Raw genomic sequence first — 72,089 nt, 5'->3', positions numbered from 1 at the left:
CCTTTCGAAAAAACATTCTATTAATTCACCCTTATAAATATAAGAAATTAGACTCGAACCTAAGTGAATCTTTCCAAAATCAAGTTATTGCATTCAAATATCATTGAGGAATATAATTGAAAGGACTCAACCCAAATGAAATTGTAATTATTGAAAACCAAAACTTTATACTTTATACTTAGAAAAATACGGCTATTTTTCGTGAAAAAATCAAAATATTTCAAATCAAGAAAAGACAGTTGAAAAGTTCTTAAAATGATGTAAATATGCTACTATGCAAGTTTCAGGACCTGAAAAATTCAAACAAAAGCTCGAGAAAAATCAAGGTTCGAGACCAGTGGAGCACGGCCTTTGCAAAATGCAAGAGCCGTGCTCTCAGACATAAAGGTCGTGCTCTCAGACATAAAGGTCGTGCTCTCAAACACAGAGGTTGTGCTCTGTGCTGTACACCAAAAACATTACTTTTAACGTTTTTCAACATTTCGACTCAATTCTAAACTTTTTATAACCTTTCACTGATACAATCAAGAAATAATCCAATTAATAAATCTTTCAAAAGCTTTCGATTATTCAAGAATGAGTTTATGAATCAAATTGGGTGGCTTACCCATGATGACTTCAACCAAGAAAATAACCAAATATATTTGGATACAAAAAGCATATAACCAATTGAAATTTTGCAGAAAATGTACATGACCAAACTTTAGCAACAACATCTTAAATATACTAAGAGATATTAGTCCAAAGGAGTCACTATGGGTTTTAGCCACAAACATATTTACCGCAATTAGCTAACTTTTCCAACTTTCATAATCAACTTTAATCTTCAAAGCACAATCTAGTTTCCAACTTCCGGGGCAACCTATAAAAAAATGGTAAACAACTAAAAGAATAAGCTAAAGCTTAGTGAATACCATTGCATACGCTTATACACACGAAGGAGGGCAAAACACACACAAAGGACTATCACATGTAGCCAATGGTATCGTCATACCATCACTTGCATACTCACCTTTGCGCTAACAACACATACATGGATCCATATATGCTAAACAATAATCTCATGGGATTCTTAGGCCCCAAAGGTTCCTAGGCCTTATCTCAATACAATCTTGGGATTTTTAGGCCTCGTCTCATTACAACTGTGGGATTCTTAGGTCCCGGCCTCAAATTAGGCCCTATCGCCGAATCGATTACCACACAAGGAATCCACCATCATATGGTAATTGACCCGACGTACATATAATCATATGCAAGAGTACTCACCTCCTTCTAGACAACCAAATCCATGATGACCGCAAGAACACAAATTATAAGCTTTCAATCTAGCAAATCGAATTCAAAACACATATAAGGTCATCCATCATGTCCAAGGCTATCTAACCATAGCCAAACACAAATAAATCACTAGCAATCTTAACTCATTCATATTCTCATCATGCTCTTGAACTGGCCTCTTTTAAAATCTTAATTTACTTTCACAACATCATGCCATAACTCATTTTAATACGAAAATCACTATTTCATTATTTCATCAATATGACCATACACATTTTACTCAAAAATCATTATTTCCATCTTCTCATAATAACTTCTATATGGTCATGCTACATTATTTTACTCAAAACCATCATTTTTCATATTTTGACTATAAAGTCACTAACAACACTTTCTTATCAAATATCCATATTCAAATTCATTAACAAAATAATCATTTCTAAAGGAAATGGAGAACAACAACATTAAATAGTTCTTAATTAACCATAACCTTAGGGCTTAATCAAATTACCATTTTCATCAAAATCCCCAAATTAGATGGGTTGCGAGAACCCTAAATTAAAATAAAGCAATTAACTCATTTTTAACGAAAACCCCAATTTAATTTATCACAAGAACTCTAAAATCAAATAATGAAATAACTAAAAAAAAATCATACATTTAAAAGAGTGAATAGTATAAACTTGGAATCACAATTTATTCTTGCTCTCATTCTTGAATTGGAAACTCACCACAAGCACATACCTCAATTCACCCAATTTAGTTATTAGAATACTTAGATATTATTATTATTATCATAAAATTTACTAATAGTTTGAGGGATTAATTCTTCTAATAATGCATGAGCTCTTGAGTTGTGGAGGAAGAAATGAGGTGATGAAGAAAATAAAGAAGAAAGTTGGTGTAGTGGTGGAATTGTGATTCAACAAAGAAGGAAGTGGTTGGCACTCCTATGAGATGCCACGCCTCTTACAAATTTTAATGGGTATAATACCCGCTATCCATTAAAGTTTCAACTAAATTAACCCCATATCTGAAAATAAAATACTAGGAAATTGTTTTAAAGTCAAAACTATAATAAAGGTTAATTTTTATTCGCTTAAAAAAATTTAGGATGTTATAATAATAAACAAATAAAAACATTTATCGGTAATTCACTTAGGTGAGTTGGCCACCTGTGTGCATAAACGCTCAAGACCCACTAGGGAAGACTTAAGTGTCACATGTTCGAATCTTTGTCTTGGGTCTTGGACAGCATAGTCACCGACAGTCAAGATTGTAGGGTTCCTAGACTAGATAGAAATTTTCTTCAGGGAATTAAAGGGTTTCCGGTCACTTACTTTTTCTATTTTTGAAATTCTTAATTAACGTAATTAAGTAGTAGGGGTTAATACTCTCATTTGGGTGAAATAGACGAAATTTAAGTTTTTAATTTTCAGTTAATCATCTCCATCTAAAGCATTAACCATAATCAAACCAATGATTGATTATCTCAGTTTGATGAGCAAGTTAATCGTTAGCTATAATAAAATTGAAAAACTCAACTTTTCTGAATTTAGTGAACACCAAATCCAAATATAAAAAATAATTGTCCAATCCATCTAGCTACAAGATGATATTCACCCTTTATTTCTAGTTCGATTTTGTGTAACACCCACCAGTGGCAGAAACGTGAGATGCAACTGAAGCGAGCTTGCAAATGGATATTATACAAACAAACTATATGATGACTAATTAACACAACAAGTTGTCAGACACGTACAAAAAGACAACATACAAATCCCAAAAAAGGGGGAGCAAACCGAGGCATCGTGCCCGAGTTTAAAGATCTAGAATGCAATAAAAAGAGGTCCATCTATAGGCATCAACTCCTAGCTTGCAAGTGATTTCTCTTATACCTGGAAAAATACTCAAAAACGTCAACACTAGGTTGGTGAATTCGTAGGATCACATAACATATTCATATGTTCAACGATTTATAACAAAGATTCACAATATACATACATTTTTTGGATATGTAAATAATAACATTCATAATTTGATCATATCATGATCCCAAATTCATAATCCAAACATAACACGATCATATATCCTTGAATTTATCATAACATGATCATATAACCTCGATTCAATCATAAAAAGAACATATAACCTTGATTCGATCATAAAACGAACATATAACCTCGATTTGATCATAAAACAAATGTATAACTTTGATTCATTAAAAAAACAATCATATAACGAACTTGTAACCTTGGTTCAATAACCAAACGATCATATAACGAACTTGTAACCTTGGTTCAATAACTAAACGATCATATAACGAACTTTTAACCTTGAGTCAATAACCAAACGATCATATAACGAACTTGTAACCTTGATTCAATAAATAAACGATAGTATAACGAACATGTTCACATTTAAAAATGAGTACACTTTCCAATCAACTAAATCACCAAACGGACCTAAGTTTCCGATATGCCCTTTAGGTATTGGTAGGGTTTATGTATAGGTGATACCATCGATTTTCCCTCCACCCGACTAACACCCATTAAGCATACCGAAACCTACCTATCTTTAATCATATACATATAGCATATATCATATTTCACATCAGATGATCATTCTAGTATAGGCTACAACAATCTTATATGTTCAACTACATCCACATCTTTATCAATCACGTTACATGTCTACCTATGACATGTTCTGACACAAAAACGTATGCACGTAAAATTAACATAAGCTAAATCTACGGCATAACACATAAACACATAACGAGTATCTTTCCACCCCAAAGCATAAAACATATAATAGGGGCTACAAAACTCACATGGCGCGCGCAATACAATCCCAATATTTGAAAGGAAGTAGTACCGATGTCCACGAGAGCCGAAACCTATCATACATGTATCACATTAACCCTAAAGCATCTCAAGAGGTGAAACCTATCATACACGTATCACATTAATCCTAAAGCATCTCAAGAGGTATGGTTTCATAGTTATTGACCTAATATTACCATAAATTCTTTATTATATCCATTTTATAAAGTTTTGATCCAATCAAGATGGAATCGTTACGTTTTGTTTCACAATAACTAGTCAGGACTTGACCACTGTTGCTTCACCTAAATTTTGATTTGTACAAATTATGTTTTGGACTCAAATGTCTATACCGTTGGAAATTAGACTCATTTACGCTTCTGTGGCCGCTTAAATCGTCAAAAATAAACTTACGGTTTAAAAGTATGGACGTTTGAAAATGACCTAGCTACAGTGTCTTACGGCACGAGAGCAGGATATCACGGTGCGAGAATTACTTCTGAAAACAATATTTTGACTTTTCTCAGGGTTCGCAACGCGATGGATGCCTCTCAAAGCGCGAGAGGCATCAGGAAACACTAAAAACGACATTTTGACCTCAAATCGACCAACCAAACCTCAAAATTAAAGCCCCAAATTTTAACACAACATTTTTCTAGTGAAACCAAGCATAAATATCAACTCTAAACCAAAACCATCTTCCAAAATCATAAAACCCTCTTTCAAAACCTAGTTTTAACTTATATTGTTCAAGAACACCAAAAGTTGACCAAGTCTTGTAAGTAGCTAGTAATCCAAGACTTATAAGAACATAAACTAGCAATTTAAATATGAAAAACACTTATAGGATATTAATATTAATGAACATAATAATATGAAAGATATTTATAAATTTTGATGAGTTTCTTTCTTATAACTAAAAATATAGTTATGTAAATTATCATTATAGGATATTAATATTAATGAACATAATAATATATAATATATAAAATAAAAAGGGTTAAAAGTTAATGCCAACAAATATATATAACGAATAAGAATATAAAAATATGGTGTGTTATGAAATTAAAGATATATAGATAATACGCAGTGTGTTGTATATGGTCTACCAAAAATATATTTAATAAAATAATTTACAACATCTAAGATTGGATAAATAAATAAAAAGGCATAAGATAAAATCATATAAAAATCATACAAATTTAGAAGTATTAAAAATTAAAAATTATAAAGGTACTCAAAATGTTTAGTAAAACTTTAAAACATCTATTTATCAATAATCTGAAAAAAGGTTGTGTATCTCTTAAGAGGAATGCTAGAATGACTCATATTTTATAAACTTTTTTTTACTAACATACGTGGAAACTGATGTGGAATTTTCCAGGTCATTTATTATTTCTCAAATAAAACTAACCTAGGTTAGATAACCCTACACTAATTTTCCCTCCCTCATTCTATCATATCACGCTATGCAGTTTCCTTCTGATCATAACCTCTTCGTAACACAACCTTCTCCGGAACAAAACCTACCTATGAGCAGGGATCAATCTCCAATTATTTTATATAAACCACCCCTTTTCCCTTAAACTTTCTATATTTGAAAAACAAAAAATATCCTTCTCATTTATTCACTAATTTAAACATCTCCATCTAATATACCTATAGTACCCTTAATGTAATAATTTAAGGTATAGACCCCCACACTTAAAATAAGTACAATACCACTTTTAACATCAATTACTTTTACATTCATCGTCATCGTCGTCCTCATCACCGTCCCTATTGCCGCCTCTGCCACAATCTCCACCATCACTACACTACCGTCGGTATATTGTGCGAGCATCTAGTTACAAAGATTAATTGGTAACTTATCAACTATATCTACTAAAAATTAACATATAAAATTTTGGATAATATTAAAGGTACATGTAGACGTAAAACTTTGATATCATCTAATTGTAAAAAGTTCATAATTTGATACGAGCAATTTATTAGTTGTGTTATTTATATAACATGAATTGCTTAAGTATTTAATATTTAATATTTAGTAATTTAGTATATAGTAATTTAGGGAAGAAATTTAAAAAAGATAGATGATGCAAACAAAGTAATTCAAGGGCTAAAATTCAAACTTGCTTCTCGGGTTATTAATTTTTTAAAATTGAATTTAGGTGGTTGTTTTATTATTATTGGGAGATTGGTCCAAAGTAACATTATCACCATAAACAAACAAGATTAATAGGGAGAATGACGATGACACTTTATTCTGTCAGAACATGTCAAACATATACTGTATTACTTACCACATGATCAACTCCTTTTTTTTTTTTTTACTTTCCATCCTCTTTCCCATCTCTAATCACTAACTCAACATGTTACAATAGCTACATTGGTAAGTTTAGTAGTTTTTATGTTTTTCTTAGTTTAGATTCAAATATAATAATTTTGAATAACAAAATTTTTGCCAATCTGTAGATTATAACTAGTGTTATAACAACTTTAGGCAACAGTTAGAAGTTTTAAAAAAAAAAGTCTCGTAGACTAGGAATAACATATGAACCTTAATTAAATTATACTAGCATTTTACCTGCACAATGCGGCTGTAGTGGTGGTAGCGGCAGTGTGGTGTTGGCGGCGGTGTGGTGGTAGCGGCGGTGGTTGGTAGTGGTAGTGGTGGTGACATGACGGGTGGCGGCGGTGTGGTTATTATTGTAAAAATAATTAATGTAAAACGGGTAATATAGTTATTTTAGGAGTTACGTTAATGGGTCTATGTTGTAAATTATTCATTAAAAGTGTTATAGGTATTTTAAGTGAAGATTAATGAATAAAAGAGAGAATTAATTAATGCATTAAGGGTAAAATGATTATTTTGCATAGGAACATTTTTATGAGGGAATGTTGAAAAGTGTTGAGAGAGAGTATGATAACTTTTATAAAATAGTAAAGATAAACTATTAGAAAAACAACAAATATTATTTTAATAAACATAGCAAAAACCAAAATGCGTGTGTCCCTAATTTACGTCTTAATCATCTGACCAGAATGAAATAGGTGGTGAAAAAGAACGGTCAAATCGAGATATATCCAACGACAATGGTCACTAGTATATTCTCGATCCCTTCACGCCGGTACAAGTCTTGACGGGCGGTATTCATCACCAGTATCTCTTCCGCTGCATTTTGTACGTCCTTATAATTTATAAATATAGATTTTTTAAGTTGATGAGAAATTGGCTTCCATAAAAATAATAATATAAGAACATATCAAGATTATTATAATTAGACTAAAAAGAAAAAGTGAGTTTGTATCGGGAGATCGAGAATGTTGATAAGAAATGTGATATGCATGGAGCTAGTGACATTAAGCAAAGTTGATGTGGAGGTGTAGACTATGAAGTGTTGTTACTAGCTACTAAATAGGCTTTTATTTATTATCAAGTCAGTTTGATGAAAATTCGGGACTTTGTTTCCCCAAATGAGATCACTCGTATTAGTCGGGAACTGAACCATCAACTACTAGTTGTAACTTACGCATTTGTTTCTTGTCGAACATAAAACATATTATGTTAAACTTAATTCACAACTCTTTTCTTTCTCTTTCGAGTAAAGTTTTAACTAGGGTAAACGACAATTTTCGTCCTTATGGTGATTCGAAATTTCATATATATTTACTTCAGGAATAAAGTAAAGTAAAGTAAAGTAACTCTCAATGCCGTCTTCCACGGGTTTTGGGTCCCAATACCGTCTTCGACGGTGTATGGAGAGGTTGATATGTAGACAGCCTTACCTCTACCAAAGGTAAAGAGACTGCTTCCAGGTTCTACCATAGGTAGAAAAAGACCTCCAGCCTTGCTGGGCATGAGGATCGAACCAATGACCTCTGTTTCTAGAGACATGAGCTCTAACCACTGATCCAACTCAGTTGGTTTTTAATTAAGTAATGCTTCCAGGTTTTACTTCAGGAATGAAAAACAATAAATGATATTTTCGAACTACCACAACAACGAAATTTGTAATTTGTCCTTTTAATTAAGTAACTCTCATTTTGCTGAAGTATATTTACAACTAAACGAGAGAGTATGTGTGAGAGAGAGTGTCCAACCCCCCCCCCCACCCCCCCCAAGTTTCACACCCCCACCCCATGATGATTTCCACCGGCGACAACATACATCGGAAAAGTATGAAGACTGGGAACAGGTCAAGCACAGGAAAAGAGAAAATCGCAGCAACATCACCACTTTCTTTGTTTACAACCTCCCCCTTTCCCTCACCGACGCAAAGCTAAAGCAACTCTTTCAGGACCATGGTTTTCTTGTTGATGCATACATCGCAAAGAAGAGAGATAAGTACAACAACCCCTTTGGTTTCATTAGATTTCGATACGTCGAAAACCCCTCATACTTCCTTTCCACACTTCAGAATGTAAAGAGTAATGGCATGGTTCTTGGTGTTTTCATGTCAAAATATGATAAACGCGGCTTTCCAGTTCAAACAAAAAGCACCAGACACCAACATCAAAATTTTAAGCCCCCTCCATACAAAACCCCAAGAAGCACCACACATCCCCAAACAACCAACACCCATCATTCTCAGAACCACCACACCAATTTCTCATACCGTGACACCCTCATGAATCGCACCTATAACATTCCCGCTCCTATATCAATCACCCTACCCAGTAGTGAACCAAAAACATCATTCGTTTGGCCAAAGACCTCCATCATTGCTACCGTTAAAAACTTCTCCACCCTCAAAAACCTGAACTCTATTTTATCGGAAACAAACTTCAACACCAATGTCACCATCTCGTATATAGGAGGACTCACCATTCTTCTAATCTTTAATACCTCTCAGCTGGCAGAAACTTTTCTCTCCTCTAAACTGAGCTTCTTGAATGAATAGTTCTCTAATTTTGAACTTTGGGATGGCCAAACTCATGACTATGGCAGGATTGTCGCTACAAAAATCTATGGTGTCCCTCTTCGTCTCCGCGATCCTGATACCTTTGACAAAATCGCTGCATCACTCAGCCTGGGACGTATAGTCCAACACTCATCAGCCACTACTAAAGATGGTAACCTCTCCGTTGGTAAGGTTATCATGCTCATTCCCTCCTACCTGAAAATTGATCATCAGGTTTCTGTCAAATGGAAAAAAACGTCGTTTATTGCCAGAATCGTTGAAGATTACGACGATTGGATGATTCCGCCTTTTTTGGATATTCCGGCGAACATTGAAGTTAACAGCGAAACCTCCTCGGGAAACCCAAACGCCCCCTTGCACGATTCAGTTTCCCATAACGGTAATCAAAAAGATGCCTTTACTTCTGACACCAATATTGATGACACTATTAAACATTCCCATATTCCCACTGCAAATAATTATGCCTTTTTTGAAAACCCAATTATGTTTACACAAAAAACACATGGGCCCCAACCCTCCCCACCTTTCTCACGCCCTCCTCCACCTTCACCCCACACAATCTTTGTCAACCAATCAAAAACCACCAATACCAAAATTACACCATACAGCTCTAGAAAACGTCAACGCCAATTCTCTCCAACTTCCCCTGAAACTTCATGCATGCATGATGATCCAAAATCACCTTCTCTCACCTTTTCTTTTAAGAACCAAAACCAAAACCTCTCTGTCTATACTGCGCCCCCAAACATCCCTCAAATTCCCACACTTTCTTTTCGAAAAAACCCTTCACCAATCCCCTTTCAATCTTTAGTGAACGATAATTCTATCGACCCTCCTCCTCCACCACCCCTTCAAAATCCGTCAACACATCTCGTAAAAAACCCTCAAACACCCATTAAAATCCCTCCCACCTCCACCTCACCACACCTTCCATCCACCAATTCCAATTCGAAAACCTTGATTCCCCTCGTCACCACCAGCTTGATCCTAATACCCCAAACACCATAGCCAAAGAAGTGGAGGTCACAAAAGTCATTGGAGATTGCGTTGGAGTTGACCTGGATGGATTTGAAGACTTAGTTGAAGAAGAAATCCTCCAGAACCGTGAACAAAACCCTTCTCAATGAATTTTATGACTCTTAATATCCGTGGAATAAAAGGCCCTGGCAAACAGAGTTGGATTAAACAACTCAAAACTGATCATAGGATAAATTTCATGTGTATCCAAGAGACTCACTGGCCCGATCAGCATAGCTTTAATTCTTCTCATATTTGGGGCAATACGGGCTTCCAGTTAGTTTTAGTGCCATCATCCGGCATTGAAGGACGTTCTGGTGGACTTTTGAGCATCTGGGATCCTGCCCACTTCACTTCAACCAATTGTATCAAAACCACCATTTACATCATTACCTCTGAGCATATTAACGGTACCCCCACACCTTGTAATATCCTCAACTTATATGCCCCCCAAGACCCTCATGCAAAGAAACACATCTGGGACGAAATTGCGGGTCACATATCCAATATCAATGGTTTCTGGATTTTGCTTGGCGACTTTAATAAGGTCCGCGACCCATCTGAACGGAAAAATTCTGTGTTCAATCATTCTAGTGCACAAGTTTTCAATAGTTTCATCCACCAATGCGGCCTACTTGAGTACACTATGCATGGGAACAAATTCACTTATGTTTCAGACAATGGGAAGAAAAAAAGCAAAATCGATCACATTTTCGTCTCCCCATCTTTTATGAATGAATGGCCAACTGCTTCTTTTACTTCACTCTCCCGATCTTTATCGGACCATCGCCCCCTAATCCTTATCACCTCTCACCTGGACTTTGGCCCACCCCCTTTCCGGTTCTTTAACTCTTGGTTATCCAAGCCAGGCATTGACGAAGTAATATCGAACAGTCTCCATTCAGGTTTTTATTTGGGTCGCCCTGATCAGATCCTCTCATCGAAACTCAAGGCACTTAAAGCTGATCTGAAGGCATGGATTCAAGACCAAGCTGCTCTCGATAACCAGCAGAAGGCGTCTCTCACTAATCAAATGGATGCCTTAGATGCCATTGTTGACCTCCGTGACCTCACAGATGACGAATTATGTCTCTGGACTGAAACTAAGGATCAACTTCACCAGCTTGAACTCGCAAAAACCCTTGACTTGCAACAAAAATCAAGGGCTAAGTGGGTTAAAAGTGGAGACGAGAACACCAGGTATTTCCACAGCTTCATAAATTGTAGAACTGCAAGAAACCGAATTCATGGACTTGAAGTCAATGGCAACTGGTACATTGACCCTCCCACGATCCGTGAAACTGCCCTCTCTTTCTTCCAAGAGAAATACAAAGAACCCTTAAAACAAAGACCCTCATTAACCTTCCATGGCCTCAAATCACTATCCCCCTCTGATGCCGCCACCCTTATCGCTCCCTTCACCCTAGCCGAGATCACCCAAGCTGTGTGGGATTGCGGTTGCGATAAAGCCCCGGATCCCGATGGCTTCAATTTTCGGTTTATTAAGAAGTATTGGAATGATCTTAAGTTCGACTTTTTAATATTCTGATTGATTTTCACTCCACTGGATCAATCAGCCATGGCTGCGGCTCATCACACATTACCCTTATCCCCAAAAATACCTCCATGAAATCCCTTAATGATTATCGACCTATCTCCCTCATCGGGTGCATCAAAAAAACAATTTCCAAAACCTTTTCAAACCGCCTGAAAAAAGTCATCCCCTTAATCATCTCTCCTACACAATCCGCCTTTCTCTCGGATAGAAATATTCTTGACGGTCCCTTAATGCTTAATGAAAATGTCACCTGGTTGAAAAAGTGCAATTGTGAGGCTTTTTGTTTCAAGATCGATTTCGAGAAAGCTTTCGATACTGTGAATTGGGAGTTCCATTTATCGATGCTGATGCAAATGGACTTCCCGTCGCGATGGGTCACTTGGATAAGAGGAATCCTCCTCTCAACAAGATCTGTTGTTCTCATCAATGGTTGTCCAACTAAAGAGTTTAATTGCGAACGTGGGATGCCCCAGGGAGATCCTTTATCTCCATTTCTCTTTATTATTGCCATGGAAGCCTTTTCCAACGTGATCCAAAGGGCCACAAACTTGGGCCTTATCGCGGGAATAAAACTCCCGAACTTCGGGCCTACTATCTCCCACTTTCTTTTTGCGGATGATGCAATACTTATCGGCACTTGGTCTGCGACCCACATAAAACATATCAAGGATTTTGAGGTGTTTTTATTTGGCTTCCTGACTTAAAGTAAATCTACATAAGTCCTGTTTTTTTGGGCTAAATCTGCCTTCTGATGCTACTGCCATCTCTACCAGCATTCTTAATTGCAAGATGGGTGAGTTTCCCATGACCTATCTTAACCTTGTAGTGAGATCCAGCATGAATTTAGTGAAAAATTGGGTCCCGGTTATACGCACCTTCGAAACCAGGTTATCCCAATGGAAAGCTTCTTCTCTCTCTCTGGGTGGTCGAATCACCTTGATCAAATCCGTGCTTGACAGTCTCCCTGTCTACTACTTTTCTCTGTATAAGGCCCTAGTAAGTGTCATATCCAAACTTGAGTCAATTCGTAGATCCTTTTTTTGGGGGGATCGATTTCTAGGAAGAAAATCCCGTGGATTGCATGGGAAAAAATCATTGCTCCAGTTGATTCGGGCGGGTTAGGGTTGGGTTCTTTACATGTTAAAAATCTGTCATTGCTTTCCAAATGGTGGTGGTGCCTCCGTAAGGATCCCCATTGTCTTTGGGGACGCGTCATCTCTTCCTTACACTTTTCTAATCGTAGCCAATCCCCTGTCCCTTTTAAACCGAATTTGGTGGGAGTTTGGAGAACTATCGCCAAACTTGATTCCCACCTTGTCCATTTTAATGTTTGCTTGGAGTCTCAGATTACAGGGCGTGTTGGCAATGGTGCGACTATTCGATTTTGGTCAGACACATGGATCGGCAGTTCCCCCCTTTCTGTTTTATTTCCTGATCTATTTCAGCTTGAACGAGAGAAGACCTACCTCATCAAAGATCGTTGCACCGGTAATGGATTATTCTCCCAATGGCAATGGAACTGGTCCAAGCCTCCCACCTCTTCCACCGAACTGCAACAACTCGAAGCCCTTTTATCTTTGATCTCACGCACACACCTGACAAACTCTAGTGACACCTGGACATGGAAGCTTGACCCCTCTGGATCCTTTACCACCAAGTCTATGCGATGTTGTCTCCAAAATGCAACTTTTGGTCCGAAAACCTGGCCTTTTCCATGGAACCGCTTGGCACCTCTCAAAGTAAATATCCTAGGATGGCGTATTGAACAAAACCGCCTACCTACGAAAGATTTGCTTCTTCAACGAAACATTGCTGTCACCTCCCCATCCTACCCCATTTGTAATAACCATGACAAGACGGTTGCTCATCTGTTCCTGCACTGCCAACTTGCTGACTCTCTATGGACATTTCTTTCCTTATGGTGCCGCCTCCCCTTACCAAAGCTTTCTAATCTCAGAGAGCTTTTCGATTTACACACGATGGCTGGAATTGATACAAGGAAGAAGAAGTTTGTTAACCTTGTAGTTCTCGCCTACTGCTGGATTCTGTTGAAGACCCGGAATGATTTGGTTTTCAACAATAAAGTTCCATCTCTTCGCTATGCAATTAAAGAACTCAAATCCCTCAGTTTTCTCTGGATTGCTCATAGGTCACCAAATAATACCATCGATTGGCATAAGTGGAACTCCTTCAGTTTCTAGTTTCTGTTATGCCCATTTGCTCGCCCTTAGTTTGTAATTTTTCGCTTTGTGTTATGCTTTGTATTCCTAGCTCCTCGCTAGTTTTTCTTCTATTAATAAAATATCCTTTTTGACTGTTCAAAAAAAAAGTAACTCTCATCAGCTTGGTGATCACTTACATTATGTTATTTATACGTTTTTTTTATTTAAAAGGTTCATTTTCATTGTTCAAGAAAAGGTTCATTTTCATGAGAGCACTTCTAATAGAGTGTGATAGTATCATGTGATGGAAATGGCACGGTTTTTACGTGATAAACTTTGGCGCGTTCTGAAATTTATGCGTCATAATATCAGAGTGAGGGCTATCACATTGATGATTTTTTTTTTTATTGGGCATTAGGGGGAAGGAAGTGGCACCGCGCACCGGGGTTGAGCATGTCGTCAAAGAACACCGCCGCCATCCAAACGGCTTGAAGGCGGGTTAAATATGGGCGAGATTAAAGCCAGCTGAGGGTTAGGAATTTTCGAACGTTAGGAGGAGCGTGGGGGAGCGTGTGGAGGTGGGGTCCAGCCCTCTTTTGACCGTTGAACACATTAAAAAAAAAAAAAAATTCCCCTATTCTTTATCTATATATACACTTCATTTTTAACCTAAAAAATCACCAAACAAAAACATATCTTCAAAATTTTACAAAAAAAAAAAAAAAACACCACATTACTAAAAAATGGATTCCTCTTCCTCATCTTCTTCATTTTGTGTTCCACCGGAGTTAGACAATTCGTCTACGGGGAGTACTTTTCAGTTTTTTAATCAAGTGTACACCGAGCTTGAAGATACCGGCACCTTTTCCGACACTCGTAAGTATATCGATTGAAATCGAGAAGAAGCTCATGCGATACTAATGCGTAACTACTTCGTTGAAGACTCAAAGTTTAACGAACCATTTTTTCGTCCTCATAAAAGACAACGGGCGGACAATATCACCGGTTCATATTATGGATCCACCGGTGCCAAGAGTTTATAACCCGGAAGCAAACTGGAAGTTACAGGACGAGGAAGTGCATCATCGGCTCCGATATGATCTCACAGCGCATATATCGGCTTTAGACTTATCATACATTGACGATCCAGCGATGCAGCCACCATCAGTTGCGAGTTTGATTTAGTTGTCTTCGTGATCATGTAGAATTTAAATTTCGGTTTGAGTTGTTATGTACTTTTTAATTTATATTTATGTAATGTTTAGTTTAATTTTAATAAAATATTTAAGTTTTTATTAAAAAAGAAAAAAATGTTTGATTAAATTAAATGAAAAAGAAAAAAATTAAATTTGGTAGAGTTGAGAAGGTAATGAATGCCATTGAAAATGGTTGGGAGGGTTGGTTGGGAGGATTGAAAAGGAAAATTGAATTGGATGTATTTGATTGGTGGGATTTGAGAGAGATGAAAAATTAAACTACATGATTCCTCTCCACCTTATAGAGTTCAATTTTCAATGTGATAACTATGAGAAAATGCGTCAATCTTGATAATTAAGAGTGTGATGTTGAAGTTCAAAGAAAAGTTCTAAAATTTATAATAAGAATTCTTCAAATTTACTACCATTTGTAGAAAAGGTTAAATTATGCAAATTACCACTCAAAAATTTTGGAAGTGTGTTTAAGGTGTATTTCAATTACGGTTTTCGGGAATAAATTGTTTTTTTGGAATCATAACACATGTTTAGTTTGAAGATATATCGATTCTAAGATTGGAAATCAAACTCAAGATATTGGTTTTTCGATTCAAAGCAAACCCAAAGTTTTTCAAAAGACTTTTTGTGGACCCTTTCCTCCTCTCTTTTTCTACTCATCTCATTTGTTTTTTCATATAAACTTATTAAAAATTTTACTTAAATCAAACTCAAGTTAAAGAGTAATAACTTATACCAATAATAATATGAAAATTTGTCTCAAACTTTTTTCTTACAAACTAGCTTAAACCCAGTAGCCAGAAGTATTTTCTAAATCCACTATATGAGCCCCGGGGGTGAGTTTACCCAAAATCTCATGTTCGAGTCGTGGAGTTCTCATCTCAAAGGAATTTTCCATGATCTGAGGGTTGGAGGTTAAGAAAATCTCTGGTTAAAATCACCTCCAATACGTCTGAATTGAAACTCACTTTACAAAAAAAAAAAAAAAAACCTCAGTACCAACTCACTTACAAACTAAACTAAATGTATCATAGTTGTTTACAATAAAACCTTCATAAATTAATAATGTTGGGATCGATGTTTTTTATTAACTTAGTGAAATATTATTATATCGATTAATTAATAAGTTTCTAATTTAAAGAGGTTTATATATGACATTCAAAATTTACATGTCAGATTTACATTCGCATATTAAATAAACTGTCAAGTTCATTATTTTGAATTAAAAATAGTTAAATGTGTAAGATTCTAAATTGATCACTATTAAATGTCGAATAGTAAGCTTTAAAATCACATCAAATATGGCTTATAAACTAAAAGGTATTAAAAAATCAATCATGACCAATCAACAACGAAAACTGCTATGTGAGTATAAGAGAGATCATCAATAATACACTCAACAAAATTTGGTACAGTGGGTCAAATTGAAAGTTAGAAAAGACTGTAAATTCATTTTTTACTAGACAATATTAGAATTTAAAAATATTTAAAAATTATTAATTTATAGTTTTATCAAGACTAATATATTTATATTGGGCTTTCATAAAAATTGTTATCTTATTATTTTATTGATTGGGGTCCAAATTTGTACTGGTCTCAAGTTGTAATTTATCTGAGTATTAATTTGTAGATGTTCTATTGTATTTTCAAAAATAAACATAAAAGATTTTTCGTTTCACAAAAGTTACTAAAAATTATAAAGAAAAATGTTTAAAAATTAACTCATACGCAAGACTAGGTGGGTGTTTGATATTACATTTTCAAAATACAATATGCATTTATAAATTGCATTTTAGGAAAGAAAAAAAAATGTCTATCCGTTTACAATTTCTCTATAAAAGTTGTATTGTTTACACACACATTAATCAAAATTCAAAACTCAATTCTAAACACCCCTAAGTGTATCTTCCATGTTTGAATGGAAAAAATCAGGTGCAACACTTTTTTTTTTCAGGTTTACATCAATATCAACTTTTGAAATACCCATATATTTCTATACGTACAACTAAACAACGAACATAACTTCCATATTTAATTGTTCTCAAAATCAAGTTAACTATCCTAAATTTACTTCATTTACCATTGCACCACATTGCATTGCAGTTCAAGCTCCTCGAGTAGGGTTGCTACTAAGTACTAACTAATCCTTGCGGGAGCATGCCTTATCAAAGGGCGTGGCGATGGCTAGCATAAAAGCGAGTAGCTGCTGCTCCCAATCGATAGCTACAACACAGATTGGCGTCACCATAAGAACATACTTCTGCAAAAACTGATGCCAGAATGAAGCCGTATGCTAATGTCATCCAAAATCTTGATATAATCACGATTTCGTTCTTCCTAAAATTTCATAATGGTCTGGGCCAAATTTTTCGTGCTAACACATGGCTTTCTGAGTAATCGGTTGTGTTCTGAACCTTTTTTTTTTTTGACCTTCCAGGACTGTTTAGAGGCCAAAAATGCATTTTTTTTCCTCCTTTAGTTACACTTTATTTATGCTTTGTTATTTGTTTGGAACTTGGAAGGGGGCTGTTTAGTTTACTTTGCAATCTATTTACAAACAGTCTTTAATTTTCTCTAATAAATGTATTTGAGAATATCCCGGTGGGTTTCCCATTTTTCATCGTGGCATAAAAAAAGCTCTTATTTTTTTATACTTATTATTATAGTTATCCAACCGAAAGAGAACACAGATCAACATCATCATATTTACAGAAAACATACCAAGATGATGAATGATCATTTGGCCAAAAACACTATGCGTAACAAGACTGCAAATATCATCTTCCACCTGCATCCAGCTACACAAGTCTGAAATAAGACACCATCATTATCCCGTGCATTTGATCAGTCATCAATATGGTCAAACCAACCTCGACAACTTTAGTACCCAACAAAAAATCTGGTTGATAATAAAGAGATGTTAATATTACAGTACCTTAGATGTGAGTCATATCAGAGGCTACTTCTGAAGCAGTTGACAGCAACTTAAAGTTTGCTAGTGAAATAGGGGCGAGTGGAGGTGAGGCTGCTGGTCCAGGCTGAGGAGACTCCATAAGTTTGGCGACATCTAAAGAAATGGCTCTCTGATTGCGGGATGGGGTAGAGAAACTTCTAGGAACAACCAATGGAGGAGGTGGAAGAGGAGAGGCAGAAGTCGATGTCAAAATAGGTACTTTATTTGGAATAGACGTTTCTTGATTCTTGAAAAACAATGGTGCAGAAGGTCCAATCAAACCACTAGAAGATGTAACCGATCTGGAGAAGCCTAAACCACGAATAGGAGGCCTAGGAAGCTCATGAAGCTCATTTATCTTAGGTGAAGTAAGAGAAGGAGGTGAAACACTGTGAGAAACTGGAACCCGTGAAATCATCTGTTGATGATCACTCCTGCCGCTAGTAGATGCCATGGACATTTTACCTGAAAATGACTTACTTGGTGGTAATGGACCAGAGTAAGCTTGCCTTTTCACTGATTTACCGTCAAATGCACCATGAGAATCCTGTCGTGGGAATGACAATCTATGAACATTAACGTCTTTCTCAACTAATGGGGGTTTTGCGGCAGATGTTGATGTGCTAGTGTCATTAATGTTTCTATCATGTTTCTCATCTGGTAATGGCTTTTGAGATGGATTAATGAGAGAAGCAGATGTAGGTGTTCTTGAAACTGGGGGTTTGGTATCAACAACTGGAGGAGGCAGCACATAAGAGAAAATTTTTCCAGGAGGTTGCACTACTTTAGGCTTTCTAGATGGGTCGGTTTTCTCTGGGTATAAAGGGGCAGAATAGCTGCTTACCCAAGCTTGCCTACCAAAATGTTGTTCCCCTTGATACTTGCTCACATCTATCTGCAGGAATTTGAAATTTTGATTGTATAATGGAGCGGTCACAGCACATTAAAAGCACATGTACGACATAAACATAGTTAATACCACAAGATTACCTCTGTTAGATTTGATGAGGTGGCGACTTTATCCAACCCATGTATATTTTCTCTTTGGTCAAAACTCAGTTCACCATTATCTATGCTCTCGTAACTACTTACGGCTTCAACCTTCCCAGCTGCGTCATCATTAAGTCCACTCAGTTGGTAATCGATATGATGCTTCTCTGCAGCAATTCTTATTTGAGCATCAATTGCTTCAACAGCTTTAAGTCCCTTCCGAAAGAAATTTAACTGCTTTCATGGAGATGGAAAACCAAGAAGTTAATCCAGATGAGCTGATTTTTTAAAAAAAGAACAGAAAGGAAAAACAGACACCTGTGCAGCATGATGGCGAGCAGCCTGTGCCAAAAGACTACGGCCTTGTCCCTCCTTAAGTGATTTTACACGAAATACATATAGTCTTGCCGCTTCATCATATTCATCTTGAGCTTCTTGTGGCTTCTGTGAAACAGAACTTTCAACTTTTCCACTTCTCAAATTTCCCTTCTCCCTGTGTTGTGCCATCATGTATTCATAAACCTCTCTGGAAATTATATAAGCAGGCAACAAACCGTTCACATCTTTGGCTAAGTTTGAAATTGGACAATGAATCACAAAACAAAATCTACCTTTTCTCATCACACTGAAGTTTCATCTCCTGCACCAGGAATAGAGAAACAAGTTAAGTGCCTGTGCTATGTTACTGACGAATAAGGATGGCACTACAGTATTGTTATGCGTGATAGTTATACGTGTGTTTGAAGGAAACATGGTTAATGCAACAAAAGAAATAATTCTTTTATTATTCTGTTGAATGCCGCTACTATATTCACCCATATACTTAGAGGCTCACATTCTGCTACATTATAATTATCCAGTATCTGGTGGCTTGAACTCTGAAATAATAGTTAACAAGAGCATTTTATTCTGTCGCTACAGAATACCACATTTGACTTTCCCATGTATCACTTTCGCTGTCTAAAGATAGGAATGACATTGGGCCAGTGGGTATTACCATCAAATTTCACCTGCAGGAGTGGGTACAAAATTTCACCTGTAAGACAGGTGAGGGACATTGACAGATGGCAAGTATGAATTCTCTATCGTGTATAATTTCCACCCAAAAACTCACGTCACCTCTTTTTAAGAATTTAGGTTCTAACCTATTTGATATTTCCCATGTGTCCCAATCCACCACTAAGGCCCAAATACGGCAACTCCTAACTATAGATAAGTCACTACTCACTAATCCTGCCTAACAGACCAAACCTGTTGTTGACAAACTTGGCAAACTGCAACTATGTTTTGTTTCTAGACTTCTAGTTGACTAGTTGTGTTTGTGTATGTTAGAGTTTAGACTAGTGGATTTGCTGTTTGCCAAAATGCTTTGAGAGTTAAATATAAATATGTAATAAACCGCATGCATTTTCCAATTAACTCATAGGAAGAATTTCAAAATTGAAATAACTTCAAAAAACTAAAAATCAAACTACCTGCATTGTTAAATTTTGTGGTTGCAATGCAACAAAAAGTGAACACCCGCAATGATATAATCATGACGGAAACAAAGCGTTCTATATTAAAGCTCAAACTCTGTACTTACTCCTTCCAAGACAAAACCATCTCACTTGAACGAACCAATTGTAAATCATAAATTCAAAACTTTTACATCTTTGATCATCTAAACCAAAGATCCTACTGACATGGAAATGGAACTGCCACTAACATAAGTTTGCATAACCTGATCAGCAAAGATGCTAATGGTCATTGCTTCGCTTATTAGGGAGATAAGTGGATTGTTATGGCCCTCGGGTATAAATGTCAAAAATCCGATAATAATTAGAAATGGTACATCTGATACTATGATATTTGGTTGGGACGTTGGGTAAATATAAAATAAATACTGTTTTAAAAGGGATATATGAAATTCTCTCTAATTATAACCCAGCGATGCAGGTAGTCATGGATCACATATATGGGCATAATTCTTCTCCTGTTGACAAATATCTACTAATTTGCGAGTGAGGAAAAATACATGGTCATTTCTACTAGTGTTTACCAGATTTTAAAACTTACTACAAAGAGTTATAACAAAAACATGCTACCAATTAATGATAGTAAATTAACAAATTCTAATTATTGTGGGTTATGTCAAAATATATACAATAAAAATGCCTTTTATAGAAGTGTAGACACCAAAAATGCATAGAGATTTTGAAAGTATGTTCTCGAAAATGCAAATTGGATGGAAGTCCCAATTCCTGAAGCTCTCATACACAAATTTCCCATTGGGAAACTGCATTTAACAACTAGTATTGGAATGGTGTGGCTACATATCTCCAAGTGACACCAAATTACTCACCCACTAACTGACAGCTCTGACAATGGCGGGCGCACAACAATCTCCATGCACACCCATGAAGGTCCATTTGCTTAAACACCACTAGCCACAAAAGATTTGAAAGTGAATGACACTCTGACCCTATGTAGTCGATTTCGGTGGTATACCGGTGGTATTTCGGTTTTCGGTCCTCCACTGGTATACCGGTATAGATTTTTGTCTACAATTTCAGAACAGAGATTTTCGGTGAAATTTACCGAAATCGGTCAAATTTCGGTCCAAATTTTGGTGGTATTTCGGTGGTATACCAGTTTTTCAGGTTTTTTTTTATTTTATTAAATTATTTTTGTCCAAACTAAAAAACAACATAAGAAACACTAAAATTTTGAAGCATTAACACTATTCTATCAAATATTGACACTTTTAAGCTTGACTTTGATATTTAGATTGAATATTAACTTAATATGCTTGCTTTTTGTGTGTATAATTGCAATCTTTTTGGTATATATATAATTTTATATAACATTTATTCATAATATTACGATTACCGAAATACCACCGAAATACCACTGAAATAACTGATATTTCAAATACCAGTCCTTGACCGAAACACCGAAATTTTGGTCCTTAACTACTTAGCTCTGACCATGGCCGGCACAAAACAATCTCCATGCACACCCATGAAGGTCCATTTGCTTAAACAACACTAGCCACAAAAGATTTGAAAGTGAATGACAGATTCTAAATAACCCTGCACTACGTCATAAGCTACTTGTACTCCACAAATTTTATGCAGACATAAAACGTTGTCATGTATTAGGCTAACCTTCAATAAACACATGTATCACACTGGTCATCATATATTTTAAAGTGCTTAACTCTAGTATCTACTTGAGACCTGCTCTGCATATTGTGTGCATACAGATTACTAATTTACCCATATTCTGTAACCTCAAAATGAACACCTATACTTCCTATAGCTCTCAGTGTGCTAAGCAACAACTATCTGTACTCGCAAATCAAGTTATGAGCATAATTGGAATAAAAAAAGCTAAATATGAAATAAGACAAACCTCCACTTTTCGCAGCTCAGCTAGAAGAGATTCTGTTGGGTTTGTAACCGTGAGAATTATATAAGAACGCTGTCAAAATAAGTGATAGGTCACTACTCATTACAAGACGAAAGTAATGCAGCAACACCATGAAAAAAATACTTACATATGTATCAGCAATTTTATGAAGATCTGCTTGCATATTTCCCAGAGCTGATAAAACTATACCTACATAAGTACAAGGTATCTCACAATCTTCAACACATTTAATGGGTAGCGAATATCAAATGCAATGCAGAATACAACATATTATATACATAAAATAAACTAGCTAAACATATCAGGCTTTTGGCATGCAAAAAAAGACAGGGACAATTCTTTTTACCACTTTCATCATCAGTGTCCGCCGTAGTTTTATACAGCAGACATGTCCCCATTTCACTCAGTGACTCCGAAAATTCTGAAACATAATAAGCTCGGGTGTTATTAATTTGTATATTAGAAGAACAGAAGAACAAAGATTACTAATAATTCAGCGAAAAGTTAATGGTAAAACCGTAAAAGAACCAATAGACAGTTATATATATGTGGTGAACCGATAGTCAAAACTCACAAGATATTACCAATGTAAAACACTCCAAGGGAACTGAATGAAGCAAAACATACATAAACCATATTTCTCTCGTGTATAACCATATTTGTTCAATATATCTGTATAGGTTTTATCACTTCCTTATTAGTGGATGAATATATATACACTTTGTATCTTATGAATTTTACTGCATATAGTTTCCGATTGTGTGTCCCTGATTTTTAGGGAATTAGGTAGGGACACTTGTATTATATATTCTTCCCTTTTTCATCAATGGAGATCATCAAGATATTCAGAACTATATGGTATCAGAGCCTTTTGCACTGACCAAACCCTAACTACAAGAACAGTCTATGGACTTTCTGCCCCAATTTCCTGTTTTTTTTTCCCTTGCCTTCATTTTCCTCCTTAAAATGGTGACAAATCTGAGAAACGAGATTCCTGTTACAAATATCCAGCACAAGGTTCGTGTACTGGATGGAACCAAAGTCACGTATGCTCCATGGGTTCCAACTACATGCCCGTGGCTACGATGTTCTAAACCATATTGATGGCACACCTGAAGCTAATGAAACCAATCCTGCATATGCAACTTGGGTCCAAATTGATTTCATAGTCCTGCAGTAGATTTATGGAACGCTCTCGGATGACCTGTCGGATCGAGTTCTGGAAGATGTGTCCACGACCCGTGAAGCCTTGAATCACCTCGGCAAAGTTTTCTTGAACGGCTCGCACCCAACTGCTCTTGATATTAAATTTGTGAACCTTACCTTTTGTTCCATGCCAAGCCTCTCGGAGTATAGTCAACGCCTAAAGCAGATTGCAGATCAATTAAAGGCTGTTGAACAAAGCGCCTCGTCATGCAACTTGTTCGCTGGTTGCCACCAGAATACCATACCACAGCTGCCGTGAAAAACAACAATCTTCCTTCTTGGGAAGAAGCTTGTAACATGCTCGATGCTGACCTGAAACAACAGGCCCGAGACTCTCATGCTTCCATCCCGGCTGTTATGGCCCACGTCTCGAATGAACCTCGTGCCAACATTAACTATCATGCACAGCAGCGGCATAATGACAACCGAGGACAGTCAGGCGCATTACGTGGCCAGCCTCGTGAGAATCAAAACCAATCAGGCCATTATCAACTTGTTCGGACCAATGCTTGGAACCCAGACCCGTCACCCTTCTGGCCACCAGCACAACCATGCCCATACTCTACACAAGCTGCCAGCGCAGGCACAACATGGCCGCCTATGCAGCCGCCCGCCCGCCCCTTCTGGTCAGCCACAACAGCCCACTTCCTAGCAGGAGTTAACCCGCTGAACCCTCTGAGCTTGGTGCTGCTATTCAGGCTATGATTCTAGATCTGGATGAAGAGACCTGGGTGGCTGACACTGGGTGCTACCAATTACTTGACATGCGCATCCGGTAAACTTCACACTTCTTGTCCTATTACTATTAAAAAAGGGTAAATGGGTGGAAACCCTCTGGTCTCTTGGTACCCAGAGTGCACACCGCATATAACTCATACTCAATGACTCATTATTCTCACATATGAATCACAAAATATAGTTTCTCCACTTGCCTTTGACAATATTTGAACCGGTGACTTGCAGTTTTCATTTGTGGGCCCACACAGTCACATGGTGACGATACCCGTTGATCTATGATCAATTGGCTAGTCCTATTACTATTAAATCCATGTATGTTGGTAATAATATCGTGTGCCTATTCATGGGTCTGGTCATTTATCCATAATTCCCCAAACCGAACATAAACCCTTAATAATGTCCTTTATACCCCAATATTTTCAAAAGCCTTGTGTCGGTCCATAAATTTACCACTAACAATATGGTTTTAATGTCTTTTGACTCATTTGGTTTTTTGTGAAGGACTACAAGACCGCGACGCTCCTCAACTACCACAATAGTACCGATTCACTATACTCCTTCAACACCACAACCACAAAACCTTCCACATTTCTAACTTCTTCGCCTTCCAATGCTTAGCATGACAGATTTGGCCTTTCCTACACTTTTATTATGGTTTTTCTTGCTTATAGTAATTTGATTCCTCGTAAAACCTAAGGATAATATATTTTGCAATTCTTGTCAAGTTGCTAAGCGTTTATCATTTAATGATTCTGATTCTATTACTCTTTAATCGTTTAATATCATTCATTACTTCATTTTACCCTGCGGAGCAAAACAGGTTACAAATACTGCATGGTCCTCATTGATGACCATACCCAACTTGTTTGGGCTTTTCCACTTAAATTTAAGTCGGACAGTTTCACCAAATTTGCACAATTTCGCTGTTTATCCAAGCATAATTTAATAAATATATAAAAAGTTTACAGTGTGATACGGGCGGTGAATTTGACAACTTTAAATTTAAAGCATACGCTCTCACTAAGGCCTTACCATTTCGATTTTCAGTCCCCCAAAATTCAGATGAAATGGCATATGATTGACGGTTACAACGAGACATACGTGAAGGGTCCCAATCATTATAAAAGGGTGGGGTGGTGGGAGTAAAAGGAAAGGTAACCTCGTCAATAGTGACTTGACAAGATAAGTAGTAAACGTCCCGTGGTTGGGTCCAAACAACGGTATCCATGGGAGTTTGTGGGAGATCTAAAAAAAAGCAAGAAGTAGAACGCGAGGCAAGTTTGTGAGGGCGAGTGGCATAGTGGTTTTGGATACAAGCACACCCGAAAATGTGAAGATGGGTATAAGTAGGATATCGATGATAAAGTTTGAATGTAGGGTAAGAAAATTCTCTAGTTTAGTAGGAAGGATGTTATGTACGTAAACAACTATGTGAAGTGCCTCTGCCAGAAACATGCAAGTAGAAAGGCCCTGATTTAGAAGGAACATAATGGTGTCATTCAGCCATCGAATCATATGCTTGAACTTACATCATTATGTCCCTCCTAACACGGGCCTCTCTACCCGCATATTTCTGGGTAGAAGCACTTCACACAGCTGTCTACGTACATAACATCTTTCCAAACCAAAGAACTTTCTAACCCCTACATTCAAACTTTATCATCGACATCCCACTTATAACAATCTTTGTACTTTTGGGTGTGCTTGTATCCCAAACCACTATGCCTCCCGCCCGTACAAACTTCCCCTACCTTCTTGTTCTCGTATTTTTCTCGGATCTCTCGCAAATTCCCATGGATATCGTTGTTTGAACCCAACCACTAGACGTGTTTACATACCTCGTCACGTCACTTTTGACGAGTCCACCTTTCCTTTTACTCCGACCACCCACCCTCCCAGCATGATTGGGACCCTTCACGACTCTCGTTGTAGCCGTCGAATCATACTTCGTTTGTTGTGAGGTTTGGGGGCATGAAAACCGAAATTGTAAGGCATTAGTAAGAGCATATCATTTATATATTAAGTTGCCAAATTCACCGCCTATATCACACTGAAAACTTTTTATATATTTATTAAATTGTGTTTAGATAAAACAGTGAAATTGTACAAATTTAGTGAAAGTTTTCGACTTAATTTTAAGTAAAAAACCCAAACAAATTGGGTGTGATTGTCAACTAGGACCATTTAGTATTTGTAACCTGATTTGCTAGGTATAGGTGAACTCTATAGTCCACAATGAATGATATCAAACCATAGAAAAGTAAATTAAATGGTAAATATTTATGTTGAGCAACTTGAAAAGAATTGCTAAAGAAATTATCCTTAGGTTTCAAGTAAAACGGATCCATCTAACCAAGCGAGAAAAGCCCATTCTTTTCTAGTTTGCGCTTTAATTTGATTGCAGCTAGCGCGCAGCAACTACTTGGCAGGCTTCCCATCTTCCATCTAACAAAGTGAGAAAAGACCTTTCTTTTCTAGTGTGCACTTTAGTATGATTGCAGCTAGCGCGCAGCAACTGCTTGGCCAGCTTCTCGTCTTCTGTCTTATCCATCCTCATTCCCTTCCTCACTACCCTTAGCCATTCCTTCATTTCTTCTCCCACCATCCAACACCATAAACATGAGTTCCACTAAATGATTACTGATTAATAATGGGAACAAGTTGGTATCTAATAAGTCATCATCAGTAGCAACAATTAGAGAAAATTACTTCGGTCATACTTCCTCAAGAAGATAAAGGAACCATGGAAAAAATTTCAAGTAAATGAAAATTAAGTCCAGATACTTTAAATCAAGAATAAAAGCAGAAACTTTGACTTCACAAATGATGTTTACACTATTTTTATTGCGTCAATTAACACGAGTATACAACAAAACACTATTTTTCTTTACACAAATTGGAATAAATGTTTATTTAGCAAGATCCAAATGACACCATAAATGACTTCCCTAGTTCCCTGCACCTACAACACAGTGTCACCTGAAGTATTGTGAATGAACTTCACAACAATAGTTATAACTTATAAGACACACATTAGCGATCCGCAACTGCATCACACGATGCAAGCATGACTACTGTTAACATCAACATAGCTTGTGTATGATCATACTTCTAAGATCCCCAAACTAGTCAAACCGTTAAATAACTAATTATAGAAGTATGCCAATATAATACAAAATATATGCAAGTCAATTGAAACACATACCAAATATACTATTTGCTGTAGCAGCAGCTGCAGATAATAAGGAATCATAGCAGTTTCTCAAATCTTCCACATCCTACAAATTAACTAAAACAATCACAATGTGCTTCATAGAAACAAAATCGAGCTACCGACGTATCCTCTTTCAGTTTGTTTTTGATCAAAACTAAAATTGTTCACTACTGTTGGGGTCCAATTCATTTCCATCACCATTGGGTATATTTATTCAATTCTTTTACAAACAAAAAGGGTTATCTTGGTGGGCTTATTTTAATAAATCTTGACCAAATATGTTCAAACTGCAACTATTATAACAGTAAAGTATGAAACTTTTTTGGGTTAAACTAGAAATACTAAAAGTCAAAGATGGGCTACTGGTCAGGCGTCCTGTATACTCACAAGATGTCTCGGGTTTTTACATGTGAGTTTGGAAACAATCACGGGATACCCCGGTTAAACTGCATACATCTGAGTCAAAAACTCGTCCTCGAGTTTTATATATATATATATATATATACAAGTAACAAGTACCTTGGAAGCTTGAGCAAGTTCTTCAAAGTGGGCAGTGGAAAGATGTTGATGATCTTTTTTATCTTTCCCATCAATTCTGCTGTTCATGCTTAATTTTCTTCCAAGTTTCCCAAGTGATGACTTCATGTTATTTTAATTGATAAAAAGATATAGACTAATTTATCTATATGACTATATGTGTGTGTAAGTAATGTTAGGTTAGATTTAATATTAATATTATGTGGGATTATTGTTGTTGGTGTGATTTGATACAAGAAAAATGTATCAGAGCAGGGAAGTGAAGCAGAAAAATGGGATCACAGGCAGCAATAGCACAGTGAAGGAGTTGAAGCTGGATAGGGATATTTTAGTAATTTCAACACCAATAACAAACTTTGACTGACCCAGACCATCCTTTTCAACCGACTCGCTTGCTTCTTTGGAGTACTTGATTTACCAACCACCTTCCCCGTATATGAATGGGAATTCATACAAGTATAATGCATATCAACAATACCACCATATCCAATCTTGTTTTCCATAAGGTTTGATAAAAATAGTCATATTTTTTAATATAAGGTAAAAAGTCTAGTTCCATAAGAAACTCCAGTCATTTTATAAACGTGATATTTATACAAGTTATTTTTAGTAACTCTATCACAATGTATAACTTATACAACATATTAAAAGTTGTACAAATCATCAATGCGGCAGTTTGGTAAACTATCAAAAATAATGGTATGAATATTGCATCTTTTTGTAAAAAATGAGACTTGGACATTACTGTATAATTTTAATTTCAAACACATAGATTTTCTAATTTTTTTATAAAAAAAAAAATGTGTATCATCCATTATAATTCATTATATAGTACAACAAATATTTACAAAAATATCATGTTACATCAAAAGCATTCCAATAATTTAAAATATATAATGTCACTTGTTAAAAATATACTAGCAAGGTACCCGTGTAATGGGGCAGTAGTCATGGCGGCGACGGTGTGGTGGTGGGAGCGACTGTTGGTGGTAGAGCAGACGTTGACTGGTGCAGATAATTAATGTAAAAGTAATTAATGTAAATTGTTAATAGAGATATTTTAAAAGATAAAAAATTGATAGTGTAAATTTAATCATTAAATGTATTTTAGAGGATTCTCTTCATGTAACTTTCAACAAGGGAGTGTTTTCTTATAATATAGTATAGAAATATAGATATAGATATATGGAATGATAATTAAAAACAAAAGAATTAATCGATATTTATATTACTTTTGTTGACTAAGTTGGGTAACTTGAAGGAATCTAATCTCATATCTTTTTCATTTGATTAATATATGAATGAAAAAGTGGGTATGGGGCTGTTATGCACTCAACTTAGGTGAAAACCCCTCACATATTAATTGTTTAATATTTTGAATAAATATTTGGTCCCCCATATTTTTTAAATTTTAAAAAGAGGTATATGAGAGGTTTTTCACCCAACATAAAATGTCTAACAATCTCATATTCTCTTCCCCATATATGAATAGTAATAGTAGTAGTACTAATGATATATTAGTCTAATATTCATAAATTTTGAACATGTTTAATCAAACTAATTAACTATAAACGTATTCTACTCATTCTCTTTACTTATCTACATGGACTACGTCTTTAATTTTATTCTTGCTCTCCTTTTTAAGCATGTTTAAACTTCTAACTTCTGGTTATACGCATCATTTCTCTAACGATTGTAGTCGGGTTTTTTATAATACACGGAATTTCAAGTTGATCTGTCTTGACCTTTTACATAAATATTTTGTCATTAAATGTAACCATCATATTCTCGTAACAATGTTGTGGCAATAGACCTAAACGTTACAGATCTTGATTTTGACTAGGACCTCAATCCTCATCAATCAATCATCATATCATAAGTCTATTATCCCAAATCTGAATCCTTTTCTCTTCACCTCTTTAGTGGGTATTTGTTAGAAATGTCGATGAACATTGATGCATATAAAGTTAAGTGTTTAATTTTAACATATAGGAAGTGATAAATCTATAACAAGTTTTAGCCATTTACAACGATACATATTGTTTTTGTTATTGGAATGGCTTGTCGACTTGATTAGCCACTTGCTAGTGTACGCTCTTTGTACTTTTTCTTGAACCACAAAGTTGTATTAAATAAAATAAAAAAAATTACTTTAAACAAATAATTTTCGACTTATTAATGTGAGATATTAACACAAGCATACGCAAATGTGATACAAATAGTTGTATCTTATCATCTTTAAATATAAATATATATATATATATATATTTGTTAATTTGGAGTTCTTTTCTAACTTAGAAATATTTTTGTGTTAAGAGAAAATAAATGAATAAATGTTATATAATATATATAAGTTATTTTGTAAAAGCACTAAATTTATATAACATTAATCTTTATTAAGAAAAAACCTCAAAATCTCCAGCCAAATCTTAATTTTTAAACACAACTCTTCATGCCTTCATAGTCTACACCAGTCCCAAACATATAAAAGAAATTCATTTTACTTTTCAACTATCTCAAATATGAGTATAACTTATCTCATACTAAAAATTAAACCTTACAAATTAAACCTTTGAATTTGATAAACATACATAGCCCTCTCTTGAATTTTACATAACCCCCCCTGAATTTTACATAATACCCCATTGTTTTACTTAAGGTAGGTACTGCATGTTTTACCCAAATTTTTTCCTTTATTTTAAAGGGTTTAGTGCGTCGAAATGTAACAAACTATGTCCAAAAAGTTATGGTGTGCATGAAATAAGTTTGACCTTTATCAAGCATGAACTTAGTAAAAAAAGTTTATATCATGCAAAAAACATGGTCGCCCAATCAAAAAACCTGCACGTGCCAGCTGATATGGGGTGCCATGTAGCTAATATGAGTTACCACGTATACATTTTGCATGAAATAAACATTTTTTATAAGTTCGTGCATAAAATAAAGGTCAGGCTTAGTTCGTTCATACTATAACTTTTTAGGCATATTTTATTATATTTCAGCTCACTAAATCTTATTTTAAAAGACAAATGCTTTTACCAGATAGACTACCAAAATAAGCAAACAATATTCAACCTAAACATGTACGTATAATTTACACATCCAAGTATGTTCATCCATTTCAGTTTCTTGTTTGAAGACAAGACATTGAAGTCATTAAATGAAGGAAATCAAGGGAGGGGATTGGAATGTGTGAGAAGCAAACAAAGGCTGTGCTAATACTATACTATACTATACTATACTATACTCTAGTCTGTGTAGATACCTCTGTCTTCCCCCATTGGGTGCTGACATGGCTCAGGTTGACCACTATTTTTATCAAATCACTTTTCTTAGTCAAACATATGTGTATCCTATTTCCTACTTTTTTAACGATTACCATTTGAGTTACTCCTCCTGTCTCAAAAGATGACAAAAAATTTTTGAACATCAAACTGATATTATTTATGGAAAATAATTAATCCTCTTAAACATATATGGGAATAAAATATGAGACTGTTAGTCATCTAAGTTGGGTGTAAAATCCCACACATACTATTTTTTAAAACATAAAAACATGTTGGCCTAAACATTTATTCAAAATATTAAAATATTATTATGTGAGGGGTTTTTCACCTAAGTTGGATGCATAACAGCCTCATACTCACTTTTCCCAAATATATAACCTAAGACCATTTGTAAAAGTAAGTGAAAGAGGTAGGTGAAAGGTAAATATGAAAATGATGAATGGTTAAGGGTGTCGATAATGATAGAAGGTGAAAGAAGGAAGGTGATTGTGATTACCTGCGTAAAAAAATATAATGTGGAGTTCATTTTTATTTATATATATTTTTATTTTTAAATATTAATGAAACATGTAATTTTTAATTATAATGTATTGTGTTTTAATTAAATAAAGATGGAGACCAAATGATAGGTGAATGGTTAAGGGGAAAAGAGAAGGTAAAAAAGGTGAGACGGTGATGCTGATGTGGTAGGAAAAAAGTGTAGGTGAAAGAGGTGAATGGTTACGAATCCTTCTAATAAAAAGATGAAGACTAGACAAGACTAGGAAAGAAAACTAAAGGATTTTTAGAAGGATCCATCATTTCCCATTATTAATAGAAGTTGCAAGGTGCCAGTGAGAACAAGTACATAAAAATCATTAACAAGGAACAAAAGATAAACATCTATAGACTGAAGTTACTCCAGATCGGCCTATCAATACGAAACGAATTTGATCTATTGGACATCTAAAAAAAAGCTAAAGGATTTTAGTTCTTCGGTGGTAAAGCGGATTGAGGGGGCTTTATTTGAGAAAATGTAATTGTTGCGAAGTTTCCATACATGCCAAGATTACCAGGAGGAACAACTTGTGTTTAGGTGAATCGGTGGTCCAGCCAACGTGAAGGGAAAAAAGTTCTTGAATCATCGATGGGTTGGAATGACAATAAATAATTATTAGAAAATATCAATCTTCCTAAATAATTTTTTTTTAAATCCTTCTATTAATATGATTTTGACACTTGTTAGAATCAAAAATGATTATTAAAAAGTAACTAATAAATAGATTACATTTGTTAGGTTTTAAAACCTTTAAAAAAGTTATTATTCTGTTCATCTGAAAGATATATCATATCCCTCTGAAAAATATTCACTATGTACTTTAGTTTATACTGTTTCTAAAAGTATATGTAACATAAGAAGTTTACCAATAATATAAGAGGCTACCAATTACTCACCACTCATCTCTCAAGTACTAGTCTCTGTCAGTGTCACATCAGCAAAAAACACTCCAAAGAATAATCCCCAAAAAACATACCCAATACACTCATCCCTCAAGAGCTAGTCTTGGACCAACCAATTATTTAATTATACCTTTCTATCTAAACTTTACACTTTAACCCTCTATAATTATAACAAAATATATATAAAACACATACTTCATTAATAACAAATCTAATAAAACACATACAAAGTAGAATATTAATAAAGACAAACAGACACACTTAATAATAATAAAACACATAATACAACATTACATAATAGTTATAAAACATAATACTAACACTCGGAATAGTCCGAGTCTACAGTAGTGTCCTCGTCGTTGAGATTAATGTATCGATATAGTTCATGTAACATCTCAAAACTTTTGACGTTGACCGTTAACTTTTCGTTAGTGACCGTTAGTTGGTATGTGTTTTATATGTAATTGTGTGATTTAAATGGTTTACGTGAGATATGTGCTAAAGTAATTAAAAATGACAGTTAATAAAGTAAATTATGGGTTTGATGAAGTTAAAGTGTAGACGAGGGGTCGCGTAGCCGTTAAATGACTCTTAAAGCAATAATTAGAGCTAACTGAAAGTATAAGGGCACGTTTGGTTCACAGAATGTTTTGGGAAGGAATAGAATCTTTCAAAGGAATTGGAATTTGAAGGAATGGAATTTGACGGAATGTTTTTGATTTTTTAAAAATTCAAGTGATGGAAGGAATGAAATTCCTTCCTCCATCCCCAAGGAATGGAGATTCCATCAAATGATGGAATGTTTACATTCCTATGGAATGAGATTCCCTCTTCTTTGTGCAACCAAACGCACTAAGGAATGTAATTCAATTCCAATTCCATCAAATTCCATCAGATTCTATGAACCAAACGCGATCTAAGAGTTTAGATGTCGAACTAGCAAACTTATGGCTGGAAATTTAGGTTATAAAAGGCTCTAATAACCTCATTATTTGACCTTAATCACGAAATTTAGCAGCCACAAAACCCTAAGTGCCTCTCTAGAGAATTTGATCGGTTTCTGGTCGATTCGTGAGTGATTTTTGATAGATCTTGATCCTACAATCCTTGCTACAGGTATATTAACATTCTTTGATTATATATGACGTTCTTTTAATAGATTTTGTTGATTAGATTTGGCCTTGAGGGTTGGGATTGTATAATTATGATGTTTTAATCGATTAATAACGTTTTCAGGTAATTAAGCGATCATAGATTTGAGTGTATTTGATTGATATTTTCAATGGGTCATTAAGGTCTCATTTTAAGTGTATTTGATATCCATAAGACCTGGAGATGTGTTAAAGTCGTTTGAGATGTGTTTGGTTAGGTTTTGGAGTTGTTTTTCACGTTTGGTCGTCGTAACTCCCCTTACGGTTGTGTAACTCCCGTTAGCTGGGTAACTTGTGATAACACCTACACTGTAGCTCCCGTTACAATTTTCATAACTCCCGTTAGGGACTGATTTTGCTAACATTTTTAAACGGCCATAACTTTTGAACCGTAACTCCGTTTTTGACAAATAAACTATCAACGGAATCGTGAGAGAGTCTATTTTCTAATGGTAATGCTTTTAAAATATGATTATGATGTCAAGTTTCCAGAAAGTTTAATTTGGTGAGTGAATGCCGAGTTCCGTCGAGTTATGTAAGCTCTAAAGTATTAAACGAACCCCCGATGCATCAAGCATTGTTGTGAGTCATATCTATTGGTATTTAGACATGATTCATGACCATAATTAAGTAGGTACTTGTTTAGCTCATTATGTCGTTTAATGATAATAGGTAGTCGGGAATACTTGCAAAGCTCGATAACTTACGTTATCATTTGTTGCGCTCTTCAACGAGGTAAGATACATGACTTTTCTCACGCCGGAGGCACAACAAAATGTGATTTTCCAAAGTTAACCTATGATGACGTTTAAAGTAGAAGTATATATGTGCATATGAAGTATGATGCTTATAATGACATTGCCATAATATGTTTAAGATATGTGTTGTTGATAATGTCATTGATATGCCTTAATATTGATACATGATGGCTTGTATGTGGGACTTAAGTATGATATGTCTAGTTCACTAGATACATGTGGGAATTGCTATGAGTTGTGCACGTTAGTGGGATTAAATGTTAAAGTAGATGTGGGATTAGTTAGGTAATGAATATATCTAATGTTAAAGTAAAGTGAAATGTGGGAAATCGTTCTAGCCTTAGTGTTATCACGTAAAAGTAAGAAAGATATAAATATGTGGAAAATGCTATAGCTAAATACGTGAGATTGACATGGGAAGTGTTAAGCTTAACCCGTGCTAGATGTAATGCTAGTGCGTAAGACGTGGGAAATCGTGCTAGATGTAATGCTAGTGCGTAAGACGTGGGAAATCGTGCTAGTTGTAATGCTGGTGCGTAAGACGCGGGAAATCATGCTAGTTGTAAAGCTAGTGCATAATATGTAAAGATATAAGACGTGAGAATAAGTTGATTAAGATAAATATATGAATATGTGATAAAGTTGTACATGTAATTTAAGACGTGGGATTACAATGTGATGTGGGATTTAATAAGATGTGTTGAGACGTGTGATAAGAACGATGCATAGGTACAATTAGGAGTATATATCCTACATGTGCTATACATATATGTGCGATATGTTTATGTGTGATGTATAAGACGTGAGATGAAGTTGATTAAGCTGATTAAGTTAATAATCAGATATGTGTGAAAGAAGTATACGTGCTTTACGTTGTGAGATCACAATGTGACGTGAGAATATGTGTTAATATGAATATGTGTGACAAGTTTATGTGTGATATCCCAAGATATGATAGGAAGTTACGTTTAAGTGGTAAGTCTATGTTGATATGATATAAGATATTGATTAAGATGAGGGTATATGATGATATGAGGTATATGTTGATATGAAACGAAATGTGATGCAATGTGGGAAAAGGGAAGTATGGGTTGATCTATGATTATTGTGGATGATATGTAATGTGGTTATGTTTTGATAACTAAAATATGACGAAGTTTTATGAAAGTAAAATGAAGAACGTTTTATCAAAATGTGTGTATCTTACTTAGCTAATTTATTAGCTAACATTTGCTTTTATGAAAATGTTGTGTCCTTCAAGATAAGCAGATTTGAGCTAGGAAATGATTAGCTCGGTAAGATGGGTAGATGCAATAAAGAAGACTAGCATAGTTTGTTGAATACTTAGACTTCACATTTTAGCCTTATGTTTTGGCTACTTTCATTTATGATTTATTAACATGTGATAATGATGGCATTTATGTTGGTGCCATAACTTCGATTTCATTTATATTGTTTGATGATGCACGTTAGTAACACCATTTTATAAAGGTATCATCCGGTTACAGATGGGGCAATTTTTAAGTGATCCTTTTCCGCTACCTTTTAAACGCCATTTGGCAAAGTTTTTTTGAAATCCAGGTTTTTTAAAATGACGGGTGTTACAGTTCTGGAGGCCCGACAGCGTCACCGGGTTGAATAGATGCGTACTCCTCCCCAGGGTCAGTCTGGTAATCATCAGGATGACCACCATCAACAGAGCCTTGCCAGAATAACGCGTGGTCTAGAGTGGCGGTTAAAGTGGTAATGGTAGCGGTAAGCTAAAAAATGGTTTGATGCAGGCTATTGATCTTCTGTCGAAGGTAAATAAGATACTCATCTTCAATGGCATTACGAAACCGACCTTCAGCTTCAAGTCGTCCTATTTCGGTTGTGTAAGCCGCCTTATTGGATGTGATGTTCTGAATCACATTGCTAACTTCAGTCTTGTGTCTGTCATCGTCAAGCACGTGACTCTGCATGGCCATTTTTGCATCACGGACAGTCATGTTTGCCATTGAAAATGTTTTTGTGTATAGAAGTATAGAGGAATATATGAATATATGAAAGACTTGTATGGATTTTAATGAAATGAAACTGTATATATAAGAATTTTGAAAAACTAGCCGTTAAGGACTGAAAAAGTCACTTTTTTGAACTTGTTTTGGTCAAAAAGGCCGTTAGAGGGACATGTTTTGCCAACTTTTGAAACTTAATTTGTTTTGTCTTCTTCCCCTATTCTAGCCATTAAATTAGAAAAAAAAGGAAGAAAGAAACAACTATTCAAGCTCGTCCCCGGAGGAACAAAAGGGAGGGACGGGTCTAGCGAACAAGCCATAGACGAGTCCCACCCAATGGTTTAGACTCGTCCCTCCAAGCAAAACGAATGGGGGACGAGTGTTATTGGGTAGCTTCTAAGAAAAACATTTCTAAAGAAGTTAATACATTATTCATTAATATACTACTGACAATTTTTATTCGATTTTTTTAAATTGAGTAATAATATACATAATACATAATTATATATACCTATTCTTTTTTATCTTCTTATTAGCTTACATTAATCTTTTTTTTTTTCTTGAAATGTAGCTTATATTAATTATCTCACCCAGTTTACCAAAAAACTAATTTCAAGAGGACTTCTTATGACAACTAGGGAGTTTATGCCATAACCTCTATATTATACAAGTCATTCCAATAAACCACTACCGTAGTGGTTACAAAAATACAAACCATTATTATTTTGTTTAAATCTTACAAATTTCATATTTTAAAAGAAATCATAATATATATTTCATTTTACATCTTACCAAATGTCGTAGTATTACTCTATTAACAATCATGGACATGGCCGTGTGGATGTCAATTTGTGATTGGGGTTAGATAATGAGAACAATTAGATTAGGGGGACATGAGGAATCTTATTCTTGACTTTGTCTTATCCTACATAATTTACACCAATTACCAAAATAGAAAAACAAGAATGCTTAGCAACACACCCATCTATGCTCTTTGTTTTTTAAACAATCTTGTAATTAACACTAACGACTTCAAGACAAAACACATGACACTTATCTTTATGTATTCTTTCTTGATAATTTCACATTAATATGAATCTTTCTTGGACTTGTTCTATTATTTTTTTTTTTAACTAACATAACAAATTTTATATTCAAATTCACATTGTTCAATGCTTACATTTGAAATCATAATCCACATCACATGCACCTACTTTTGTTTACTACATTGTACAATAATTTTAAAGAGTGACTGAATGACTTTTAGTTAAAAAGTACCACACCCAGCCCTTTTCCATCTTGCACATGTAATGCGTTATCACAAAGTACATAAAAATAGCAGAACATTAATGAAGAAGTAAAGTAAAAAAAAAAAAACAAAATCTTAAATAATTAATTGGGTTTTGCTAAACAAAGCACAAGAGGCTTTTGTTAAGGTGCATTAATTAGTTGTACACTTACTATAAAATTCAAGGGGTCAACATTTAATATAAAAATATACAACCTTTTCATGCACGTTAAGTAAAGCCCCAAGGGCTTCATTTAACATTTTCCATAATTAAAAGACTCTTCTTCCTTGAATTAAATTTGTCAAAAGCTACTTTTTAAAACCTAAAAATAAAACACATTGCAAAAATTTAAGTTGAGCAGTAAATGTTAGGTAAGAATACAACAACCACTACAAATTATATTGCATTTGTTCACACTTTTAGGTGAGTGTGAACAAATTAAAAATTTTGTCACGCTTTTTAGTATGTAGAAATATATTGAATTAAAAGTGTGTAGAAATTTTTCTACGCTAAAAAGTGTGTAGAAATAAAAGTTCACACTTTTTAGTGTGAACTTTCATAATTATTTTGTCACACTCCATTTGTCCACGACAACTAAAAAAGTTACTGTGAACAAATGAGGTGTGACAAAATAACTACAAAAGTTCATACTAAAAAGTGTGAACTTTTATTTATACACACTTTTTAGTGTGGAGAAATTTCCATACACTTTTAATTCAAATTATTTCTACACACTAAAAAGTGTGACAAAATTTTTAATTTGTTCACACTCACCTAAAAATATGAACAAATGCTCACCTAAAAGTATGAACAAATGCAACATTGTTTGTAGTGAACTTTTCTTAAGTTTAATCAACTCTTGATTTCATCATCATTATCTTCTTCTTCTTTCTGGTTATCCAAGTCATCATTAAATGTAATTCCACTAGATGAAGAAGATAAATCATCCTCAATCTCAACAATGTCATTAGTACTGTTAGTATGAGATCTCTTGTGCTTTTTAGTCGGAGGTTGATGTTGTTTTTTGACTTTTTTGGTCTTCATATGAATGCTACATACCATGCATTCTTCCGTCTACACATCGATCACAGATAATACACATTCAATTCAAAAGACCTCACATGTAATAACAAAACAAATGTTATATATAGGTTTTAAATATGACTTTATGTTGCCGAGTTTGAGTCATTTTGTAACAAAAAACCACTTTTTTAAAATTCTTTTATAAAGAATATAAGAATTATAGACTATCATGAAAAGTATTCGACGACCTTACAAAACATACACTTAGAATCTCATACACTTCACTAATCCTTTTGACTATCATGAAAATTATTCGGCAACCTAGACTCTGTATACGCTATACGTATAAAAATTTTAACATATAACTTTTTTTACATAAAATCATGAATATATATATGATTTATAAAATCTTTAACATATACTCGTAACTTTTTACATAAAATCATGTTATTTATATGATTACATTATATACAAGAATGTTAAAGATCCAAATGTGACACAAACCCTAAAATGTAGTAAAATAAAATGACTAGAAATAATGCACTACAAATTAATTAACAATGTAGTAGCTAGGTACCTTAATTGGTAAAGGATAAAGAAGTCTAAATTGGTGCAAGATCCATGGAGTTCTAGTACCCGATTTCCGGTGATCCGAAAACTCAAAAAACACAAAGGATTTCTTGAAACCAATAGGATGGTTACACCCAGATGCTAAAATAAGCTTATGGGTATTATTATTAACAATGGGCTTCCAATAACCAGATGGAATATTCAGAGAATATTGTTGGGTAGTGTCACTTGTTTTACAAAAGAAATAACGTTTTTCTTTAGGGTTGCCGGGGAGGTGGGCAGGATGGTGGGTGAAAAGGTGGTGGTGGTGGTGGTGGATAACGGTGGCTGGTAAAGGGAAGTTGAAGACTTTAGGGCGGAGATAATGGATGATGATTTCTTCATCGGTTGGACAAAACCGGTAGCCGATTGGCATTTTGGTGTTTGTGTCCATGAGGAATGGATGTGTTTGGATGGACAAAAACCAAAGAGGAATTGTTGGTTTGTACTGTATGTAACAAGCTGGTTTGTATTTGTATAGTAGTAGTTGGTGTGGTGGTTTTTGTATTTAATTGGTGCTGTTTTATTTTCAAAAACTTTGGATCACTTATATCCAAAAAATAGCTTGAAATTTAATTTCGATAATAAAAGAATCTATAATTTATTGAAGCTGATTTTTTTACTTATAATTTTACTTTCTTTACTACAAATAAACTTTTATGACATTTTTGCCCTTCATAATTCATATATGACTTTTAAAACGTAGTTATATCTTTTACATTTTAATTAACCCTATTATATATCTTTGATGTTTGTACAGTGATTTTTCAATATATGTATATAATAATAACAATAATAATATTCACACACATACAATATTTTGTTAAATTTCTGCCTAAAAATTTTCTTTCATTTTTTTTTTTCGTTCAAGAGAATTGTTGAATTTTTAGTAATTCATTTCAATCTATCAATATTATAGGCTTTTAGGTATGATCATTGCCTTTTATTTAATTTTTCTTGAATCAGTTATTTGTATTTATATGATAATATTATTTTATTATATGAAAAAAGATTATCCCCTTTTTCTTGACCAAAATTATGAACAAATAATCACTGCATTTGAAGATTACAAATTTCGATCAGGAAACAAATGTAGGTGGACGTTATTCCATTCATATTGTTGTTTATTTTAGGCCTAGATGTAACAAGAGAAGAATTAACAATACTTAATTATGAACTCGATGAACATTTATAATCGTTAAAGACAAAAAGTCATATTAAATTGTTAAGGATAAATATGTCATAAAAAATTATTTATAGTAGAGAAAGTAAAATGTTAAGTAGAAAACACTTCCCATACTTTATAGCCAATTAAAAAAAGTAAGGGGGAGGGAGCCGAAAGGTTCAACCTTCTCATCTCCCTTCAAATAACCAATCAAATTACTTTACCTCATTTCAACCCTCCAACCTTTTTTTCAACCTTTTTTAGTGGCATTTGATACTCCCAACCTTTTCTTTAAAATTTTCATTACTTATCCTTAACATTAATAATTTTGCATTTTAAACTCTTTAAGAATATAGTTAACCAAATTATATTAAAAACTAACATTAATATTAATTAATAAGTTTGTTACACAAATATTAAAATACGATAATACTTCTAAAAGTCACAATTCTAACCATACTTCTCGGCAATAGCACGCTTTCGATTTAGGACCCATTCCAACATTGCCCCCGTGGCTAGATGATGCGATTTGTTGAAAAACTTGTAATCTTCATTTTGTTGCTTTGTGTCGATTAGTTGGTTTTTTTTCTCCTTTTCCTCAATGTAGGTCAAGCTCAAACTCATTCGCACCGGGGAGGGAGTCAAGGCCATCAAGAGAATAAGAATGATTTGGTTGAGAAATAGAGTTTCGTGGTAGAGGTGTCACTGGTTCGGGTCGATAGTATTGTTGAGAGCTCCACCCACTCGTATGAAATGGGTCGCCGGCTACATGAGTCTGGTGGTGGGGTCGAGTTTTTGGTTGTGGCTGCCAATGTATGGGTTGTTGTTGATTGTGTAGTCGTGTGGGTTGTGGCTGCTGAGGTGTGGGCTGCCGAAGTGTGGATTGTTGTTGATGATTTGGCCATTCACGACCTTTAATCTTTGCGCATGTGTTATTGTTTATAGGATCCATTCGATTTGAAACCGGGTATATGTTTGAGGTGTGGGTTGATTATGTGTGTATATATGTTTCATATACTTGGTTTGAAACCGGTTATATGTATGTATATATATATATATACAATGGAGGTTTAATTTGTAATTTTAAACATACAAGAAGAAACCTTCTATTTCGAATTTTTGGCAAAACAACCCCCTAAAACGGCTACTTGTGCATTTGAACTTTTGGCAAAACACCCCCCTCCAACGGTTACTTTTTGGATTCTTCACCCAACCTCTTGCGAGCTAGATGCTCGTTCAATGATCTCGCACCCCAGCTCGCCATGCTCGCACCCGAAACCCTCTGAGCTCGCTCCATCTCGCTCCAACTCGCACCCCATCTCGCCGTCGACTCCCTCCCCCCTAAGGCCAACGACACATACACATATCAACTAGTAATAATTGGCTAAATAATGTAATTAAGTAGGCATCTCTGGTTTTCTCATATATTATACATTTGATTTGGTTTTTTAGAATGATAAGTCTTTGAGATTAATTTTTTTTTGAAATTTTTGTAATCATATTATGTCCGAGTTTTTCGGAATATAACAAGTTTTGGGATCGAATGTTGAAAAAAATTTCAAAGAAAATATATGAATTATGAAATTAATTAGTAATACATGAAATGTGCATCCATGATCCATAGAGGCTATGTTTATGTCAAGTTTTATCACAACACGCATGTCATGTGATTTTACACATACACAGATTCTTCCATGTAGGTATTAAAACATATGATTATATGAATGCATGAAACCATGATAATATTCGCCTAAATAACTACTAGAAAACTGTCGTATTCCCAAGGACAAATCCGTGGGAAATGGTTGTTTTCCCACGGATCGTGGCCGCCATTAAAAGTGGCGTGGGAAATAATTTCCCACGAATTTTCCCACGGCCACAAAATATTTCCCACGATTTTAAATTCGTGGGAAATATTCCCACGGAATTTCCCACGGCGATACTAACGGATTTCCCACGGAATTTCAACGATATGCTTTTTATTTTTCCCACAGATTTTAGTTTTTCACCGATTTCACACGAATTTTCATTCACACAAATTTTCCGTTTCCCACGGAATTTTTTAGATTATTTCACACAGATTTCCCACAGAATTATTTCCCACGGATTTCCCACAAACGTCATTTTTGATTTAATAATACAATTATATATTTTCTATTCCATTTTCTTCCCTGTATAATTAAATATATATTCAACTACAAAAGTAATCAATCAATATTCAAACTACTAAAATGCATAATATCCATTACCTAAATTCAAAATACATCCATCAAAGAAACATTCATAACATCATTCAAAAGTTAAAGTTTTGAATAATTCAAACTAACAAAGTTTTAATAAATCCTAAGATTTAGGCCGGTGGTGTCGGTAGCGTCATATCAGGTAAGAACTTCATCATGGCGGCAATGGCGGCTTTCGCTTCTTTTGTTCCGACTTCACTTTTTGCTCTCAGTTCTTCTAGTTCTTTTTTTTGCTTTTCTTCACGCCTTTTCATCTCGTCAATCTCCTTTTGTTGTGTCTCATGTCTTGCTTGCATCTCCTCCAAACTTTGAGTCAAAATTTGTACCTACATAAAACACATCATACAACCGATTTTTACTAACAAAATAACAGAACACCCATAGATCAAAACTATTGACTTTAAAAGTCAAACTTAAACAAAATTTGAGATTATAACTTAGGAACCGTCATATTCGATCCATATTTATACCCCTCCTCAAATAAAATGAGTAATTCAATAAACTACCCCAAGCACAAAAAAAAAACTGAGATTTATACGGTTTTAGTGTTTTACGTCTTAAAACATACTGCGATCCACTTTTGATTAGTTTTTAACAAATTTTAACACACATGACCTTATACTTTTAAACTATTTTTCATTTTATTTTATCCATATTGATCGGTTAGTTATAAAACTATAAAATATCTCAAATTGGACCAATTGAGAAGAATCCCAGGCATCTGATATCTGAAGCAAACTGATCCCCATTTTACTAATATACAAGCAAGCATGGATAAGTGACCATATCATCCCCCCTGTCCCCTGATTCACGCATACACTCAAAATGACACCATGTAATAACTGCATCACAGTAATAACTATATCATAGTACACAAGCTCATGTCTTGATTGGAAAATGCCAAAATGGAATACTTTAACATCTCCAAAATTGGGACCATTTAATGAAAAGTCATATCGTATATCTTTATTATTACCTCTCAAGCACATTTGATTTTGCAAGCTCTTGGTAAACTTTCATAGTGCCAATAAGATAAGAGATTGAAGGGCGCTTAATAGTTGAAGACTCTTCCATCAATAGTCTAGCTTTCTACTCCTACAAAATACATAAACTTCAAATCGTACTCAATTATAAATAAAACAAAATATTTTTTAACAAGAACTCTCAAGATTCTACTCATTGTTTAAAGACGGATAATCGGTGGGTGCATATCCAACTCTAAAATATATGACTGCAACGGTTTCCTCATCTCTGAAATCTCTGAACCACTCAATCCAAGAACTTATTCAAACAAAAAAAAAACAAAAGTAACAAGAATAGATTAAACAACTGATTGCATCGTTATTACAACTTTAAACAGTAAAAACACGCCCAAACATTATTTTTTTAAAAGACCTTGAAGCTGATTTTATTGATCACATGTGTAAACTAGAAAACACCTTTAAGATAGACGTACTCAATGAAAAAGAGTAAAGCAGTTTGAAAATAAGTCATTTGCATTCACCGCATACTAAGATATTAATATCAATAAACAATCACATAACTTATATCAAACTTAAATCAAAACTACACCTAGCAGCAAACACCCATTTCCATTTTTGCATAAATCAAGAAACCCCAAATGCATATTTACAAAAAGAATAAACAATACCTACAAATTCAACACACACTATATTTATATATATATATATATATATACATATATATATAAACGTTTTCATCTACCAATTAGATATATTTACAACACTAACTGTAATTGTGTATATATATATATATTAAAAAATTTCAGGATCTGTAATTATATATACAAAAAGAATAAACAGTATATCTTTCCATCTACCAATTAACTGGTACCAAGCATACGATTATTGAGGTATTTCTCCACTGACATGATGCAGCATAACCATACAAATATACATTTTTTATTTATTATTTTTAATTAACAAAATAGTAGAACAGATATGAAGAAAATCCACATTTATAACCCTAAGCAAACATTGAAAACAAATAACAAACAAATTAAAATGACAATTCCTTAATTAATACTCGTATACAGTTTTTACACAAACTAACAATAAAATTACATACCTATAAGAGTGGCGGTGGCTTACGGCTGTGGAGACGGTACGCTGTGGTGGTCATCGAGTGGTGGTTACTGGTGCTGGTGCACTGTGGTGGTCATGTAGTGGTGGTGAGACTGCTGTAGCAGGGGAGAGGGTGTTCCAGCGGAAGTTATGGCGGCTGTGTTAGGGTTTTGCAGAACCGAATGGATCCGAAGATATGTTAAAAAGTTAATTGACAAGTGTTTTAGTGGGTGGAGGGAAATTAAAGCGGTGGAATGAATTTGGTGAAACTTTTTAAAAGGTTTCAAATTTTGTTATTTCTTTATAAGTTTTTCTTTAAATATATTTGCTACGTTATTAACTTTAAAACAAAACATTATAACTTTATTTTCTTAAGATTACTAATCCTAATACCCGTACGATGTACGGTAGCTATATATAATCATAAAGAAATTTGAATATGCCACATACATAATTCGTGAGTATAAAATAAATTGTGGTTAGGTTTAATAAGGAAATTGAATCCATATACATTTAAAAAACTAATTTAATAAAATAAATAAATATAAAGACATGTGTCGATCAAAGATTACGCCACGTATCGTTTCAAGAACATATCAATCCTCTTTTAGTTTATTGGTAGATGGTATTGAGGGACGACAAAAATACTCATACCTGATAAGGAATCCGATACCCAAGCCCTATTTGCTCGGGGAATCTCTGAGTTGACCGGGGATGGAGATGTAATTATATTCCCCGGTGGGGATGAGGACGGGAATAAGAGACCATAAATCTTCGATCTTTATACCTGAACCTGAAATAATTTTATATAAATTTGAATCATTTTAACTTTTTTCAATTTATTAAAGTCTTTTCCCTGTTTGTCACTTAAAATCAATCTTCTATGTCCTATCTTATTCAATCTTTAATTCTATAAATCTGTTCAATAGCCTTCGACATATATGTATATTATATATTATTCAATCTTTAATTCTATAAATTGCTTTGACCCAATTACTATGGCCTCTCGTTCTAAAAGTACCATTAAACAAAGAACTCCCGAATAGTTTTAAATCTATTTATAGTTGTAACTGATGGCACAATGAATTATGGACCAAAAACGGTCTCTGTATATTAAAACCATTTTGTATAATTGATTATATTGATTTACCTTATGGTGTACCCGAGATGCTATGGTGTTGCCGAGAAGCTACTTCAAGAGTACAGTTGATAGATATGAAAAAAGAGATAAAAGAAGGTGAAGGCGAAACATGTTAGATGAAAAATATATATATAATATGAAAGATATATGAAAAAAGAGAAAGAGATAATTATTATTATATTATTAATGATAAGTTTTAGAATTTGATTAATTATTATTATTTTATTATTTTTAATTAATATATCAAAGAGTATAATAATTAATTTATACAACTAAAATTAAGTAAAAAAAAAATATAAACTTAACTTAATGTGTTAAATGTCGAATCTTTAAGTCTATTAATTAAAAAAAACGGGGCCTATCATTAAGCATAGATTAGGTACAAAAAGATAATAATATATTTTTTTCAAGTAATCGTCGTGTGGTGGCAGTGATGGCGATAGTAACGACGGTAGTGGGGTGACGTGCGGTGGTGTCGGTAGTTATGTGCTTATTAATGTAAAAATAATTAATACAAAAAAACGATAGTTTAGTTATTATAAGGGTTGGTGATTTATATTGTAAATTATTTCACTAAGCGTATAAGATATTTATACTTAAATTAATGAATTAAATGTAAGATAAATTAGATAGATATGCTTATATTATTTCATTAAGGAGTATAAATATATTTGAAAAATATTAAATCAAAACGACACATGACTTTTTATAGCATGTGCCACATACTTTAAAACTCATTCAATCTTGTTTTAGTATATTGATGATAAAATAGTATATATATGTTCTATGTATGTATTACATGTACACATATAACATATGTAGGTATATATGTGATATGTAGGTACTATACGTGTATATAAGTATGTTTGAGATGCGAGTATGTTGTGTGTACTAATAGCATATAAGGAATTGGTAACTAATGCCCCTAGACATCAATTAAGGGATGTTTAGTGAACTTCGAGTTTCCTAAAATATTGATAAATTTAATTAATATTTAGTGAAAATACATTTAATAGTCATGAAATCAGGTTAATTCTTACAATTTTAAACTAATCATAAATACATATTAATCTATTTTAGGAAACTCAAACTTCATTGAATACACACTAACTAATGCGCCAGGGACACTAGTTAACAAATCTTTTATATATATATATATATATATTATACTTATGTATGTATGTGTTTATGGATAGATGTATAGTCTTAACTATATTTATATGAATATATACATGTATTATACATACATACATATATACATGATACATATAATATGTACCATACGTATGTATGTGCGTGTTTAGAAATTACGTATATGTACTTACATACAATGTACTTCTATACAAACACTATATACAAAAACTTGACAATTGTATGAATTTCTCATAATTTTTCCACGGATTTACCACGGGTTACCCACGAAATAACATAATCTATGGGAAATCTGTGGAAAATCGTGGAAATTTTTCCCACGTATTACCCACAGATTGGAAAAAAGATTTTTAAATAAATATTTCACATACAATTCTCACGGATTTTCCACCGTCTTATAACAACCCGTGGGAAATCTGCGGAAAATATTTCCCACGGATACTTAAACATATTTTTTGAGAAATATTTCCCACCGATTTCCCACGGTCTAGGTATGTCCGTGGGTAATCTGTGGGTAAATTCTTCCCACGGATTTTTCACGAATATGAAAAACATTATTACTAAATGATTTCCCACGGATACTATTTATTTGTGGGTAATCTGTGGGAAATATTTTCCTACAGATTAACCACGGACGTCAGAAAAAATTAAGTAAGTGAGGGTTCCCACGACTTCTTATTTGTGGGGAATTCGTGGAAAATATTTGGAATACTTTTTTATTTTCGTTGGACTTCCCACGGATTTCCCACAGATTTTTGTTTGGTGGGTATTCCGTGGAAAATCTGTGGGAAAATATAAAAACAACTTGATTCTATAAATTCAACTCCATCCCGTGGGAAAATTTCCCACGGATTTTGTTGCCGTGAGAAAATCCCTGGGTATACACAGATTTTCTAGTAGTGAATCTATAAATTATATTTTAGACTCCTTCTTAAACATTTATATACTTATAAAAATTCTATTATTAAAAACTCTATTATTAAAAACTATATTGTTACATTCCTTTTTTTTAAGAAAAATATAATACGGTCAAAATATTTGTCTACACTTAAATTATTATTTAAAATCTGAAATATAATCAATCAATGAATAATTGATTTAATTTTCATCTGTCAAAAGTACTACTAATTAATCAATACCACTACTACTCTAACTCTATATTAAATAAAAAAGAAATGTTAGGTTGACAAACAATTTACAAACAAATTCTCAACCAATCAAATCAAGTTATGTTTTTTTTTCTTCTTTTTCTTTTTTTGGTGATTGGTACACATCATATGACACATATGTTTGTAACCATTTGTTTGTAATTTATTTGTATAAGTAGCATTTCTCTTAAATAAAAGACAACTTATATGACATCATCTTTTTATATAGATACCTTATTTGTAAATAACATAGATATTTAAAATATCAGAAAAAATATCTTCACAATGCAATAGTCTTAAATCTTAAATATATATTAGAAAATGACAACTCTCATATATTGTTAATGATAATTCTTGTTGTAAATGTATTTTAATTTCAATATCATATTTTAATTTAAAAACTTTAATAATTTTTTACACATCACACTATCTTCTTAATCCTATCAATCAAACGGAGACCTTTTGGAAGATTTCATTTCTTCTTATTCAATTAAGATTAAGATTGATCAAACTAGTTACTTTTGGTGTTGACGTATCATCTTACTTAAAATCTAGGTTCAGAAATGGAAGAAATTGTATAAAGAAAGAAATTAATAGATCCAATAATAACTGTTGACGTTTCATCTTATGTTTGATAAGGTAACAAAATAACGCTTCAAACGACATCGCAAGCCATTTGAAGCTCGCATGGACTGGTTTTAGGTTATCTAGTTGCAAATTATGGTGTCCAAGTATATGTTCATACCATTTTTAAAGATTTTTTACAATATAAAAACAATAACAATACCCAATCTCTGCTAATGCAGAGTATAAAAGAGATAAGATGTAGACAATCTTATCTATATTATAAGGTAAAATGTAAGTGATTAATGTAACAAGTTATTCAAAAGTTGTATCTCATTTTAACAAAAATAAAAATTGAGTGACTAAAATTATAAGATAATGAAAAATGGGTAACTAAAATGGTAGAAAAATGAAAGTTATATCCCATTATTATAATCTATATTTATGATATAACTAAAAGAGGGGTTGGGGTACACTTGACACCCCTAATCCCCCTTCTTTAGCTTAATTTTTCATCCTTATTAATTCTCTAATTTTATAATACTAATCTAAATTAATTTACACTTTTTGGTTTTCCATCACCAATTTACACTTTAACCCCAATTTAAAACAATTAATTTACACTTTTTTGTTTCCCATCATCAATTTATACTTTAACCCAATTTAAAAATAATTAACTTACACTTTTTGATTTTTCATCACCAATTTACGCTTTAACCCAATATAAAAATAATTAATTATACTTTTTGGTTTTTTACCACCAATTTACACTTAAAAATATTTAATTTACACTTTTTGGTTTTCCATCACTAATTTACAATTTCACCCAATTTAAAAATAGTTAATTTACACTTTTCGGTTTTATTGGTAATCTATAATATAACTTACGTACGACAACAAAAAAAGAAGCTACGATCAACTACAAAAGGGTTTTTCATTTTATATACTTTGCACATAATTAATCAATATTATTATATTTTAACTTTGAATTCTTATGTTATTGTTATTATTATTTCTTTTATTTTAGTTTGAGGTTCGTTATGGACTTTTCTTCAACAACAAAAAATATGACCACATTAATTCATTTTGAAGGTCTTAAGCCAACACATGTTAACCATCATTTACGACTCCGTGTTGTGCATGTATGGACTGTTTCGGAGTGGAACAACCCAAAGTGTAACAATCGTCTTAGAAATGTTCTAAATAAGTTCCTCGAATCGTACTTCGCCATTAGATCGGCTAGACGGTTCAATTTATTTAAGTTCTTGACGTACTTTAGACCCAATTATATGCTTATATGAAGGTCAATTTGATCTTAAATCTTGATTTATATGACGAGTTTATGATTAAATATGATGAAATACTAAAGTTCGGTTCGAAAAACGTTCGTGTTCATAAAAGTTCTAGTCCAAAATGTCCATAAATGGTTCTTGCACATATTAAGCTCATTTATTATGGGAAGACTGTAAATAGAGAGTTAGAGAGAGAAAACCCTAGTTCATCATCTTCTCCATCTCTCCACTCTCTCACTAAAACACACATCAAAACACCATAAAACACACACTCGCATCTCTTGATTTTGATACATTTAATCGAAATCGTTTGTACTTTTAGCATCCTTGTGATAATCAAAACACACTTCTTGAATCATTTCTCAGGTAACAACAACATTTGATGGGCTTTTGAGCAAATTAAAAATATACTTTTTCAAGTTCATGTTCTTGATGATTTGGTCCAATTTTTGAATGAAAATCGTGTTAAATGTTAATGGGTTTGTGTCTGAATGTGTTTAATAACATTTGTATGAACAAATTTGGGTCATAACATGCTTTAATCTACAAAACCCATTTTTGAAAATGAAGGTACAACTTGTTCTTGAAGGTTATGACTTGTTCATGTTATATTTAATCTTGAAATCATTAAAAGTGTTAGTAGATGATGTTATTGAGTATATTTGTACTAGTGTTATGTCCAAATAAGTCCTGAAAATCGATCTAGACCTCCATTTTGGTGCTCGTACTTGTTCAGCCCGACTTGAGCCTAGAACGACCTTGTTAATACGATCTTGCACTACGATGATCTTGATCACCAAGATCGTCCTAGGGAAGCCCTCTTGTACTCTTGTGCTTTCTCGTTTGATCTCGTGTTGTGATTATGTTGTTGTTTCGGTGTGTGGTTGGGAACCATACACCCTGGGTAGCCATTCCTTTGGAAAGGTTTCGCTCAATCAATTATTCGTGAACTAGAAATGATCGTGTACTCTTACTCTTACTCTTGAACCTTGAAACGATCTTGTTCCAGGACCGTCCTAAGTTCCAGAACCGTTTTAATGTCCAGGCGCGTCCTAAGTCCCAGAATCGTCCCTGCCCTAAACTCTAGGACGATCTTGTCCTAGTGAAACTCTAGGACGACCTTGTCCTAGTGAAACCCTAGAACGATCTTGACACTAAAACGATCTTGTACCACAACTTGGCATACTTGAACTTAAATCAACTAGATCTTGTACTTAATCACTAGACTAGTTCCTAGCTTCATTACATTGCAATAATATACACCAAAGGCTATACAAACATGTCAAGACTAGCCCAAACTCGAATCCTAGCTAAGATCATTGCTCAATCATTGACCAAGTACATTAATGTCAGGATTCATCTTAATTATTAAAGTGCAAGTTCTATGAACAACCAAACTAAGTTCTTAAGGCTAAAGATCATTATTAAAGACATGTTCAACTCAGCAACATTATAATTACATGTGTGTGGGTTCAAAGACGTTCAGATCGAGTCCGGTCCAAGTACCTAAGTTCATTCAAACTTATTTTGAGTCAAAACGTTCAAGGATCATCAAGGACCAAATCATCAGCTCATCAAGGACATTTCAATGATTAATTAATCACATGAACTAATATGCGTACTTATTTATGATCAATGACTTGTACTTAGGCTTCCATCAAGACGTGCTTGGATTTTGATAGATATAACTTATCTATCTCTGTGCTTATAAATTGTGCTTGTACCAGATCACTGTGAGTTCACTAATCCTCCTTTCGTACATTTTGTTCAAGTTCTTTTATCAGGGACTGAAAAGCATGAAAACTATTTTGTACTAATATATATGTTCTTGAACTATTTTGCGTACTATTTATGATCTTGTAAGATACTTATGATATGATTCTTAACTATTTAAAAGGGGTATTTAAGTCTTGAATGAGCAAGATCCTTAAATACATTTATACTACTGTACTTGTTCATTTCCATGTTCTAGTTCTTACTTGTTCTTGTTCAGTCCTTATTAACTGCTATCAATTCATATCACCCAGTTCAGGGATTGAACCGTAGGTAATTATGGACAACGCTGTTTAGGGTAGGCCCACCCTCTTTCTCCGTAGTTCTGGAGGATGCATATTATTTGTTCTTGTTCTGATCTAGATCTTACTTGACTTACTTGATTATTATGAGCATATCGTCACATTACAGTTCAGTTCTGGCCAATCGGGTTAGCAGTGACAATACATGTATAGTTCATTAATTGTCCTTGTACTGTTCTTACTATTGCAAAGTACTTTTGTTAAACGTACGGTTCTTATGACCTTGTACTTATTCTACATATTAATTATATGTATACTAAATAGTACTTTATGTGAATCTCACCAACTACTTTCGTAGTTGACCTTTTGAACTTACATGCTTTTCAGGCTAGACTAGTAGATCTTTTAGCATAGGAGTCTTCCTCTTTTAAGCTCATCTCATTTGGCGACTGTTCGAGCATTCATGACCAGGAGCTGTGAAGACTTTCCTTTCCTTATTCAATTCCAGACTCGGTACTTTGAGACAATTGTTCTGTCTTTTGAATATTATCTATTCTGGGTATACCCCATGTTCTGTAGTAACTATTATACTCCTTATCTTCTTAATGTTATTGGTTGTGTTAGAACTTGTTCTGTGTGCAATTGTGCTTATCTGTACATCCCGTATATTCCGCTTTAGCGGGGTGTTACACAAAGAAAATCAAAACGTTCAAGATGGTCTTTGTTGATGAATTGATATGTTTTTCAAATTATATAGTTTACACTTTTAATATATAAGGAACTATAAATTTTTTAGCTTTCATATGTTTCTTTTTTAGCTTTCGTATTTATTAAGTTGTGATATATGACTTAACTAATCTAAATACTACATATTAAATTTTGTATTTTTAACTTATATTACTCTTAGAATTTACGATTATATCTTTCTATAACCTTTTAGATATAAAGTCTAAGTTTGCTATGAGTAGGTTTCTAATTACTTTAATATATTGACTTTGATTATTTTGATATCGTTTTAAAAGTAGCTCATTAATGGTGTATACTTAAGATTTACGATTATATCTTTCTATAAGCGTTTAGATAAAAAGTCGAATTTTGCTATGAATAGATTATGATTATTTTAATATATCGACTATGATTATTTTGAATATGTTTTGAAACTAGCTCATTAATGGTGTAATTTTTTAGCCGTTGTTGTTCTATCAGGGAAAAATGCTACATATTGAAATAGTGTTGAATGTTTTAGTATGGTTATTTAGCATGGTGGAACAATTCATTTAGTTTGTGTATGACAGATATACTTCGGATCTTATGAAAAACATGATATCAATTTTAAATAATACCTTTAGATAAAACCCTTTAATCCACGTTATGTTTAGGATTTCACACAACAGGAGATGGTTTTCCAAGGTTTTTGACTCGACTCTTTTTTTATCAACAATTTGTTTCCCTATCTTTCTTGCAGTAACCGATAAAATCATTTGGTCGACATTTGGAATGTCCTTGGTTGGGTTCATTTTTTTATCTTAAATAATTTTTCTGAATCTGTATGCAAAGATGTTTATTCGGTTCTTATGGTTAAGTTCTTTAGGATTTATTTTTTAAAATTGGATTAAATACATACAAACACACTAACAGAACTTACCAGTTTTTTTTGCTATTTGCAGGGCACTATCATACATGGCTCAGTCAATGGTAAATTGACAGAAAAAATAAGAGTATTTTGACCGATGGAGTGGCTATTCAGCTAACAAATTTCCAAGTTGATTTCGGTATATCTATTTAATATATTTGAATTTCAATTTTTTAGATTTGATTAATATACTTTGAGACTACCCGTCTATTGGACGAGCCTAAACACTAGTATAATAAATATAAAAGATAGATGCTTAAACAATAAAAAAAAAATAAAAGATTGGGAATAAACGAGTGATTTTCCCGTCTAAAACTTTTGTTCTGTGTTCCTTTGAATTCATCAAATTCAACGCACGGGAAAGAAGGGGAAGGGAAAAAAGGGATGGCAAGAAACATTTCAAGTACTGCCGTCGGTCCAAGTTATTAAAATAATCTGTTCACTACTACTACGCCCTACCTAAAACTAGGCATTGATTTACTCAAACACATGCCCTACGTTTTATTTTCAATATTGTATTCAAATGAATAATTATTTTATACCAAAAATAAAATACGAGCAAGAGAATATGACAACTTTACACCATAAATTTTGTTTTGGATATTTTGATAAAATTACATAACTTCAAGACCTTCTATACGGCTAAATGACGAACTTAGATAAGTTAAGACTAAATTCAATTTATATATATTATAACAACAAATTTGATATTTTGGTGTAATTTGTGACGCAATACTAAAATTTTGAACATTTTACCTTAAAATTGATATAACACTAAACATAACACCAAATTTTAATATCCGTTATTTTAATCATTTAGTACAGTATTTTGAATTTCTTTTAGACCATAGATAATAAATAGATAAATATTGATAAGTCATCTATACTCCTTTATAAAGGAAACCAACTTTAAGTAATTAAGAAACTAATAGGTCTAAAATGTCCATCAACTTAATATATATTTTTATACCCACCTCTACACTTGGACTAAACTATCCTTATGAAAACTTTACACCCCCGATTCTATCTCCCAACTCTATCTCTACACAAAAAAAACTAGCTTTCTCAAGCGATCGTTTTCCCTTAAGTCGCAGCAGCGCGCGAGCACAAGGCTAGTTTAATACTTAAGTGTTACGGAGTAAAACTTAAACATTAGATTTGCTAACCAGTGCCCCTAGTGCATTAGTTAAGAAACATTTAATAAACTTGTTATTTCTTATTAATCAAAAATTATATTTAATGTGTATTAATTCAACCTAACAATTTTTATATTTAGATAAACAATTAATACATATTTTCATATTTTAGGAAAGTTGGACTTCATTAAATGCTTTATTAAATACTTCTTAACTAGTGCACTAAAAACACTAGTTAGCAAATCCTAATTTATTTTATGTGAAATGTTGAAGATAGAAACAAATTAAGATAGGTGTTCAGTGAATACATTCGTGTGAAAAGCAAATTTTCATGTGAGATTTTCTAAAATAACAATCCCATTTCTTCTAACGGGTCATGTTCATCATGTACAAAATACTAAACGTTGTCTAAGAGCATTATTTTCATTTTCAATATATAATATATCTATACTTTCTATTAAAATTTTTCTCCCCTATTGAATTTTATTCATTTTGGGATATACAATTGTTCAAATGGTCTATACTCTATAATGATAAAATTACAAAATCAATTCATTATTTCCTAAATTATATTTAACAACCCCTTTAAATCAATCACATATACCATTTGACGCAATCACCGCTACCGCTACCATCTATCGTCCTCACTACTAACAGTCACTGCCAGTACTACTGGCCGCTGCCATGTTTTGCGGCTAACGTGCTAATATATATATATATATATATATTTATGGCAAGGTTCATATGAGAATCATTCATATATGAACATATCTATGCACGACTTTGTTCACATAGACTATTCACATATGAACATTAAGATATAATTTAAAAATTCTCATGGTCCTCCAATTCAAATAGTTCTTAGTTCTCACATGAACTTATATATATGAGATTGTTATATTATATTAGTATAAACAAAGTATCTTTTTAACATAAGAACATATATGTTTTCAATGTCTGAATCAAATTTTTACATCACATAGTTATTTTGAAACTTTTAAAACACTAAAACATATTATTATACTTAAATTTATATATATATATATATATATATATATATTAGTTTGTCAACAACAGTTGTTGGTAATTATTAAATACGTTTTATAAATAATAGTCAATATGGTATAAGCTTTAAACTTTTCAACAAAAATGAGGTTGTTTTAGCTATGTAATTTTATTAATAAATTTTTGTTCTTTCATGTTAATATTTAAACATATAAATGGACGATGATTATTTGGTGATGTTGCATCATATCTGGTGCAAAATGATGGTTTAAATAGTGTTGCACAAATAATTTTCAACAAAATTTGTACTATTTTGATGTGATGAATAGTAATGCAAAATAATTTTGGAGTCTTGGTGATGGTAAATGGTTTGCAATTTGCACCATATTTGTATTATTTTGGTGCTTTGGTGCATAAATAGTGTTGGTGAATATGTGGATTTAGTATCACCAATTTGATTAGCTTTTGATGCATACACTAGTTTGAAGTGAACCGAAAGTTAGTTTCTTTGTTAACAACAAACTCTACCCAACTAACTATCCGCCCAGCCCGTAGATGTTAATCCTATTAACTAGCCTATTATCATCAATCTCGTTAGCCCAGCCCATCATCTTTTACTAGTGTATATATAAATTTATAATATACTAAAAAGCTATATGAATGTACAAGTGCCTTGCATACACTAAAAACCTATGTAAATATACCAGTACTTTATGCGTGAAATGTACAAGCTTTTAAAGCACATACTAACTTTAACTAAATTGTGTTTTAACCCCCTAAGTTTTAACCAAATTTCGTTTTAACTCCCTAAAATTTCTATTTTTTAACTTGTACCCCATATCAAAGTTTTCGTTTTCATTTTCTTGACAATAAACTTTTAGGTTCTCATGTTTCCATCATACAACTTTCACACAGTTACCGTTTTACTTTTAAACATTTGGTCTTTGAAAATCTTCATTTGTGTTTTTATACATATAGTTTTTTCATTAAACAATAACTTTTATAATCGTTACGTTTTACGTTCATGTTACATTTAAAACATTAACATAGTTATTGTTTATGTTTTTACACATCTTAATATTCTTTTACATTATTTTTATTGTATTGCTACATGTTTAGTTGTTTTTTAATGAAAGTTTTCATCTTTTAACTTGTATCCCAAATCAAAATTTTCGTTTTCATTTTTATTAACACTAAACTTTTGGGTTCTCAGGTTTTCATTATACACTTTGCACACAGTTACGGTTTAACTTTTAAAGATTTGGTTTTTGATTATTTTCTTCCGATTTTATACATATATATATATATCGTTTTTAATATATAATAATTTTCATCATGCTTACGCCTTATATTCATAAAACATTTAAAGCATTAATATAGTTATTGTTTGTGTTTTAATATGACTTATTATTCTTTTATAATATTTTTAATGTTATTGCTAAATGTTTAATTGTCATTTTTAAAGTTTGGGTTCGAATATTTGACATAAATTTGCCAAATGTTTATTATATAAAATACGTACCCCGCGACAACGCGCGGGGTCAATAACTAGTTATGGTATTATAAAGCTAGTCATACATATATATAGTCTAGTTTGTCTCTGGTTCTTGAGGTCCAATCAAAAGATGTGGTTTCACAACAGATAAATCTCAGAATCACTAATGTAAGGGGGTGTTCGGCATAGAGGAATAAAAAAAATGTCATGGACAATGAAAATAGTGAAAAAGAATATAAGTATTTAAAAAAAAATAGATATTGTCGTTTGGTACAAACAGAGAACGAAAAAAATACAAAATTTAAATAATTATTAAATTTAATACATATAACATCATTAATATATATATATACACTAGGTTTTTTACCCGCACGATGTGCGGCTATTTAAAACAATCATTAAATAAAGTTTTGACTATCGTTCTAAAATAAAAAAAATAAAAAAAGTTTTGACTAATGTTATTAATTTTGTAATGTGAGACTATTTAGAACAATCATTTATCAAAGTTTTGACTAATGTTATTTATTTTATAGCTATAAGATTAAAGATAAACATGTATTAAAATTTAATCACATAATTAAAATTATCAATAATATAATATGAATCGTTTTTTTTCAAACTTATTCATGAACATATCTTATAATCACATACACTCAACCTAAGTCCTTACAAAAATTCGTAAAAAAATCATTAAAACTTAACATATTAGTTTGATATTAGTAATAATATAATAAAGAACTGTAATTTGTAGCATTAATATAATATTTAATATTGAATTATAAAGCTGTAATTGTGATTATATATACATAAGATTTGATCATTTTGATGGAAGATTTTTTCTTTTTTTAATCTAAAACTTTCTATAAATATAAAATAGGCTATAAAATATTGTTAAAAAAATATGAAGTTGCCACATGGGATAAATCTTATGTGACAATTTTTTAGAATGACTTTTAGTTTAAAGAATGTTTTAGAAGGCTTGTTTAATTACTCTTTTAATAAATATATATATATATATATATATTCTGTTCACATCTATTCCTTATAATTTGTAGAGAATTGAAAGAATGAAATTGATCTTCACTTCTTCATAATGTAATAATTTCCCGGATATACTAGCTTTATGGTGTTACATATGAAAGTTTTAAGCTTTTTATTTTTATTTTAATCTTTCAAGAAAGTTTGCCTGTTTCATCATTAAAATTTTGTGTTTTAATATTCACGTTGTATTGTTCTAACGATGTGTTAGTTTTTTTTTCCATTGGTAAATTGATAAGCGCAAATGTTGTTACTAACATAACCGGGGAAAACCCAAAAGGGATGTGAACTATTATATCACATGATAAAAGAGGGCATAGTCCGAATAAGACTACTTATCTACATATATATTTTGAATGCTCACAAAAAGAAAGACGAACCGGACGAATACGTAGAACTTGTGAATGAGATGCAAAAGATCGGCTGTTTTCCAGATCTTAGTATTTACAATACAGTTGTTATTCGGGTCTGGAACCAGATCGAAGCAAATGGGCTAAGTCCAGGACTTGAAAAATTTGTGAATATGATTCATGGCCTTCTTTAGTTCAAAGAAATGGTTGATAAGGGGTCTTTTTTTTCTACCCCTAAGTATGGCCTTTTGAAATATCTGTTGAATTCCATATCAACAGGAGTTAAGCAAAGATGTAGTATAATTGTTTAAGAGTAAAGTTACACTTAATTACTGGGGTAAATCTCGTATTAGGAAATGATTGTAAGGTTTTCTAAACTTGTTGGCGATTCTAAATTGGTGTGAAGTATCACAGTTGTTTCACGCCACCAAGTGTAGAAAAGGTGTGTGGGTGTGAATTTTTCATTGGGTTCTAAAGTTACCAATGAAGAGTATTTATAGTGCCTCATGGAGGGATCTAGAATCTGGTCCCCTTAGGGTGACGCTGGCGAGGCAGGAGGCCGTCATTCGGTGTGGACTGTAGTGTAACAAACTTTGTCTTATTGCCAGTGAAGACAAAGTAGTCTGATGATGTTTCCAAATCATACGTCATTCGTAGTACGACGTACTTTCAGGTTGATCTCATGAGAGGCTCCGATCCTGAAGGAGGCTGCGGATGGAGGCCCCAGCATAATTAGGCCCCATCCTTATTGTTAGTTACACTCCTTAATCCGTAGCCTTTAAGGGTGGTACATCATCAATAATCAAATAAAGGGTACGTGTGACCTTAATTAATGTGTATGCTTGGACGATCTGAATTCCCTCCCACAAGGGATTTTCTCTTAAAATTTTGGGTGTTCTTTGTGTATGAACAAAGAATTAATTGCAAGGATTAAACAAATAGCAAGTTTAATTATAGATATATTATTACGTGTGATTTGTTCATCATAGCAAGATTATCATTTTGTAACACATACGCCATTTTTTTTAGAGGAAAGAAGAGTTTTAGGCTCTCAAGGATGATGATCTTGCTTAAAAAGGCGGTCAAGGTTGGCTGGCTCACAATTTGCTACACAAATATTAAGAAATTTTGCCCCTGTATCAATCTTGATCAGAACCAGTCTGTCACAATTCATTGGACAAGATTGTTTGTAAATATTAATGTTGGTCAAAGATGCCGTGAGCATCAAATCCTGTTACCTACTTGAAAATTAGGTGAATAAGGCAAATGTTATCTAGTGCCTCGATCTATGAAGACCGCTGAGACAGAACCATTCTGTTAGGAGCCCTTCCTGTAAATGATGTAGCGTCACATACACTAACATCAACCGTTATCTGAAAACCATCAAATGGAAGGTGATATTCTATTGACGACCATTGACTATGCTGATGATACCTACATCTAGGCCGGGAGAATAATGGTTTTGGAATGTTGGTGTGGAACTTACATTAATTGGGCCTATTATGTATTTTGAGAAAGAAAGAAAGGCAGAAACTGCTGAGTGCCGTCTTCCGCGGGTTTTGAGTCCCAATACCTCGACGGTGTATGAGGGAGGTTAAGATGTAGGCAGACCTTACCTCTACCTAAGTAGAGAGGCTGCTTCCATTTTTCTACCTAAATGGTAGAAAAGGCCCTCCAACCTTTGCATGAGATGAGGATCGAACCCATTATCTCCAGAGGCCACGGTGTCTACCACTTATTATGCATTTTGAGGACAGTATAAATTCTTCAAGATTATCTTTCACTGTGCAATGTCATTTTGAGATGTGAATGCATATTTACAACCAGAAGTTCGCAAATGCCAATATTTAATCAGTGCTGATTCTTGTTTGATTCATCATTCATCTAGTTTAATTGAAAACAGTAGTTGTATAGCTAGTTTACTAAGCAGTAATATATAGCTTTAATTCTATCAGCGTTTAAATACCTCGTGGTAGTGATTTAAACCAGCAGGCATGCTGCACGTAACTCGTGACAATATTGTTATATAGTTTCTTGAACAAGGTTCAAACCTAGATAGTATATCATGCCCATGTGTCAGTGTTTGCTGAATGTATACAATTCCTTCCAAGTGTGCGTTTTCTTTCTATAAGCTGTACAAGCAGTGTAGATATGATACAATTATTCAGATAATCTGTTGAGCACATTAGACTGACATTTTGCAGTTCCATGATAGTAACTACCAAGAGGTGGACAAATGCTTTTTGCACATTTTAGGGACCACTAACGCAACAGTTTTTTTGTTTTCAAAGGCCACTTGGTGAAACTAGAAACAAAAACCAGAAACAGCTAGAGGCGGGTCAGGAAATTGGGTTATCAGGGCAAAAGAAATTTTGGCTTTAGCAGTTTGAGGGTATTATGAAACAAAAGCATGATAATATACCTAAATACATAAATACTTAGTATAATATACTAATATACGGATTATTACATGTCTATGTAACTAATTATGACCAAATATCAATGTTACGTACATATCTCGTAAAATGTCTATGTCGTGTTATGAACTTTCAAATCCCGGTTATTGAATGTACTCGACCAATCAAAAATTTACAAGTGACAGCTTCTATGGTTGTCACATATCATGTACATTCAATAAACGAGCTTTGAAAATTCATTACATGACATAATCAATTTATGAAATATTTACAAAATGTAGACATTTAGTCATATATAGTTAGCTACATCAGCTGGTAATAATCCCTATAATATATCTACACTAACGAGTTTTTTTTATCGAGGCTGGTTTCCCTTGGTAATTTCATAGTGGATCCGCCGTTGGAAACAACTATTGTCTTATGTACACTTATTAGAATAATTTGCTAAAATCTTGTAATGGCCAAGTAGATTTTGATGTAGTAACATAAATTGGATCAAAGAGACAAACTAACAACTGCTACTTTCCACAAATGGAAAGATCTATCTTAGATGGTCTAAAACTCAAGGAATACATACTATAAATGCATTCATTGGTTTGTTCGGATTTAAGAGAGAACTCATCCGAAGTAGTTATGAAGCCCGGTACATTACACGTTGGAGAACTGCTTCTAATCAAGGTGGCTCTACATGTATTCAAAACCGCTGCTTCTCTAGCACAATAAATCCCATCCACAGAAGGTATATCAAATTTATATACTCCATACCAGTCTGTAGTCCTGTTAACCGAGAAGGATATTTGCTCTGCCGTTCTTGGTGAAACTGCCATAAATTTGCAATCTATCCTAACCTCAGCCCCTGCAATGAAACAGTACATTATATATAGTAAGCCATACATATTTTTATTTTTTTTTAAAAAAATAAAGAAAAATATATATCGGCGAACCTGATAACAAGTAGGTATGGGTGTTGAAGGAATTGTTGGAGCATGTATCACAAAAGACCATCCCCATGACACTAATATGAGGAATGTTGGGTACTTTTGAAGCTTCAAGTTGCAAAACCATTGAAAATGATAAAAGCATTGTGAAAACTATTTTTGGTTCCATATTGTAGTAAGAAATTAAAGCAATAGATGATAGATATATAGATATAATCTTAGTCTATATTTGGATCATGGTGTATATATATATAAGTGGTAGTGACAAGTTAAGATGGATAAAAAGGAGGGAGATATGTGAAGTCCAAAAATGAGATGGGAAAACAAGTGAAGTGTGTTATAAAAATATTGAGTAGAAACAAAAACATGTGACTGTGTATTGGCTGGATCTGTATTTTTTTGGTTCTAATTACCATTTAATTATGGTTAATACCAACAAAATGAATGTGTTGTTTATGAAATGTCCAATCTACAGCTTTTATTTAGTTTCAGTTAACTATAATTGGGAAATTATTGTCTTGGAGACTGAGAGTAATCATGGATTCATGGGAATCCAGTGAAAGTGGAGCTAGATGGAGATGTGTAGTAATTAATTAATGAAAGGTGTGAATGTCATCACGTGGAACTTGAAAGAAATTTAGCACTAGGTTTCGCATTTTCATGGTCCACAAAAAACACAAGTCCATTCAATTTTAATCGCCGCCACTTTCTTATTATCTCTAAAAACATGGGTATGTGGCTTACCATATTTAACGCAAATTATTTTAGGGCTTCTTTTTAACAGTCAACGAATCATATCTGATACCTAGGGTAACCCAACGAGGAAAGACGACCTCGTCCACGAATAACTATATGTAGATATAAGAAAACCTGTCCTCCAAAGACCCACTTTGTTTATTGGATATTGCAAAAATTGTGTAGTTGAAGATTTCAATATTTTCTAGAAATTTATAAATCCGTATGTATATTACTCATAATAAAAAAGAAACTTTAATCAAATCAATAAAACATTGCCAATGAAGGTTAGTTCAACTAGGCAGAGGCACTCCCGGTTTTACCCAAGGTCTTGACTTCAATCTTTAGGGATGAGTCGGCCGGATGACAAAATCTTGGGGTTTTTCCTTCTAAATACTTCTAACGGCTCATGGTCAACAACTCGTTGTCTAGGGTACGTGCAAGGCTTCACCATTATACGGTGAGATTTCCTCAATGTCGTATACCGACTGAATGTTCAAAAGAAAAAAAGTCAATAAATCATTAAATACAATTTCAGGAATTTAGTAAACTAATACTTTCATTGAATGCCTATTTACATATGTCCTGCTGACACAAATCAGCATAAACCCTTCCTTTTTCCGCATGTTTGAAAAATTAGTTCAAAGTTTTATCAGGTAGTTCCTTAGTAGTTACTAGCCGAAGTTAATTAATGAAGTTAGAGCACTCCCAATGGGGCTCACCACTAACCTCATCAAACCAATGATTTGCCATTATATAATCCATATATTCCTTGGATGAAAGATATAAAACAAAACTCAATTAAATATCTTGCTTTTGAAAATGGAATTCAACTCAGACATGTTAGAATATCACCCAGCGTTTGGTTCACAGAATCTGATAAAATTTGATGAAATTGAAATTGAATTCCATTCCTTAGTGTGTTTGGTTGCACAAAGAAGAAGGAATCTCATTCCATAGGAATGTAACCATTCCATCATTTGATGGAATCTCCATTCCTTGGGGATGGAGGAAAGAATTTCATTCCTTCCATCACTTAAATTTTCAAAAAATCAAAAACATTCCGTCAAATTTCATTCCTTCAAATTCCAATTCCTTTGAAAGATTCCATTTCTTCCCAAAATATTCTGTGAACCAAACGCTATATATAATATTATAAGTATGAAGGTACACGTTGTAGCCTTACGCCCTTACATATTGAAGGGAAAAACGGATGAGCATTGACATCATCCGCCTTTCACCACAATGGTCAGGTTGATACCGGTGTGCAATAGCTCAAACTTCAAACATATTAATCATGGCAAGTGAATTTAAGAATTAATCTTTGATCATGTCAAGCACATTTTGTTAACATCGATTTAACATCAAATTCAAGTTTTTGGCCAAAGATCTATGATCAAATGTTCGTTTTTTTTGGATCAGGAATGAGCTTGAAATCTATTAATGAGTTTTATATCGTAGGCAATGCATGCATGATTTTTACTAATTCTCGTTTAGGTGCCAAAATCAAATGTCTCGAAAAAAAAACCCTGTCACAAATTTGATACAAACACACCTCAAAACTCAACTATCGCCACCACCCAACTACCCAAAATCCATTACATAATACTAAGTCCTCTAAACCAAGCAGTACTTCATATATCAGCAAAATTAAAACACATCCAAAAATCTTCATTTTTGCCTAATCTTAATCTTCATTATCCATTCCTGCCGGTTGATCTCTCCTACTTGGTCCACCAGCTGGTTTTGACATTATTATCTGCAGATCATTCAAAGAAATATAGGTGTCATTTGACATGCAATTTGAATCAAAAGTAAAATATAATGTGTAGCTTTTTAAGAGCCACCATGGCATTTCAAAGGCATCATAATAGGAGTGAGCATAAACTACCAACATGTTCCACAGAGTACTAGGGATGAGCAAAAAGTCCCAAATCCCGGTCCGTTCCGGTCCCGGTCCAGGTCCCGTGAAGTGGTACCATGTCCCACTCGGGATCGGTACCGGTACTCATTTTTCTGAGTTCACGGGATCGGTACCAATCGGTACTGGGACTGGGACAAACCGAGAAATCCCGGTTGGTCCCATTTGGTCCCGATATGTAAATTGTTCATTTTATATCTATATGTAAGTATATGAGTATATCTATAAAAATGTGTATCTATGGACTACCATAAGAGTACTGGACGAAATATCATAGCCATATATAAATCATAAATAGTTGCAGTAGGAACCTATAGTAATTTAAGCATGCTGCTGACTAAGAAAAACACAGTATAAAAAACCAACCAATCCAACCTGTCCAAGTCAAAGAGTTGACATGTAAACTACATTGATTTTGTACTGATCACATTCACATAGAATTGCATATAAAAGCTGATATACGAGCGGCTCAGCTCTTTTAAATTCAAGGATATCAAGTTTCCAACAAAGAGAAGAAAAAGACGAAGAATATTTGATTAACCAAATACATGTCAAAAACCAAGTTGCAAAATCTCGGTACTAGTCGGGATATGGTACCGAAATCCCGGTCCCGTCCCGACTCAGTACCAGTCCCGTACCAATTTATATGGGACCGGGATCGGTACGGTACAAGTCCCATGCCCATCCCTACTTAAGAATTTCAAAGTTGTGTTATCCGTCTCAGAAAGACTACACATAATTTTATAAATACAAACCTATACTAGTTATCAATGTAAACCCGCTACTTTCTATATTAACTTATCTAAAGGAAACTATCATCATTCATCAGAAGAGAGCAAAAGATGTAATTGCACATACTAGAATTTACCATCACTTATCTAAAGGCACAATATATTATCATCCTCTAATAAAGCGAGAGAATATTAGAGAATGGAGTTCAAGTCTTAACAGATAAACCCCCTAGCATCATATAAATTATTGTTTATTTGTAGATCACATAATGCTTGCTACTAAAAACAGATGAAAATGCAAGGACCCCCAACAGCTAGTAATAATAATATGTTAAGAAAAAGGGGTTTAATAACAAAAGTAAATACTTTTTGCTGTTAGAAAAAAAGTATTAATACAAACCTATACTCATTATCAATGTAAACCCGCTACTTTCTATATTCACTTATCTAAAGGAAACTATCATCGTTTATCAGAAGAGAGCAAAAGAAGTAATTGCACATATTAGAATTTATCATCACTTATCTAAAGGCACAGTATATTTTCATCCTCTAATAAAGAGAGAGAATAATAGAGAATGGAGTTCAAGTCTTAACAGATAAGCCCCCTAGCATCATACAAATTATTAAGTTCATTTGTAGATCACATAATGCTTGCTACTAAAAACAGATGAAAATGCAAGGACCCCCAACAGCTAGTAATAATAATATGTTAAGAAAAAAGGGTTTAATAACAAAAGTAAGTACTTTTTGCTGTTAGAAAAAAAAAGTATTATTTATAAGAGGTTATTTTAAGTACCTGATCAACACGTAACACCGTACAAACTGCATCAGCAGCATACTTGAGTGCATGATACCTAGAAAGATCACATGCACACAGTTAGACGGCTCAAACACATAGACCATGATAACAGAAATTGCGTTACAATTACAATCATAATAGGTTCTGAATTTTTAATGACAAGTGGGCATCCCGCATGGCCGCATCAAAGGGACAAATCATTTCCGTTAATGAGGACATGGGGTATTAATGAGGTGTTTGCAACTTGTACTTGGAAAGAACATTCAAAGCTTGGGATACAAAAACAAAGCTCCACCACATCATGTACGGAGTAAAAGATTTTGATGCAGGCCCACTAAATTCTCGTGTGTAAACAATATGAGTTCAAGTCACGGGTGGAGAGTTGCTTACTTGGTTACGTAAAGATCCCATATGTTCAATGTTGAGACATCTTTACATGCTCCTTCTTCCAAGTCTATACCAACTTTGGCATTTCCTGCAGCATGCTCGGCATACAAAGTAGATATGATCTCCATGGCATTAAGCCCAGCATTCTCAGCTAAAGTTTTTGGTATCATTTCAAAACACTCAGCAAACTTTGCAATAGCATACTGATCTAATCTGCACATTACAAAAAAAAATTCGTTTATTCCAAATATATTACACTTTTCAAATTTCTGGTAAAAACAGAATAATAAAAAAATCCTCTATTCATTGTGGAATCAAAGAAATTAGACACTTGGCGATCTTTTATACTCGTGATAACTACTTTGAAACATACAAAAAGTTGCTAGATATCATATTAACTAATCTTCAATAATCAATATGCATATAGTCATATACTTAAACTGAAAGTTATTAAATCTTGTACTTATGTTTCTAGTTGACTCCACATTTCCAATTATACAATCTTGCACTGAACGGGTCTTAACATAACCATTTAGAACAGCATGTAAGAAAATAGAAACTATTAAAGTAGATACCCTGTCTCTGTAAAAGAAAATTCCTTCAGTTTTCTGGCTAATTCAATTTCAGTAGCTGCGGCTCCAGGTACAAATCTACTGTCTCTGCATAATGCCTGGAACAGGAAAATGGGGGAATTATTAAGGTCAGTGAAGAGCAAGGAAACTAATTTGAATCGTGGGATAATAATAAATATGATAGATACCTTGTAAGTGTTGACACCATCATCAACAGCCCTTTCCAGGTCATCCAATATGCTATCAGTACTTGCTCGCAACAAAACAGTGGTCACGGAGTTCCCACCTTCTTCATTTCTTACAACAGTTACCTAAACAAATAAATATACAAACCCACCAAAGTTAGGATACTGGTGAAGAAACATCAAACAAGAAAAACAAAAACTCTATTCTGTTTGCATACCCTAGCACCACCAATCTCCTCAACTGAAATGGAGTCCACATATCCAAGATCATCAGGGTTTACAGCACTCCCAAGCTTCAGCTGAAACAATTGACATAAGTAGTTATTAGAAACTGTTGGTTAAACCTTGATTTAACAATTCCTGTATCCAACATTGATACACTAAAACATGCTCTTGCTTACAAGAGCAACAGCACCAGTTGTGCGGCAAAAACGGCGAAGTTCAAACTTTGAGCCAATCTTTAAAACCATGATCCTGTAAACAAGAGGAAAAATAATGCTTAGTAATGGTTAGCTATGTCTCAAAAAGTAATTATGCAACTTTCTAACCCGTAATGATAATAAAAAATTTAGAAACCTTTTGAAATATCAGCAATTAAATAATGATATATACAGAGAGAGGCCATGACTTAAAAATAGAAAGGGCACTTTAGATACAAAGAAGGATCGAGTATGCATACTTGTAACGCTCACAAAAATGCAGAGCCATCTCTCCTACAGCTGCTCCACTAACTATGACCTTTGCACCCGATTCTGCAACTGCTTTTATGAGCTCTTCAACCTTTGCTTCTTCAGTTTTTGCATAATTTTCAAGCTGCAGTAAAATCAAGTAGAAGATATTAATGACCACATAGTCAACAAAAAATGGAGTAAATTCCAGCAATACAAGAGGACTTTTTAGAACTTTTTTAAGTTTACATAAAAAATGGTACAAGGCCACAACTAAACAAATGAAGTTTTGATAGTGTGGTAATTGAAATGGTAACTAAAAAACTGATGTCAACAAAAAAGAGAACGCAGGTATTAATCTTTTGATTGATCATGGTCCCAATGAATGACATTTGATATGCACAAGAACAATGGACTTCACCTGCTCAGCACTGTGAATCAGAACAGTTCCTTTGGTCTCAGTTGCAGTTGTATCAACGCCACCAGCTATCACAACCACCTACAAAACCAAAAAGCATTTCCAGCTTCAACAAAATCTAATACAACAAGATAACAGTCCAACGAATTAGCTTGAAAGCTATGCATAATAGGTGGAAAATCCAACGAATTATCTCTGCAAGGAAGCATCTTTAGCAATCTGAGAATCAGCCCAGAAATGCGTATCTCTAATCTAGGATAACAATGTCTTTTATTGTCATATGCCATGACCGTAGGTGCCTAACATCTCATTATATCCGATTACATATCGCAAATTTCACCAGATGAATCAATTAAGGTTTTGTATTATTTCTAACAGGTTCAAAATGTTAAGATCATATGGAGAAGGGTCAAACAAGCCCAAAAGTGTGTTGAAAAGCATAAAACCTCATTTTTACTATGCAAAATACACAAATTCTCATTATAATAATATTATTTTATGATTATCATCTAGTTTAATGATTAACACATTAGCTTTTAATTAAAAAATTTAATAAATACTAGGCCACCAGGCCAGGTCGAAACTAGGTCAACGATCATTTGACTCGACTCCAAATTCACCCAACTCGCTCATTATGTCACTTACGTATCCTATGCATTATTTATTAGGCACTTATAAGACACCAAATTGTTCATAAGAGCATGCTACAATCACGAAAAACAACAAGCGGAATAGAAAAAAAAAATACAAAAGGTGATGCCATGCCAAGCATAAAATATGTCAAGACTATAAAAAAGTGGATTTAAAAGTATTCACCGCCTAGTAAAAATTCCATCAAGGGTACTCACCTTTGCCTTTTCTATTCTCTTGATACTCCCTACAGTATCACCTTTAAGTACCAGGCCTCTAACTGTGGTACAATTATTAAGACCACCACCTTGAAGTTTTGCAACTCTCACATTATCAACATTGAAGTTTACCGGGTTCCTTGGACAAACTTGAATGCATGCCTGCAATCAAAATTTAACACAACAATCAAGAACACCCTTAACTTGACGTTATCAAAACCATGTGACTAGAAAAGAAATGTACATCTGCGATTAGAGGACACAGAATAGACTCCTGTCCATATTGTTTGCTAGCAACAGCGGCTTTCATCCTTAAGATAACTTCATCTCTGTTCCTGACATCCATGGTGTCGGAACCTTCCTCGACCAATCCTTCTAAGATCTTGACAGTCTGTTAAATTAATTATAAAGTCAGATCAATTTAATAGCAGACACTTGTTCACTTCAGTGGAAAATTCACAAGTATATCATAATAAGTTCATTAAAACAATACTGTATAAAAAATGTCTACACTCCTTGCTGTTAAAATAAATAAATGCCTCGCATTAATAAATTTAAAAAACAAGTCTCTTGAGTGTCCGCCCAAAGGAACATGTAAGTAAACAGTTTATATCTCAAGACACAAGGAAGAGTTTAAACTAATGCAGAAGGCGAACTATAATCCCTTGAAAATAACTAGAGTATGACAAACCTCGTTAATTCCTTTAGTGTATCCGATAATGATTTCACTGGGATGTAGTCCCATCCTAATGAGCTCTTCCGCACCCTGGAGAAGCTCTCCAGCAAAAGAAACTACCAGATTGGCTCCATCGCCGATTTCTTCCTGTTGTGCTTTCCCTGCCAATACCAAAAGTTTCGCAGCGGGATGCTGAATCTCGAGTTCATTCACAATGGTGGCAGTATCACTTGTCACAAATAACTTGTCCAGATGATTGATAACCATTTTATTCATGCCTGAGACAATATCATACATTATTAACCAACCATCAAAGTTGTCTACTTTACAGAATACATACACCGTAAGATTACCCATTCGCTTTCTTTCCGTGTACCACTTATTCATTATTTATATATGCAAAATCTTTTTTTTTCAAACATAATACAACATCCACATACTAATCGTTTTCCTAACATTTGAGTGGCTAAAAATACCAAAGTTAAAAACTTTTTTATATAAATAACAGCCCATTTTGAAATAAAAACAGATATTTGAATACAATATGACCTAAACGAATAAACGATACACAAAACCATATATATTTCTAGTCCAAGCACAAGAAAGGAAATAAAAGATAGATCTAATAACAAGAAAAGGGGGGGGGGGGGGGTACCATTGGGACCAAGGGAAGTTCGAGTGATGTTGGAAAGTTGTTTACAAGCATCGATGTTTTTAATAACAGCTTCATCCAAACCAGACAAATGTTTGTGTCCTTCTTTCAGCATTCCCTGTATTCCATAAGGCTGTGTTTGGAGACCCATTTTTCTTTTTCCTTTTATTCTATTAATCGATAGAGGAGTTGTTAGATCTTCTCAATACAAACAAACCCAAGATATAAATGGATGGCGCCTTCTTTCTGCTGCTGATGCTGCGAGTGTGAGTGTGTAGAATGTGGTGTTGTGTGTGTGTTGTATTTTTAGGTTTTGTTTGGGATATTTGATTAGGTTTTGAGGTAAGGTGTTTTAGTTAACCTTTTCCTGTTCTTTTCTTTGATTCTTTTGTTTTCACAAAATGAATTAATGAAATATTAATAGGAGATTTACATATATAACATAAGTATATATCTATTATATATCTATTCAAATCATGCTTTAAAAACATTATATTTATACATTAAATAAAAACTAACACCTTAAATAGATATGTAATTATTATTATATCTCAAAATAGGATATATATATATATATAAAAAGATAAAATAAGAACTAAATATTTGTCGAGAACTATAAGAACTTTTTTTCTATTAATATTTATAGGCTTAAATTGTAATTTTGTAAAACCAATTTAAATATTAAACAATTTAAATAAAAATACTCCTTAAATATCTCAATCTAGTTATATTTACTTTTAGCTTTTACATTTTTATTTGAATTATACCGTTATTTATTTAGGCATAATGGCTGAAAGTTTTAAACCGAATTCAAATAAAAATCTTATGCTTATCTATTTCCGTTATAAATCTACATGGATGGTTATCAATTTTTTTCTCCATTAATCAAATTATTTTCATATTCATTAGTTATTAGAATAAGATATTGCTTATTTTAATTAGCTTGCGTTACTCAAAGTTTGAAAGTAATCCACATTCTCATTCTCTTTCATATTTCTACGAAATGTTTTAACACTTGTCTAAATAATTATCTAACATAATTATAATGTATACACTTATCTACTAACAAGTTATTTTAAAACTTCCCTTTTGATATATAAAT

General features: G+C 33.6%; 5 protein-coding genes and 1 long non-coding RNA gene across 13 annotated transcripts in view; 1 reads left to right on the top strand and 5 right to left on the bottom strand.

Moving 5' to 3' along the window:
* LOC122587646 (acyltransferase-like protein At3g26840, chloroplastic) overlaps positions 1-10,155 on the top strand; it is a 25,202-nt gene extending 15,047 nt beyond the window's left edge. Inside the window, exons 15-16 of the mRNA XM_043759817.1 lie at positions 9,055-9,901; positions 10,009-10,155. Of these exons, the coding sequence (XP_043615752.1) occupies positions 9,055-9,901; positions 10,009-10,155 (994 nt within the window). The remainder of the gene's footprint in view (positions 1-9,054; positions 9,902-10,008) is intronic.
* A 6,622-nt stretch (positions 10,156-16,777) lies between these two features.
* On the bottom strand, positions 16,778-28,282 carry LOC122588750 (uncharacterized protein At2g33490-like). Of its 6 annotated transcripts, none has more exons than XM_043760932.1 (11): positions 28,011-28,282; positions 27,483-27,555; positions 22,680-22,754; positions 22,461-22,522; positions 22,316-22,384; positions 19,531-19,559; positions 19,238-19,445; positions 18,920-19,153; positions 17,912-18,824; positions 17,698-17,784; positions 16,778-17,245 (listed from the first exon to the last, which is right to left on the bottom strand). In XM_043760932.1, the coding sequence occupies exons 1-9, from the start codon at positions 28,134-28,136 to the stop codon at positions 17,913-17,915; spliced, it is 1,788 nt and encodes a 595-aa protein (XP_043616867.1). In that variant the 5' UTR covers positions 28,137-28,282; the 3' UTR covers positions 16,778-17,245; positions 17,698-17,784; position 17,912. The 6 variants fall into 6 exon arrangements, with proteins under 6 accessions (XP_043616867.1, XP_043616866.1, XP_043616868.1 ...); XM_043760931.1 differs by having other exon boundaries at positions 16,778-17,236; XM_043760933.1 differs by having other exon boundaries at positions 16,778-17,199.
* Positions 28,283-38,802: 10,520 nt separating this feature from the next.
* Positions 38,803-39,966, bottom strand: LOC122586381 (NAC domain-containing protein 83-like). The gene is made up of 2 exons (XM_043758373.1): positions 39,551-39,966; positions 38,803-39,024 (listed from the first exon to the last, which is right to left on the bottom strand). The coding sequence occupies exons 1-2, from the start codon at positions 39,956-39,958 to the stop codon at positions 38,803-38,805; spliced, it is 630 nt and encodes a 209-aa protein (XP_043614308.1). The 5' UTR covers positions 39,959-39,966.
* A 3,005-nt stretch (positions 39,967-42,971) lies between these two features.
* On the bottom strand, positions 42,972-45,321 carry LOC122589404. 3 transcript variants are annotated; one of them, XR_006322260.1, is made up of 4 exons: positions 45,076-45,321; positions 44,164-44,268; positions 43,964-44,082; positions 42,972-43,313 (listed from the first exon to the last, which is right to left on the bottom strand). It is a non-coding gene; the product is annotated as an uncharacterized LOC122589404 (long non-coding RNA). The 3 variants fall into 3 exon arrangements; XR_006322259.1 differs by having other exon boundaries at positions 43,964-44,268; XR_006322261.1 differs by having other exon boundaries at positions 43,964-44,247.
* A 16,576-nt stretch (positions 45,322-61,897) lies between these two features.
* On the bottom strand, positions 61,898-62,680 carry LOC122589229 (pollen-specific protein C13-like). The gene is made up of 2 exons (XM_043761488.1): positions 62,402-62,680; positions 61,898-62,313 (listed from the first exon to the last, which is right to left on the bottom strand). Exons 1-2 carry the CDS (start codon positions 62,562-62,564, stop codon positions 61,976-61,978), a joined length of 501 nt encoding a protein of 166 aa, XP_043617423.1. The 5' UTR covers positions 62,565-62,680; the 3' UTR covers positions 61,898-61,975.
* Positions 62,681-64,588: 1,908 nt separating this feature from the next.
* On the bottom strand, positions 64,589-71,319 carry LOC122588752 (T-complex protein 1 subunit theta). Its single transcript, XM_043760939.1, has 13 exons — positions 70,991-71,319; positions 70,351-70,613; positions 69,904-70,050; positions 69,660-69,821; positions 68,815-68,892; positions 68,405-68,538; positions 68,127-68,199; positions 67,944-68,024; positions 67,729-67,851; positions 67,544-67,638; positions 66,972-67,181; positions 66,579-66,636; positions 64,589-64,889 (listed from the first exon to the last, which is right to left on the bottom strand). Exons 1-13 carry the CDS (start codon positions 71,136-71,138, stop codon positions 64,818-64,820), a joined length of 1,644 nt encoding a protein of 547 aa, XP_043616874.1. The 5' UTR covers positions 71,139-71,319; the 3' UTR covers positions 64,589-64,817.
* Between the last annotated feature and the right edge of the window lie 770 nt (positions 71,320-72,089).

Source organism: Erigeron canadensis, chromosome 2, assembly GCF_010389155.1.
Source record: "Erigeron canadensis isolate Cc75 chromosome 2, C_canadensis_v1, whole genome shotgun sequence".
Lineage (NCBI taxonomy): Eukaryota > Viridiplantae > Streptophyta > Magnoliopsida > Asterales > Asteraceae > Erigeron > Erigeron canadensis.
The sequence above is the reverse complement of the archived record's forward strand: the minus strand, read 5'-3'. Positions and strand labels throughout refer to the sequence as shown.

Excerpts from the sequence above, each read along its gene's own strand:
- LOC122588750 (XM_043760932.1), bottom strand. The coding sequence starts at position 28,136 with ATGAAGTCATCACTTGGGAAACTTGGAAGAAAATTAAGCATGAACAGC. Across the intron at positions 27,556-28,010 it reads AACTTGCTCAAGCTTCCAAG|GATGTGGAAGATTTGAGAAA; the intron begins GTACTTGTTACT and ends GTTAATTTGTAG. Across the intron at positions 22,523-22,679 it reads GGACACTGATGATGAAAGTG|GTATAGTTTTATCAGCTCTG; the intron begins GTAAAAAGAATT and ends GTACTTATGTAG.
- LOC122586381 (XM_043758373.1), bottom strand. The coding sequence starts at position 39,958 with ATGCCAATCGGCTACCGGTTTTGTCCAACCGATGAAGAAATCATCATC. Across the intron at positions 39,025-39,550 it reads TTTATCCTTTACCAATTAAG|ACGGAAGAATGCATGGTATG; the intron begins GTACCTAGCTAC and ends ATCGATGTGTAG.
- LOC122589229 (XM_043761488.1), bottom strand. The coding sequence starts at position 62,564 with ATGGAACCAAAAATAGTTTTCACAATGCTTTTATCATTTTCAATGGTT. Across the intron at positions 62,314-62,401 it reads CCATACCTACTTGTTATCAG|GGGCTGAGGTTAGGATAGAT; the intron begins GTTCGCCGATAT and ends GTTTCATTGCAG.
- LOC122588752 (XM_043760939.1), bottom strand. The coding sequence starts at position 71,138 with ATGGGTCTCCAAACACAGCCTTATGGAATACAGGGAATGCTGAAAGAA. Across the intron at positions 66,637-66,971 it reads TGGGATCTTTACGTAACCAA|GTATCATGCACTCAAGTATG; the intron begins GTAAGCAACTCT and ends TGATCTTTCTAG. Across the intron at positions 64,890-66,578 it reads CGGTGTTACGTGTTGATCAG|ATAATAATGTCAAAACCAGC; the intron begins GTACTTAAAATA and ends AATGATCTGCAG.